The 72,089-nt window shown below is 43.1% G+C and overlaps 1 protein-coding gene and 1 pseudogene across 1 annotated transcript; both read right to left on the minus strand.

Moving 5' to 3' along the window:
• Positions 1 to 26,099: 26,099 nt before the first annotated feature.
• On the minus strand, positions 26,100 to 26,732 carry LOC123397815 (annotated as a pseudogene).
• Positions 26,733 to 26,801: 69 nt separating this feature from the next.
• LOC123396584 (DNA replication complex GINS protein PSF2-like) lies at positions 26,802 to 27,646 on the minus strand. The gene is made up of 3 exons (XM_045091478.1): positions 27,599 to 27,646; positions 27,414 to 27,488; positions 26,802 to 26,945 (listed from the first exon to the last, which is right to left on the minus strand). The coding sequence occupies exons 1-3, from the start codon at positions 27,644 to 27,646 to the stop codon at positions 26,802 to 26,804; spliced, it is 267 nt and encodes an 88-aa protein (XP_044947413.1).
• Positions 27,647 to 72,089: the final 44,443 nt, after the last annotated feature.

The raw sequence follows: 72,089 nt of genomic DNA on the forward strand, positions 1-72,089 counted from the left end.
AGTGGAAAGACCTCAATCTTGGGGATTCCCAAGGCATCCCAAGCCAAATTCAAGGACACCAAAAAGCCTAAGCTTGGGGATGCCCCGGGAAGGCATCACCTCTTTCGTCTTTAATCCATCGGTAACATTACTTGGAGCTATATTTTTACTCACCACATGATATGTGTTTTGCTTGGAGCGTCGTGTATTATAGGAGTCTTTTCTGTTTCTTGTGTCACAATCATCCTTGCTGCACACCTTTTGAGAGAGACATGAACTCATCGTGAATTTGCTAGAATACTCATTGAGCTTCGCTTATATCTTTTGAGTTAGGCAATTTAGCTCACATGTGCTTCACTTATATCTTTTGAGATAGATAACTTTGCTCTAAGTGCTTCACTTAGATCTTTTAGAGCACGGCGGTGCCATATTTTGGAGAAATAAGAACTCTCGATCTTCACTTATATCTTTTTGAGAGTGCTCTCTCTGAGTAACTTGGTAGTTGGCTTGTGCTATGAAAGTAGTCCCAAAGGTGATAGGCACCCAAAGAGGATACAATAAAACTTCCATATTCATGTGCATTGATTAGAAACAGAAGTTTGATTCCTCTCAATTAGTTTTGAGACACGGATTTGGTAATATTAAGAGTTATGTTAGTAGGGTGTTGGGAATCTAGAAATACTTGTGTTAAAGTTAGTGATTCCCGTAACATGCACGTATGGTGAACCGCTATGTTAGGAAGTCGGAGCATAATTGATTTATTGATTGTCACCCTTTGTGTTGCGGTCGGGATCACGCGATGGTTAACACCTACCAACCCTTCCCCTAGGAGTATGCGTTTAGCACTTTGTTTTGATTACCAATAAAAACTTTCTCAATAAGTATGTGAGTTCTTCATGACTAATGTGAGTCTATGGTATAGATGCAATTTCACCTTTCACCATTGCTAGCCTCTCTAGTGCCGCGCAACTTTCGCCTGTGCACAAACCCACCATATGCATTCCTCAAAACAGCCACCATACCTACCTACTATGGCATTTTCATAGCCATTCTGAGATATATTGCCATGCAACAACCACCGTTCCGTCTCATGACATGTGTCGTCACTTTCATATTGCCATTGCATGATTGTAAGATAGCTAGCGATATGTTTCAATGTCATACGCCAAGCTAGATTGTTGCACATCTCGGTACACTGCCACAGGCATTTCCTATAGAGTCATCATCGTTCTAAGCATTGAGCCTTGAGTAAATGAAAGTGTGATGCTCATCATTATTAGAGCATTGTCCCATGTGAGGAAAAAAAGAGGCCAAAGTTGCCCACAAAAAAATATATATGGAAAGAGGCCAAAGAGCCCACAAAAGAGAGAGAGAGAGAAAAAGAGAGAAGGGACAATGCTACTATCTTTTTCCACACTTGTCTTTCATAATAGCACCATGTTCTTCATCATTGAGAGTCTCTTGTTTTGACACCACCATATACTAGTGGGAATCTTCATTATATAACTTGGCTTGTATATTCCAATGATGGGCTTCCTCGAAATTGCCCTAGGTCTTCGTGAGAAAGCAAGTTGGATGCACACCCACTAGTTCTCCTTTTGAGCTTTCACGTACTTATAGCTCTAAGTTCATCCATTGCATGGTAATCCCTACTCTTTCACATTGATATCTATTGATGGGCATCACCATAGCCCTTTGATACGCCGAGTCAATGTGACCATCTCCTCCTTTTTGCCTCACAACCTTCACCACACTCTATTCCACCTATAAGTGTTATATCCATGGCTCACACTCATGTATTGTGTGAGAGTTGAAAAAGGTTGAGAAAGTAAGAGCGCGAAAACAATTACTTGGCCAATACCGGGGTTGTGCATGATTTAAATTCGTTGTGTGGGGGTGATAGAGCATAGCCAGACTATATTATTTTGTAGGGATAATTTTCTTTGGCCTTGTTATTTTGAAAGTTCATGATTACCTTGCTAGTTTGCTTGAAGTATAATTGTTTTCATGTCAATAGCAAACTATTGTTTTGAATCTTACGGATCTGAACATTCATGTCACATGAAAGAAGTTACAAAGGACAAATATGCTAGGTAGCATTCCACATCAAAAATTCAGTCTTTATAACTTCCCTACTCGAGGACGAGCAGGAGTTAAGCTTGGGGATGCTTCATACGTCTCCAACGTATCTATAATTTTGGATGGTCCCATGCTATTATCTTGTCAAACTTTGGATGTTTTGTATGCCTTTTATATCTTTTTTGGGATTAACTTATTAATTTAGTGCCAAGTCCAGTTCTTGTTTTTTCCGTGTTTTTGACCCTTTTCAAAGGAGAATATTAAACAGAGTCCAAACAGAATAAAAGCTCCCAAAAATATCTTTTCCGGAATAGCAGATACACAGGGAGCTTGAGAACCAAGGCAAAGGGCACTAGGGGAGGCCACAAGCCACCTAGGCGCGGCAGGGGGGCCACGCCTAGCAGGCTTGTGGGCCCCCTATGGCTCGTCTGCCCTACTTCCTCCGCCTATAAATCCCCGAAAAATCTAAAACCACGAGAGAGATCCACGAAAATACTTTTCCGCCGCCGCAAGCTTCTGTCTCCGCAAGATCCCATCTGGGGCACGTTCTGGTGCCCTGCTGGAGGGGGGATTCGGATACGGAGGGCTTCTTCATCAACACCATTGCCTCTCCGATGATGCGTGAGTAGTTCACTATAGACCTTTGGCTCCATAGCTAGTAGCTAGATGGCTACTTCTCTCTCTTGGATCTTCAATACAAAGTTCTCCATGATCTTCATGGAGATCTATCCGATGTAATCTTCTTTTGCGGTGTGTCTGTCGAGATCTGATGAATTGTGGATTTATGATCAGATATCTATGAATCTTATTTGAGTTTCTTCTGATCTCTTATATGCATGATTTCATATCCTTGTAATTCTCTTCGAGTTGTGGATTTTGTTTGGCCAACTTGATCTATGATTCTTGCAATGGGAGAAGTGCTTGGTTTTGGGTTCATACCGTGCGGTGACCTCACCCAGTGACAGAAGGGGTAGCGAGGCACGCATTGTGTTGTTGCCATAAAGGGTAAAAAGGTGGGGTTTATATCTATTGCATGAATTTATCCCTCTACGTCATGTCATCTTGCTTAAGGCGTTACTCTGTTTGTCATGAACTCAATACACTAGATGCATGCTGGATAGCGGTCGATGTGTGGAGTAATAGTAATAGATGCAGAAAGTATCGGTCTACTTGTCTCAGACGTGATGCCTATATGTATGATCATTGCCTTAGATATCTTCATGACTTTGCACGGTTCTATCAATTGCTCGACAGTAATTCGTTCACCCACCGTAATATTTGCTATTGTCAGAGAAGCCTCTAGTGAACACTATGGCCCCCGGGTCTACTCCACATCATATTTTCAGCCCTACACTTTTACTTTGTTGCACTTTCCGCCTTCAAATCTCACCTTGCAATCAATCGTGAAGGGATTGACAACCCCTTTGTAGCGTTGGATCCAAGTTTGCTGTTTTTGCGCAGGTACATCGGTGCTTCATCTTGATACTCCTACTGGATTGATACCTTCGTTCTCAAACTGAGGGAAATACTTACTGCTATTGTGCTGCATCACCCTTTCCTCTTCAAGGGAAAAAACCAACGCAAGCTCAAGAGGTAGCAGACACCCTCTTAGCCCTTAGATTTCTGCTACTAGTTGTATCAGTTTGATGTGGCCTTATAGGCCCTACCTTGTGAACTTGACCTTATCGGTCTTGTGTTGTAATATTTCGGTACTTGGTTGTAAGACTCTTAATATTCAACATCTTTGTGTTCGGAGAGCATTGATCTCTGGGATCACTAAGCACGTTCATTCGGCGATCTCGACTCGTAAGTCGGGGTCCCCATAGAGCTGGTATCAGAGCCATCCTGACTGTAGGAAGCCTTAGGTAGCATGGACGATAGTCGAGACGATTAGTGCACTTAGCCCTTACACTTGAGATTTTCTGCACCCACCAAAAATTTCTAACCCTCCCCTACAACCTTGTAGATGGCCGCCGTACCTGAGATTCTTATGGAGACAGGCTTTCCCCTACTTTTGGGAGCTAGCCTCGAGAAGTGTCAAGTACGCCGCACACCCATCTTCCTCTATCACGAGCACTGGGTCAACTCCGACACCAAGGAATATCACGTGGATGTGATAGTGAAGGCTAACGACTCCCCAACTAGTTGGTTCTTTGAAGGACCACAGATGGAGAATCTGATGTTGGCAGTGGATACAGCCGCACGAGAGGCCCTCGTGCGTCTCCGTGACATCCTTCCCGAGATGTCTAATGAGCCAGCTACTCATCACCTGCCTTTTATTAAGGACGAGATTGACGGGAGTTGGACACTCAACCCATCTTCAGAGGACGGGACACCACTAAGGTTTTAGACCTACTTCAGCCTCTCCGTCGACATCTTGACTCACCTTCTGATCAAGGAGTCGATGATGCTTCGCCAAGAGCTACACCAAGTCAAGGACCTACTTTGCCTGGAGAAGATGAAGACCTGCAAGGTCAAGAAGGAAGGAGCACCCGGAGGGCAGTCAACCATTGCCTTCCGAGGAGGAATACCACTGCTCGAGGCCACTCCTATTGAGAGTCGATGTCTAACCGCGGAAGAGTACACTGAGCTCCTCACCGCTTCGCCGACTAAGAGACGCCATGATGGACAACTTCTGTCACCCACACCTGTGAAGGAGGAAAGCACCGATGAGGATGAAGACGAAGACCCTGCAGAGCCTGCCTATGAGACCGAGCAGTCCGCCGCTTAGAAGTACGACTTAGGCAACTAGGAGTCTTCCCCAAGCGTAGTGAGTCCATTTATCGGTTCATGTGAACCATGAGTGTTGTGTAAACATGTATGATGCAAGCCGCATTTCTGCCTTAGGCAGCTTGTAAGCAACTACATCACTTGTTTCATTTTAATGCATTGCTTTCCCAAAAACCTTTGTTTAAAAATCTCACACTAGCATGACACCAAACCCCCTTATTAGAGCATCATCCCTTATGATTCCCCGCTAATTTGGCATATTTACCTGTCTACTCCCCTAACAGGATGGTGATTTCAACCTGCACCAGCACCTTCAGCAACCAAGGCTCTGCCTCCCCTGGCCTGCAGCAGGGAACCGGTGGAAACGCTCACGCTGGAGATCACCACGAGCAGCAGCAAGACGATATTCCTCCGCCATCGCCTCCTCCGGAGAGCCTGACTGTGGCTATGTTCCTCCAAGCTCTCCGAGAGGAATGTCAAGCCAACCATGCCGCAATCCAACAGCTGTCTCAAGTCTTGGTGAACAATCCGCCGCAAAACGGAAATGGCAACGGTCGCTCTACTCTATCTGAGTTCATGCGGACTACGCCTCCTATATTCACACAAACAACTGAACCATTGGATGCCGATGACTGGATCCAGACTATCGAAGACCTCCTCGCGCTGGTCAAGTGCACTGATGATCGCGAGAAAGTCCTTTATGCTTTTCACTTTCTCGGAGGCACGGCCAGAGCTTGGTGGGACGGGTTACAGACCATGCGAGAAGGGCAAGCTATCACTTGGACAATGTTCAACGAATTATTCCGCGCTACTCACATTCCTCCTGGAATGATGACCATTAAGAAGCGGGAATTCCGAGCTTTAAGGCAAGGCAGTGGAACCGTCAAGGAGTATCTGCAGAAGTTTAACCTCCTGTCGAGATATGCACCACGGGAAGTCAACACTGAGGCCTCTAAGGTGGAGCGCTTTATGGAAGGACTGCAGTAGTCACTCCAGTATCAACTGGTTGTTTGTGAATGTCGGACCTTCTGCGATCTGGTTAACAAGGCCCTCATGTTGGAGGATAAGCGTCATGCAATGGACGACACCCTTAAGCGCAAGCTGGTGGGTTGTGGAGGACCTAGTAACCCGAAACCACGCTCATGACAGTCAGCTCCACCAAGACCCAGTTATCAGCAACTGCAGTACAAGGCACCAACATTCCGCCAGAACTACCAGCCTCAGCAGCAAGTCAACACCAAGCCAGCATTCAACCCACCAAACAACAGTGGAGTCAAGACCAACATCCCGGGACAGGTTACCTGTTTTGGATGTGGACAAGCTGGGCACTATTCCAGGCAGTGCCCCAACAAGAAGCATGACGCATCGCGCCCCAATGCGCCAAATCAAGGACAAGGTCAAGGAGCACCAGGCAGGAACCAAGCTCCCCGCAACCAGCAGTATCACAACATGGGTCGTATTAATCACATCTCCACAGAAAAAGCACATGAAGACCCGGACTGCATTCTGGGTACGTTCCTCGTAAACTCTTCCCTGGCAACAGTATTGTTTGATTGTGGTTCTTCGCATTCTTTTGTTACTCAGAAGTTTGCGGAAAAATGTGGTTTGAAGCCTACCCTACTTAACAGGCAAATGGCAGTACATAATCCGGGAGCAGTGCTAAGGACCAACCTAGGATGTAGAGGAGTCGGGATCAATATTAATGGGATAAGCTTTTCAGCAGATCTCATCATCATTGAGTCGCAAGGCTTAGAAGTAATCCTTGGAATGGATTGGTTGGCCAAGCACCAGAGCATCTTGGACTGTGCCAACATGACTATTACCATGACAAGCGACCAAGGGGTCAAAGTCAAGTATGTCCCTGAGCCTACATCCAATCAAGCCCCGCATGTTAATTGCCTATCGGGAGAAAAGCTGGATCGAGTGATAATAGTCTGTGAATACCCGGACGACTTTCCTGATGAGCTACCAGGGATGCCTCCCGACCGAGACATCAAGTTCATCATTGAGCTCATGCCCGAGTCAAGGCCTATTTATAAGAAGCCTTATAGGATGAGATCCGAAGAGCTAGCAGAGATGAAGAAGCAGCTGGATGAGCAACTCAGGAAAGGATTCATTCGTCCGAGTGCATCACCTTGGGGATCACTTGTTTTGTTCGTGTCTAAGAAGGATGGGACTACCAGACTCTGCGTCGATTACCCTTCTCTCAATGAAGTCACGATCAAGAACAAGTACCCACTCCCCAAGATTGAAGACTTGTTTGACCAGTTAAATGGAGCCAAGGTATTTTCCAAGATCGATCTCCGATATGGATATTACCAACTGAAGATCAGACCTGAAGACATACCGAAGACTGCATTCCTGACCCGGTATGGTCTATACGAGTGCACTGTCATGTCATTTGGGTTGACGAATGCCCCAGCATACTTCAAGTACCTCATGAACAAGGTCTTCAAGGAATACCTGGACAAGTTTGTTGTCGTTTTCATCGATGACATATTAATCCTCTCCAAATCCGAAAAAGAGCATGAGCAACACTTGAGGTTAGTGTTGGAGAACTTCGAGAGCACCAACTTTATGCCAAATTCAGCAAATGCCAATTTTGGCTGCACGAAGTTGGATTCTTGGGTCATACCATGACGGCAAACGGATTAGCGGCTGATCCTTCCAAGATTACTACGGTAACCAACTGGGAGTCGCCAATCGATGTGAAGGAAATCAGGAGCTTCCCCGGACTCGCGGGATATTATCGCAAATTCGTAGAAGGATTCTCCCGCATCGCTCGACCCATGACTCAGCTCTTGAAGAAAGGCAAGAAGTTCGAATGGACGCGAGAGTGTGAAGCAAGCTTCCAGGAGATGAAGAAGAGATTGACTACCGCCCCGATATTGGCTACTCCAGATATCAGCAAGGAGTTTGTCATATATTGTGATGCCTCCAGAACCAGGCTCGATGGAGTCCTAATGCAAGACGACAGGGTTGTGGCATATTTGTCACGGCAACTGCGCCCGTACGAGGATAACTACACCACCCATGATCTCGAGTTGGCAGCAGTAGTGCATGCCCTGAAGACATGGCGACATTACCTTCCAGGGAAGCGATGTGAAATATATACTGACCACAAAAGTCTGAAGTATATCTTAACTCAAAGGGAATTGAATATGAGGCAGCAAAGATGGTTGGAGTTATCCTCAACATTCAATACCACCCCGGTAAGGCCAATGTGGTGGCTGATGCCTTAAGCCGGAAGGCCAACACCTTGAATGTTATCCTCAAGGAAAGTCTACCCGCCTTGTATGAAGAAATGGAAAGCTTCGGGTTGGAGCTAGTTGAACCAGGATTCCTAGCTAACCTCAAAGTCAAACCCACGCTGGCAGACGACATCAAGGAAGTCCAGAAGGGGCACAAGAGCATCGAAGGCATCAAGAAGAAGATCCAGGAAGGCAAGGCCCCAAAATTCTCGGTGGATGAGCAAGGACTAGTGTGGTTTGGAAACGTTTATGCATACCCAACAAGGTGGAACTCAAGGACTTGATCCTACAGGAAGCCCATGACACACCCTACTCTATTCACCCTGGTGGCACCAAGATGTATATATCAAGACCTCCGAGAAAGGTTCTGGTGGCACGGCATGAAGAGGGAAATAGCTTCTTACATCGCCAAGTGCGACATATGCCAAAGGGTCAAGGCTGAACACCAACGACCTGCTGGATTGCTACAACCTCTCCAAGTGCCCGAATGGAAGTGGGACCGAGTCGGCATGGACTTCGTCACCGGCTTACCCAGGTCCAGCAGAGGTCATGACTCTATATGGGTCATCGTCTACCATCCGACCAAGGTGTCTCACTTCATTATGGTTAGTACCACCTATGGGGGCGACAAGCTGGCTAGCCTCTACATTGAGCGCATTGTAAGCCTTCATGGAGTTCCCAAGTAGATTGTATCTAACCGAGGTATGCAGTTCACCTCAAGATTCAGGAAGAAGTTCCAAGAAGCTCTCGGAACCAAACTCTCTTTCAGCACCGCCTTCCACCCACAGACGGGCGGACAGACGGAGAGAGTAAACCAGATACTCGAAGATATGCTCTGGGCATGTGTCTTGGCACATGGTGCCAAATGGGAAGACTGTCAGCCGGTCGCTGAGTTCTCGTACAACAACAACTACCAGTCCAGTCTCCAGATGGCCCCACTCAAAGTGTTGTATGGATGAAAGTGTCGTACCCCGCTAAACTGGTTCGAAACCGGCGAAGGATTGATTTTTGTGACGGAAGTTCTGCAAGAGGCAGAAGATAAGGTGCAAATTGTCCGAGAAAACTTGAAGGGAACCAAGTCGCGACAAAAGAGCTATGCGGATTCTCACTGCAGAGAAGTGGAGTTCATTCCCGGAGACCAGGTGTACCTTTGCTTCACCCCTCTCAAAGGAACCAAGCGTTTCCACGTCAAGAGGAAACTTGCTCCAAGGTTCATTGGACCTTTTAAGATCATGACAAGGCGTGGAGAAGTTGCATACCAGTTGGAACTACCTCGAGAACTTTCGGGAGTGCACAATGTCTTCCACGTGTCACAACTCCGGAAGTGTCTACAAGCGCCAAACCGTCCAGATCTTTATAAGAACATTGACCATCAGGCCATCGACCTCCAGCCAGATCTCACTTATCGTGAGAGGCCGATCCGCATCTTGATGAAGTAGAGCGTTGCACCAGAAGCCGCACCATCAAGCACTTCAAGGTTCACTAGAGCAACCACACCGAAGCAGAAGCAACATGGGAATGTGAAGACTATCTCCGACCTGTATTTATGTACCTTTTTAGCACCTAGCTTAGGAATCTCGGGGACGAGATTCTTGTAAGGGGGATAGGTCTGTCACACCCTGTTTTCACTTCACTTTTACTATAGTTCAAAAATCTGAGTTTATTAAAACTTTTCAAAAACCAATGATGTGAGTGCCATGGTTGTCATTGTATACTTGTATGCTTGATTATGCAATATCAAAACCATATTTTTCCTACCTAAACATTCTCAAAATCCTTTTTTTTATTTCTGATTATTTCAAAACCCTGCTTTGGGTTGCACTACAAGTCCTTGGCAGCAAGGGACTGCTTTCACCCAAAGATGGTCATCTGGTTTCAAAACTATTTTACCTCACTAAAACAATAAAATAATTATTTATGAATTATTTTCCTATTTTAATTGCATGTCCATTTTGAGGCTAGAAATGATATTCCTAGATGGAAAAATACTTTTCTGCCTTAGAAAAGTCTCACAAAATTTGGAGATACTCACACGACATATATTTTCTATACATAAGATTTTGAACCCCTATTTATATTCAAAATATTTGAGTAAATCCTTGAAAACCTATTCTGACTGTTTTGATCTTTTGGAATATTTCCAAAGGTAATATTTTCAATAAAATCCCATAAAATTCCAGGAACCTTCCCAAGCAATATTTAGTGGCCACACCAAGTTTCACCTCATTCCAGGGTGGTTTGGCTCACTTAATAATTCCAAAACCCTTTCTCTCCAGAACCAAGTTGAAACATCTCTACTTTGCAAAGTTTATCCAAATAGGTTGAAACTTTGCAGGAGTGTTCAACACCCCAAATGAGCAGTCTCTGCCAAAAAATGGGATTTGCAGGAGGTAATTTACCCACATTCCCTTTGGAGGGACATATCTACCATTTGGGGGGTGATTTCTAGTTTGCATTGCCAAACTCATCCAAAGAGGCTCAAATTTGGTGGAGTATCTTATTTTTGCACCCAAGCTAATCCTGTTAACTCTCACCACCAGTGGTGAGGTGTTGCTACACCAAACATCTGTCGAACACCTAATGTCATAATAGCAAAACAACTCCTATCCCACTCCACACTTAAGCTCTTCCCTCCAAACTCTTTGACCAAGTAGCCAGCACCACTCCCCAACTACAAAGAGTGGACCCTCTTTGAATCCAAGCAGAAGGCCCCAAAATCCTCATTCTAATTTCTGGTCTAGCACTCGCAGCTCTTCTTTCCTCTCCTCCCATGGGCAACAGTGCCCCCCTCGGCTCCCAAACGGCTAGGCATCTCCAAGCCAAGCCCCAGGACAGCCCACACAAGGCCAAAGCGCCCCAGAGAGCGCCAGCATGTCGTGGCATGCCAGAACTGCGCTCTGGGAATGTTGTTGGGCGAACCCGCCAAGGTGGCCAGCCCGGCCGGTTCAAGCCTCGCCGTGTTGCCATTTCGAGTCCCCGACCACCTCTCTGCATCAGGGCAGCCCCAGGGCCCCTCCTCCCTCCCTCTGTTGACCGAAGCAACGCGTGCCCTTGCACGCCAGATCCACCAGAAGACTGTGGCCATGCGTGCACGCTCCTTCTCGCTCTATCTCCCTCTCAGTGGGTCACGTAGATCCTAAACCACGTCCACACACCGTGGTTTCGACCCGTAGGCTCACTGCCCCTCCTGCGAGCTACGGTGAAACCACCGGCGTCACCGGCTCGGTACACCGCCGGGAGCCTATTGATTGGGCCTTCCCATCGCTCCAGCACCTCCATCCCACCTCTCCAGAGCCTGAATTCCACCCCTGGCCTCTCCATTTGAGCACAGCGAGCTCCTGTACTCAAGATCGACCGAGGCCCCACTCCTTCGGAGCTCCATCGATCTCGGGCTATGGGCCAGCTCTGGTGCTCCTTCCACCTCCTACGGGTTCCTAGCAACCTCAGGGAGCTTCCCCATCACCTCCTCGAGCTTAACCACGCCCATAGCACCCAGTACATCGACCTCCCAAAACTGCTGCGCCGTAGCATCTCGTCGCCGGTGAAGCAGGGCCTCCCCGTCGACCTCTCGACCACCAGCAATTAGGCGACGGTAGGTTCGTTCCATTTCTGCCTTGGTTGGGATCCAGGCCATCGGTAACAACGCCGGCGAGCCTCCCTCCTCTCTGTCCCGAGGTGGAAGACGACCCCGACAGTTGGGGCTCACCTGTCGGTGGCCCCTATCTCCCCCTCTCTCCTCTCTGCCACTGATAGCAGGGGCCCGCGCGTCAGGGTTGAACTTGGTCGCGCGCGCGCCTCAGCTGGCTCGCTGGGCCGGCCCAAGCCTCGGGCCAAGCCAGGCCTGAGCCCCAACCTCTTTCCTTTTTTATGTTAAATAAATTTTTGAAAGATTTTTATAAAAATAATTATTCAATATATTTTTATTATTCTTCCACCATAATTCTTCTAAAAATGAGTAGTATTTAACATAGCCTTTTGAACAAATTTTTGAGACAACCTTTCTGTTTTATAATAACTAAAAAGGCTATTTGGAATACTTTTGCTTATGTTAAAATACTTTTAAAAATAATCCTTTCATTAAAACCAAAGACAAATATTTTTAAATAATAATATGGATTTATCAGAATTAAGAAACATTTTTAAAGTGACTTTGTGCTCTATTTTTGAGTGAGCTACTTATTACTTTTTATTTATTACGACGATAGGAACCACGTTTCACGAAGGAGTTGGACTTGAAGACCCCGAAGACCCCGGATACTTAGCTGATAAAGGTAAGCAGCCCTTTGACCATGTCTGAGCATATGTTATATTGCATGTTAAGTAGAACAAATATGTCCGTTGCATGTGATCATAAGTATTGCTAAATCATCGGTATGATGTTTCCGATGGCTCCTCCGGAGCACTTGCATTTTGATCATGATCCTACCACCTCTGAGGGTCACGCAAATATCATGTTGACATGTAGAGCTAAGCATAGTAGAAGCATGAACATGATGATGGTATAAATCAAAGGTTTATGAAAACCCCATCGGGTGCCACTAATGCCCGAGGGTGATGATGAATTAGGTGGCCACTTTTGGAGAAGTGGTGCACCGGGTGTATTTTGGTGTGAGTGGTTTCGGAAATGGGATTAGATTTATGATGTGTCGACGGTCCCAACCTTACATGTGCGACCACGTTACCCCTTTATGGGACGGGGCTTTGTTGATTACTCTGGACTGTACTAGAATAGAGCCACATTACTAGTGGCGGGAGTGATGTGTGGTCACTCTCGAGACGGGGTCGTGCCAGGTAGGGCGACTATGTCGTTTTTACGTATTCCGGGCACACCGTTGGTCCTCGCATGAATGATACTGTCCAGAGTTCGTGCTCGTAAGACATACATCATGTGGGATGGGTACCAATCGAGTGGACCTCTTTGTCTAGTATCGTCAGGGGAAAGGCATTGATCGGGTACTTACCTCGGGTATGTTATATACCGCAAGTCGTGGATGACACGGAAGTTTCCCGGATCTCGTGGGTACAACATACAACCTCTACAGAGTGTAAAACTATTCGATTAGCCGTGTCCACGGTCAAGGACAGTTGGGTAATCCTGCTTAAACTATGTCCAGTCGTTTCCGCATAAACCAAGAGAGAGAGAGAGAGAGAGAGAGTGTGTGTGTGTGTGTGTCTTTGAGGAATTATGTGAGAGAGTTGATATGACCAAGTTTGGTGACTTGGCATATCCGGTGAACCCGGAGTGTTCAACCCTTAACAAATATGTCGATATCTGTAACCTGTTCTTCTAAATACCATCTAGCTCAAGTCGCACATCCATGATCATGTTTATTTATAGTTAAGCTGCTATCCACTAATACTGCATGTTACTTGTTATTCCATCAATTGCATTGTTCATATCATGGGCTGTTTGCAAGTACATTCAAAGTATTCATCGGCTTGCCACTGGTTATATTATTGACCAGAGATGGAAGGATCGGAGTTTGGAGAATAGTATGTCATCGGAGACGGCCCTGCGAACTAGGATGCTTCCCAGTCAGACGGCTGTTTGCAAGTACATTCAAAGGGCACCCGCTTAGCCCTAAGATTCCCGCTACTAGTTGTATCAGTGTGATGTGGCCTTATAGGCCCTACCTTGTGAACTTGACCTTATCGGTCTTGTGTTGTAATATTTTGGTACTTGGATGTAAGACTCTTAATATTCAGCATATGTGTGTTCGGTGAGCATTGATCTCTGGGATCACTGAGCATGTTCATTCGGCGATCTCAACTCGTAAGTCGGGGTCCCCATAATATCCAACCATCACATGTGTTTAAAATTATTTAACTTGATGTTTTCGTTTAATTTACACACATGCCATGTTAAAATGATTTGTCTCATAATTAATTAACCATAGATTCGATTAAAATGTTGCACATATGTAACTCGACTAGAAAAATGTGTAGAACAACATGGTAGCATTTTTTTCCTGTTTAACAACTCTAGAGTTGTGTTATAGGCAGAACATTACCGAAACCTTAATAGCATATGGGGACTTCCCGGAATTATTGTTCGTTGTTCTGACCTCATTTAAACTTTCTTATAATTCCATGTAGTTTCATAATATCTTGTAGCGTCCATTTTAACATGTTTGTGGCTGTCATTTGCATACATTTTGCACTCATGCCATATCATCTTGTGTTGGTCATATATTCTAAACCGTAGCTCCATTTGCAATGATCTATATATGTAAACCGACTAGAATGACGTGTAGAATCACATGGTTAACTTTGTTTTGCTGTTGAATAAATATAAAATTTGTTTAGTTCTCACCTGGACCAACTTCGAATTTAGCATATGGGGTCATTTCAGAAATGCTATATGTTGTTTTCGACCTCATTTAAAATTCCTAGATAGGTAGTTTATTTATGCTTCACCTCTTGCCATGCTAAAAAACATTTAATATTGCCATGTAAATAAATGCGAGTGAATTAAATGATTCAATGTGGAGTTTCATCAATATGCAACTCGTTGCATATTGAGCTTCACTTAATGTGTAGTATTCGATTGTGGTGACTGTCATGCCTTGCACAATTAAACCGGCCATGCATCATATGTGTTTGTGCATCATGTCATGCATATGTTGTGGTGTCTATCATGTGTTGATTGTTGGTTCCAGATTGTTTCTTCTTGATAGAGTTCCGAACCACTTTGGAGTGTGAGGATTCGTTCGACTACGTTGGTTCATCTACTTCATGGATTCGTTCTTCTTCCAAGCGGGATCATATGCAAGATGATCATTTCCCTAGGTACCATTACTATCATTGCCATGCTAGTTGTCTTGTTTTCTTACGCTATGTCTCACTGCCTACCACGTGTTATGTTCAGCCTCCCAACATTGCCATGAAAAGCCTCTAACCCCTCCACATCCCAGCAAACCATTGTTTGGCTATGTTACCGCTTGCCCAGCCTTCTTATAGCGTTGCTAGTTGCACGTGCAGTTGCTTCCATGGGAAAATATGGTTTCCTTGTCATATCACCATATTATTGCTATTTAATTTAATGCACCTATATACTTGGTAAAAGGTGGAAGGATTGGCCTTCTAGCCAGATGTTTTGTTCCATCTTTGCCGCCCTAGTTACTTGTGTACTGGTGTTATGTTCCATAATTGAGCTCTCCTAACATGCTTGGGGTTTTTATGGGACCCCCTTGATTTTCATTTTGGATAAAACTCTTTTGGCAAGGCCCAAAATTGGTACTACATTTTCCTAATAAACTAATAAAATTTCATAGGGACCCGTCGACCCCCCGTGGATAACTAATCAACCCCCCGGGCCAGTGCTCCGCATGAGTGTTGGCCCAAACCGAGCGATGTCTGGTGCCCCCTAGTCACCTGGGGTCTCAACCAACTCGACGTCTTGCTCATCTGGTTGTGCCCTGAGAACGAGATACGCGACTCCTATCGAGTCTGTCAGCATGTCGGGCGGTCTTGCTGGATTTTTTTACTCTTATCAAAGGACTTGTGCGAGGGATTCGGAGGATACTTTAGCCTATCTCGGGGTTGAGGTTTTCCTCCAGGAATCCGAGGAGATCATGGGTTTTCTGTGGTCAAGTCTTCCAATGGAGTGTGTGGTCGTTTGTGAAGGACTAGCTGGAGCACCCCTAGAGGGTTAATATCTTTTGGAAAGTCGTGCCCGTGGTTATGTTCCAACTTGGAAACTTTGTTTAACACCCGGTCATAGCAAACTTGAAGTAAACTAAAATAAAATATGCCAACTTCATGCGTAACCGTGACTGTCTCTTCTCGTGACTTCTTATCCAAGAGAACACAGTTGGGTTATGTTTGACTAGTAAGTAGGTGGTCAGGATCATCCATTTCTTGTACTCGTAAGTAAGCCACTCACATAAATGCTTAGGTGCTTGTTGTAGCCTCACCACTTAACCATACCTTACCCATTAAGCTTTGCTAGTCTTGATACCTTTGGAAATGAGATTGTTGAGTCCCCGTGGCTCACAGATTACTACAACCACAGTTGTAGGTACAAGTAAAGCGGTACTTTGACGTGAACATCATGATTGTTCTATTTGGAGTTTCTTCTTCTTCTTCATCATCGATTATAAGATGGGTTTCAGGCTGGCAGCCTGGATAGCAAGGATGGATGTCATTCTTTTATCGTTTGATTTGATTCGTAGTCTCACCCTGCTCTTCTACATGGTGATTGAATATATATTTTTATTGTGTCTTTCATGTTGTAGCTTGTGGCGAGTGTAAGCCAATTCCATATTCTCATCTCTTCTATACATGTACTTGTAACAATATCCGTTATTGAAAAATGATGAGATGCGCTTCTATCCTTGTCGAGGCCCTCATTCCAAAACAAGGATAGGATCGTATCGTGGGCGTTACAAGTTGGTATCACATCAGTACCAACCTAGGAGCCTCCTTGATTGATCGGACTTGGCCGAGTCGATTCTAGTGAAAAACTACTTTGAGTCTAGTTATATATCGGAGTGTAGGATTCTTTTTACTCCTCCTCTTCTATGCTCTGGTGAGGAATTCTGATGTAGGAATTTTAATTCTAGTCCTCTTCTCACTCAAAACAATTTAGGATCACGTGGGTATTTTGGAATCTATATGATGCCTATGTGATGGAGTTCTGACTTGGTGCCTCCTGCCTGACTTGATTTCTTCCAGTGAGTTGAGCTCCAGGGGATTCTTGTCACACTCACTATCATTCAGTTTCCTTAGTATCTCAGGACGAAGGATATTCGAAATTGCTTCAAAACTCTTTGTGGCTAGAGGAGTTTGGCGTCACCTAGTACTGGGGAGAGCGTCCAGATGTACTGCCGTAATTGGTATCGTTGTGATTATGAGGCTGTGAGGTAGATGAGTTTCCAATATCTCTGGTTATGTGTTGACGGATGTGACACATTGGACGGGTAGTATTATTGCTAGGTGTTGAGTGATAGATTTTACTCCTTGTTTCCGTGGACCCGATTGCATAACCGGAAAATTTCGGGAGTTCTTAGGTGGGAATTCAAATAGTTACCTAGGATTATCTTCCAATGGATGCATGATGTGAGGTTGGGGTTCGACATCTAGTGGAGTCGTTTGTTCACGGTCTCTCTTACACATGACAGTCTCGATATACTTCATCACATATTCTCCTTCAAGCCTTGTAGTTCGCTACGCCTAGGGAGAATATTCGAGCATCATTTCAATATGACAATCCAATGTACGATCGAGCCCGTGCGAACCTTACCACGAAAATATCAAACGGAATTTGTGTCATAATTTTTTTTTCCGGCTTGTTTAGTAAGCCGCATCCTTTGTTTTGTTGGAGTGTGGTAATTCAAGTTGCCTCGATGTCAAGTGGTGATTTCATATCTTTCATAAGAGGTGTTCTCATATTTATATGAGAGTGCTAATAATGTTGCTCAAGCAAGTTGTCTTATCAATTCTTTTCAAACTGGAGTAGTCATGTCAATTCTTTTTCAACCGGTGTGCTTCTCATCTTGTAATTAAATTCTCTCCATTATTTGCAAGATAAATCCTATTATTTCTCTCCGGCAATCATCTCATTTGTACCATGTTGTCATTGCTTTCCCCACCCTCCCACACTTTTGCTTCAACTATTAAATTATCATCCAAGTGCCTTTATTTTCTTTGATGCTTCCACTATCTTTTATTTCGTATTGTTTTTGGTGATCCATTGTGAATATTCTTAGGAGTTTCGAGTTCATCATTCTTCATTCTTGTTTTCTTCTCCGGTGAATTCAATTCAATCACTCGGTGTTCATCATGTCCTTTTCATCCCTATATGCTTTCCCATGTTGGAAATTCTTATCAAGCCTCTCTTGCTTTTTTTCATCCCTCTCTATTCCATCCCAATTGCTGAAGATATCTCTCAACATTGTGTTTTTGTTAAAATACATTCAATTATTTTGAGGTTCTCACCTCATCGAGTTCTCAATTTGTATTGGTGCAACATCTTTTTATAAGAAATAGTTTAATGGGTGATTTCATTTTGAGTGGGCCCATAACCTAGAGGTTCTTCTCCAGGATTATACCTAGCTCTTCTAATATTTTCGAGATATCTCTAATTCTTTCAAGTGTGGTGTAAGTATGGATTCCATTAGTCATCAATTTTATTTGTTGGCTCAACCTTTTCTCATTCATTGTTCTGGAGTGTCTGAGTAATTCATGGTGTTGTTTCTCTTCATAATTCTCACCTTGGAAGACAGAAGAAGTGTTTCTCTTAAATATTTGTCTATTTTTTCTGAAGATTACCATCTTAGCTTCGTGTTATCTTCTCAATTGTTTTAGATCATGAGAAATTCCTTCCATATCTATCTGGTGCATTTCAGAGTTATTTTCTTTTCTCGATCCTACGAAGTCCATCATTTCAGAAGATTTCTGCTTTCTCAACTTTCAACTTTCGTTCTCAAATTATTCTCAATCGTTGTCTCTTTGTTCGTACCTCAATTATTCCGATGCCTCATTCAAGTTTTCTATTAGGCGGATCATAGTCTCTTCGTTCTCATGTATCTCCATTCATTCTTGGTATCCTCATTCGTTTGTGAATTCTTACCGGTGGTTCCTTCAAGACTTCTTCAAGTTTGTGCTCTATCTCTCTCTCCAATACTTTCAATACATATAAGTGGTATGCTGAATCCATTGCTTGTCATCAATTAACTTGGTGAAGGATAAACAAAACATAATTCTTATTCTTGTTCATTAAGGTGAATTCAATTCTTCTTCGAGAGTTGTTCATGATATCAAATTCTTGATTATAAGTGCTCGTCTTTTCTTTCTGGAGTTCCAAGTTATGTCAAGTATATCTTCGTGAAGTTTCATATATATCTTGAAAGGTCATAATCTTATTTTTTTCAACCTTCATTCTTTTCATGATTCTTTTGTATACGTAGGTTCGTCATGGTGGTTCTTCAAGGATTCAGTTCATTCTCAAAGTGTTCTTGAAGGTCCTTGTTGGAGAACCTCAAGTATTCTTTATCTTGCATGTCAAAGTGCAATTCTTCATCATTTTCCTTTTAGGTGGTGTTATAGCATTCTTGATTCATGGGGAGTCTCGAAGAAAATTAGTTTCAAGAATGAGATATTTAAACAGACCAATTTATTCGATCATGAGATATTTTCAACTCATGATTTCGTCACTGAAATTATCTTGGATTGGATTTCACTTAAAGCATTTCTTAAGGATTGTTGATATTATGTTGATTATCGTTGATCTAAGTTCTCAATGTATCCTCTTGGTGAAATAAGTTTTGCATATGTTGTTGCTTCGAAGCAATCTCCGTTTCCGTTGGTGTTCGATTGTCAACTCATTTTTTGAGATGGTTTTCATAAGTCCACAACAAGCTTGTTCTTTTCGTTGTGATTTTCCAACAACTCCATTCAATCCTCGTTTGTAAGGATTATTTTCAAATTTAGTTGTGATTTAAGTTGTCATTTTCTTCCTCAAAAAATGATCTAGTTTCTATTCTTTTGTTCCCAAGGCGTTGTGATGTTGCTCTCTTCAACTCTTCATCCCTATTTTTCCTTGTTTGTCCATTTAATCGGTGTGTTGTGTATTTTTTTCAACATCTTTCCATCTTATAAATTTTTGCCCTCTTTCCTACCGAAGTGCTGCCCAAATTTATTTTGAATTCTTGCTTGTTCCTCATGTAATTCTTCATCTCTTGCAACCTTCAAGGATCGTGGGTTTCACTCATTCGTCAAGAAGCAACTAAGTTTTACATCTTCCTTTCGTCTTCGTCTTCCCCTTTTCATTCTTAGATCTCGGGTCGAGATCTCTTGTTAGTGTAGGAGAGTTGTAACAGCCCAAAACCGATGCTTCAGAAGATTCCCCTTTTATTCTGTTGTCGCCATGTGATTTGTTTGGTTGTCGCATTCATCATCGTATCATGCGCATCAGCTGCATTGCATCGACACTTTGTTGCCGTCATTTTTTTCAAAACTCGCATCCGTTATTAGTTGCCGCTTCTCTTTGTTTTGACGTTGACCGTTTCGAGAACCACCACACATGCACGTGCCCGCGACATTGATAAAATTATTATTTTTAAAAGTGTGCATAAAATATTCTTGGAATGGGTCGAAAGTTGGCGTGAGGCCTTATTTTAATGTAGGTATACCGTCTGCCAAAGTTTGTCGCATTCGGAATTCGTTTGATACCCGAACGGTCGACCGTAGCGGCACTGTCATCAGTTTATTCGTCGAGCCCTTTTCAGTTTTACAAACTCTGTCACAGGCCACACCATTTCCCTCTCATCTCATCCCACCACCTACACACAACCCAAATTTATCCCAGCTAGCCCCTCCACTTCTGGATCGTCCGATCAAGATCAAACGGTGTGAAAACTGTCTAATCAGCTAATCCTAGCAACCCTTGCTATATATAGACAACTCCCTTGTCCAGAATTGGAAATCCAAACCCCATGCATTCAATTATGTGTGCCACCATTGCCTAGCCGCCACATTCCCCCTCGTCCCGGGCAGGCCACCACGGCCAGATCCGGCCCGTCACGACCCGAGGGGAGCCGTTGCCGCCCGCAGCCACGAGACCCTCGAGCTCCTCCCCACAAACTATAGCACCTGCGCCCGAGCGCGACTCCCTCCGAGCGTCATCGTTGGTTGCCTCGGCTTCCCCAACCCTACTGCTGCACCGTAGTCGTCGCCTCGATGAGGCCAGGCCCCGCGCGCCGGACCTCTCCGTCTTCCTCCTTCTCTCTTTTTCTCTCCCCCAATCTTCCCTATGCCTCTCGTATCCAGGAGCCCCGTGGCCGCCGCACACCATCGCCGCCCCTTGAAGTCATCGTTGTCGGTTGGATCCTGTCACCACTCCCATATCCACCCGCCCTCGCCGTTTCCTCGCTCATCGGATCACCGGAGCAGAGCAATGGCGGCCGTGCCTGTGCTCGCTCGAGCAGAACGACGAGGAGCCACGCGCTCGACCTCGCATGTGGGTCACGCCAGCGCTCCAGATCCGGCCTGCCTCCTCGGCCCGAGCCACTCGCGGCCCAGCCACGAGCCCAGCAGTGCACCGGACTACCTCCGCCTCCCAGACGCCAGCAGGCCTCCCCCTAGGCCACAAGATCTGTTGCGACCCCGAGCTGGCATGTTAGGCCCAATGTGAGCACTGCCTCGCTATCACCCGCCCAACGCATCAAAGTGCTAGCCATCGTGCATGCCTTTGTTCGGTCCTATTATACGGGCCAAATATGTTTTTTTTTGCTCTAGGCGATTTTAGTAATTAACTAGGACTTTTTTTATTCTAGAAAAACATCATTATTTTGCATTGCTAATAACTAATTAACCGTGCATTCGATTAAAAAACTTTATCTAAGTAAAATATCCAGAATTTGTTGTAGATTAGTAATATTCCACTATCATGCATGTTCAAAATGTTTAACCCACTGTTTGCATTATTTTGGATGATGCCATATTGAAACGATTTAATTCATAGAAACATAACCGTGCGTCGTATTTAAAAAGTTTATACATGAAAGGTGCTTACAATTTTGGTTAGTTTCATAGTATCCAACCCTCACATGTGTTTAAAATTATTTAACTTGTTGTTTCCATTTAATTTGCACACATGCCATGTTAAAATGATTTGTCTCATAATTAATTAACCGTAGCTTCGATTAAAATGTTCCACATATGTAACTTGACCAGAAAAATATGTGGAACAACATGATAGCATTTGTTTTCCTGTTTAACAAATCTAAAATTGTGTTATAGGCAGAACAGTACCGAAACCTTAATTGCATATGGGGACTTCTCGGAATTATCGTTCGTTCTTCTGGCCTCATCTAAACTTGCTTAGAATTCCATGTAGTTTTATAATATCTTGTTGCATCCATTTTAACATGTGTGTGGTTGTCATTTGCATACATTTTGCATTTATGCCATATCATCTTGTGTTGGTCATATGTTTTAAACCGTAGCTCCGTTTGTAATAATCTATATATGTAAACCGACTAGAATGACAGGGTCCACTTTATTTTGCTATTTAATAAATATAAAATGTGTTTAGTTCAGATCTAGACCAATTTCGGAATTAACATATGGGGTCATTCCGGAAATGCTATATGTTGTTTCCGACCTCATTTAAAATGCCTAGATTGGCAGTTCATTTATGCTTCACCTCTTTCCATGCTAAACAACATTTAATATTGCCACGTAATTAAACATGAGTGCATTAATTGATTCAGTTGTGGAGTTTCGTCAATATGCTACTCGTTGCATATTGAGTTTCATTAAATGTGTACTATTCGATTGTGGTGATTGTGATGCCTTGCACAATTAAATCGGACATGAATCATATTTGTTTGTGCATCATGTCATGCATATGTTGTGGTGTGTGTCGTGTGTTGATTGTTGTTTACGGATTGTTTCTTCTCGATAGGGTTCCGAACCGCTTCTGAGTGTGAGGATTCGTTCGACCACATTGGTTCATCTACTTCATGTATTCGTTCTTTTATCAAGCAGGATCACAGGCAATATGATCATTTCCCTAGATACCATCACTATCATTGCCATGCTAGTTGTCTTGTTTTCTTACGCTATCTCTTGCTGCCTACCACGTGTTATGTTTAGCCTCCCAACATTACCATGAAAAGCCTCAAACCCCTCCACATCCGAGTAAACCACTGTTTGGCTATGTTATCGCTTGCTCAGCCTTCTTATAGCGTTGCTAGTTGCATGTGCAATTGATTCCATGTGAAATCATGGTTTCCTTGTTATAGGGACCCTCGACCCCCGTGGATAATTAATCAAACCCCCAGGCATGTGCTCTGTATGAGTGTTGGTCCAAAACGAGCGATGTACGGCGCCCCTTGGTCACCTGGGGTGTGAGCAACCTGACGTCTTGCTCATTCAGTCGTGCCTTGAGAAGGAGATACGCGGCTCCAATCGGGTCTGTCGGCATGTCGGGCGGTCTTGCTGGATTTGTTTTACTCTTATCGAAGGTCTTGTGCGAGGGATTCCAAGGATACTTTGGGCTATCTCGAGGTTGAGGTTTTTCACCAGGAATACAAGGAGATCATGGGTTTTCCATGGTCGAGGTTTCTGACGCAACGCGTGCACTACAGGAATCAGCTTCTTTGCCGTCTGCCATCACAGACGGCAAAGACAATATCCTGGACGGCAAAGACAATATCACAGACGGCAAAGATTCTCACGGCCGGCAAAATTTCTACTTCAGCCTACGACGGCATAGGACCTTCTTTGCCGTCAGCTTTCGTTAGGAGCAGTCGGCAAAGTGCTCGAGACGGCAGCCGACAGGCGTTGCCATCTTTGCCGTCTGCCTCCCCTCCACCCTTTGCCATCTGCTGGCAGATGGCAAAGAGCCTGTATTGCTCCATTTTTTGTCTGTTTTTTTATTTCCCTACATTTTTATACTATATCTATATACATACTTCATAGCATATATAGTTTTAGACATCTTCAACACATATATTTCACAGCATATATATTTCCAACATCATCATGAAATATTTAACAAGCTAGAGAACACATAGGCTAGCACAATATGTAGTTTCACATAGTTCATCCATATATATACATACATAAGTTTTACATTGTTCGTCAATACAAATGAAAAAACTAAACACTAACAGTCCATCAATGCCAGCTTCCATGAAATGAATCAAATCTGCAAAAAGGAGAGTAATTAAGAAAGTTAGAAGAAGTAGAAGAAGAAAAAAGAGTAAAAGAATAATAAGTAAAAGAAGAAGAAGAGGTAGAAGGTGCATATATACAGGAATGTTCATTGCATATATGTAGACAACTTGTTAAGGCCTGACAAAAAAATACTAATTAGTGTTTTAGTATATGCACTATTAGCTGGCATTAGTGTTTTATCAATGATTCCTAACAGCTTTTGAACCAGAAATCTTATCAAATAGACCAACCAATCATGTCTTAATAACAAAAAATAAACAAAAGTGTTGCGACAAGTAGTGCAGTAAGACTATTCAGTTCAACATGATTTTAGTAGCTGAAACTTAAAAGTTTAGTTAACCACTTAGAGCACTAACTGAAGTAGGAATCATATCAACTAGCACCAAAAAGCATGGCGACACGCCGCGCCCGTAGAGGCAATGGTAGATCGATAATGATAAATGGATGGTAAAATACAATGGTTACAATACTAATTTTGGAAGGCAAATTTTAGTGCTCATTAGTTTACATGAGCACAAACTCATGCACCAAAGCATACACCAACACGATAATAATTAGGTTTAAACAGAATATGATGTTCCTTGCATACAAATTAGTATTTTTTTTCAAAAACTTCAAATTTAAGTCTGGAATTAAATAAAATGCCATACACATTGACGCATATTTATGGATCTTAGTTATTTGATGGGGAAGATAGACGTGGAGATAAATGACATTCGTATCAAGCTTAACAACGAACAACACTATTTCCCATAGTTATTTGTGAGAGATATAGGTATTCAAATCACAATGTGTAAAAGAGGTGAACTAACAAAGGAAACCATCATACTTAAAAAAACGTAAAGGTAAGCATGGAGATGATATTGTTGTTAGGAGCATTGCATATTACCATGATGTGAGAGGGGTCTAGCCCAGCCAAGTCTGCAACTGTTGCTTATGTTAGCTCACATCGATTCTGCTCCATCGCTTGTGATTTAAGGTGATAGGGTGTGCTGCTGGTTGCATAGTTGCAATAGTAATTAGTTTGCAGACCTAATATAAAGTTGTTACTATGGGAGTATCTGTAAAGACCTAATATAAAGTTTGCAGACCTAATAGTTGCAATAGTAATTAGTTTACAGACCTAATATAAAGTTCTAATTAACTGTATACATATCAATCAGCGAATAAATTGAGGGAGAATAGGGGTACTTTGCCTCACCTATGGGAGTATCTTCATAGATGATTGGAGTGACAAGTTGAGGGTCCAACTCCAATACAGCTATGCTAAATACTAAGTCAGCAATCCATGTTAAACTACAAAAGAACTCTGCTCCAAAGAAGCATGCCCAAACAACACCACATGGTTTGCTCACGTACGTCATGTATTAAACTAGATGAAGGGAACATGATTTGTGCTCTAGATATGGTGTGAACTAAACTTCTGGAGTATATAACTAGATGAAGAAAAACAATTACATGCACTCAAGCAAACATGTCAATTAATCATGTACAGAGTCTAGCCCGTTGGAGGGAAACAAAGAATAATCTAAAGTATTGGACATAAACATGTATACATACATTCGACATGAACAATGACCCTCTCATCAAGACCAACCGCTGAAAACATTTGTCGCAGGTCAACGCCACCAGCTGGACATATTTGTCCATTTAGCTATAATCAACATCTGCATTTCTTTTTTAGTTTAATATAAAAATAATACTTGATTTGTATGTTCCATCATAATAAATATTTTTAGCAATAAACTTGATTTGTACTCCATATATGGTGTGAACTAAACTACTGGAGTATATAACTACTGGAAGACAAGAATAGATGGCCGCATGCATCGATTGATTCAGAGGCCGGGGCTTTACCTCCTTTTCTAAAAAAAGGAATAGTAAGATATGGAACTGTTATGTGAAGGGCACTCGTGTGAACTAAACTTAATAGAGCAATAAGTACATGAATGTTGGTTTCTCCTGGACAAGGGTAGCGGGAATGTACATATATTCTGTGCAGTAGAATTGGGCATTTCTCAGGTGTAGAAGTTATCACATAACCATATTAAATTGAAGTAAAAGGGAAGGATAGAATATTGACACACTTTTCTTTATAAAATCTGCAAGAAAGGAATAAAGGAGGTTCTAACACTTGATGTTGACATGCTTAGTGACCAGACAAAATGGGCTACTTGGTTTTTTTAAGTTGGCCTAAGAAATTTAGTATTCTACTTTATGAACAATCTACTATCCGGTCATGTCCGGACAAGACTCCACTAACTAAGCATCATGACAAAAATATGAATCCACCTTGTGGAATAGAAACTCCGCAGTTATGGAGACAGAAATGCATGATTTGGCACAGGCAGCCAAAATTTACCCATACCGGCGAGAAACCATAACATAATCCTTAGTTTAATTTGAGAGGGAACATCAGAACATGTGTTGGCCAAAATATACTGACCACTAATACTAACTTGTAAACTGTATCCATTTCTTTACAAAAGGGTTCCCCCCTGCTTTGTGGCCAAAATATACTGACCACTAATACTAACTCTGTATTTCAGTTGGTGCAGCAGCAACAAAGTGCCAATTTGGGAGATACTCTTACATGGCTTGAGCAATCCGAGAATACTTGGCACGAAAACAAGGTTGAAATTAAGGAGTGGGGAGGAGAGGGCGGGCAACAATTACTTGCATTGGAGTACTTTTGCTCTTGCGTGGCGGGCCAAAGAGGAAGCAGTCGGCGGTGCAGGTGTGGTCATGGATGGCCTCGACGGCGGGCAGGACGTCTCGAGGTCGGTGTTAAGCAGCGGCAGGGCGGAGATGTCCACGTGCTCCACGCGAATCCCTGGGACCCCGACTCCTCACACACTAGCCGCGCTGGCAAGGGCGGCGAGGAAGCCGCGGGGCTCGAGGTTGGTGACGGTGGTGATGACGACCTTTTCGGTGGATTCGGAGTCGGTCGGAGGAGGAGTTGAGGTCGCGCGCGCAGGGGCATCCCGAAAGTGATGGCCCAAGCATGGGCGATGGCAGCGATGAAGGTCAGGCCGGTGTTGGCGCGGGCGAGGGCCTTGACAGGAAATGAAGCTACTAAAACAAGCGAGTGAACGAGCACTCACCAACAATCATCCACTCGGGTGCACGTATGGTGCACTTGCCATGCCTCTTGAGCGCCACAGCGAGCCACAGAGGGACCTTGCTTGGAATTTGGGGGAAGAAGGGTCCGAAATCCCCCTACATGGTGAAGGTGAGTACAATGTTAGTCAAGACTGGCCAGATGTTTAGCACCACTTGACATTTGTGTACTGCTTGGTCTGTTGCAAAAAAAATGGTTCCCTGCAGATCCTTTAATGCTCCATTCAAAAATTGTTGCCAAAATTTTAGCCAACCCAGAGTGGAGGATTGCTTCACCAATGTTTGGCAGTAGAAACCAAACATACCTAGACATGATTGACCTCTAAAATTGGCCCAACCCTCTCAAAAATTCCCACATAATGATACTATACAACAACCAACAGTCAGCAGAACATCGAAGTGTACCAGTGACTAGACAGCAAATGATGCATAAAGTATCTAGACAAGTACTGTGTTATAAATGGCCGGATAAAATCTAAAGAAATGGAGGTGCAGTGTACATAACTACTAGTGGACTAGGAGAAAAATACTGATAAGTAAAATTGAAAATTCGTTGAGAGCACGCACGCAGATCATGTTGAGGGCCTCCATGCGGATGTTGGGGACGATCTCGACGATCTCGTCCTCGGCCACGAACTCCACCTGCACCAACCAACCAGCCGCCATCACAAATGGAGCCAGCAGCGAGGGAACATGCCCTCCTGGGTCAACAAGGATACATACAGATACGGGTGGGCGAAGGGGTGGATTACCTCGGAGGGCGAGAAGAGGGAGAGATGCGGGTCGGACTGCCCCTCCATGGAGATTCGGGCGGAGAGCAGGGGCGGATCTGGATGGTGCATCGGGTGCCTCGAAGTCGAACCCCAGTGGCTGAAGACCGGGACGGGGTGGAGACAGGGGGAACGTGACGCGCCGGCGAGGAAAAAGGGGAATAGCGACGGCGGTGGCACCGCACGTGAGAGTGCTTGGCGCGGCACGTCAGGCCGGTGTTGGCGCACGCGAGGGCGGCGAGGAAGGGCTTGACGGCTGCGGCATGGTGGTGGTCATCTGAGTACTCGGTGCCGAGGGAGGAACCGAGTAGGGATTCAGTGGATGGGTGGGTGGAGGGGAAGTGGAGGCGCGCTGGTCACCAGTGGTGGTGGCCCTTGGTCTTGGCCCAGACCAGCTCCTCGGTGGCTAGGGTTTGGGGCGGGGGCTCGTTCTGCCTGTCGGATGGGAGCGGGGAGGAGAGGAAGAGGGGTCTGGATCTGGGAGAGAGAGAATGGGGATCGGGGGAGGGCAGATGGAGGTGGAGAGATGGGGTGCTGTTAGAAGGCCGTCCCCTTTGCCGTCCGCCTGGGGATAAGATGACGACAAAGGGGTCGAGGCAGAAGGCAAAGAGGCCCTAGGCGGACGATAAAGAGACCCCTGATGGTAAAGAGGATGGTTTTAGTTATGGTGATTTTTTGCCGTCTGTGTGAACCATCTTTGTCATCAGCCGTGTCTTTACTGTCTGCTTATTCCATGTTTGCCATCTGCCTGCAGACGGCAAAGAATGCACTCATGGCAAAGAGTATCTTTGCCATCAGTTAGTTCTTTGCCATGTGTTTGTTGGTAGCTGATGGCAAAGAATCTCTTTGCCATCAGCTAGCAGACGGCAAAGATCAGGCAGATGGCAAATTCCCTGATTCCTGTAGTGGTGGTAGTTTGTGACAGACTAGTTGGAGCACCCCTGCAGGGTTAATATCTTTCGAAAATCCATGCCTGTGATTATGTGGCAACTTGGAAATTTTGTTTAACAGTCGATCGTATCAAACTTGAAGTAAAGTTACATAAAATATGCCAACTGTGTGCATAACCATGACTGTCTCTTCTCATGAGTTCTTATCCGAGAGAGAACATGGTGGGATTATGTTTGACTCGTAAGTGGGTATTCAGGATCATTCTTTGATTATCATTAGTTCACATCCCTTATGCGTAGATCACCCCCTCTATTTCTTATACTTGTAAGTTAGCCACTCACATAAATGCTTAGGTGCTAGTTGCAGCCTCACCACTTAACCATACCTTACACATTAAGCTATGCTAGTCTTGATACCTTTGGAAATGAGATTGCTGAGTCCCTGTGGCTCATAGATTATTACAATCACAGTTGCACGTACAAGTAAACGATACTTTGACGTGAGCGCGATGATTGTTCTATTTGGAGTTTCTTCTTATTCTTCTTGTTCGATCATAGGATGGGTTCCACGCCGTCAGCCTAGAATTGCAAGGATGGACATCGTTCTTTAATCATTTGTTTTTGTCCGTAGTCGGACCCTACTCTTCTACATGGTGATTGAATATCTTGTTGTATTTTGTTGTTCATGATGTAGCTTTTGGCGAGTGTAAGCCAATTCCACATACTCATCTCTTCTGTACATGTTCTTGGAATGATATCCATTCTTGCAAAACGATGAGAAGCGCTTCTATCCAGATTAAGGATAGGATCACATCTTGGGGGTAAAAATTCCGGTCTCGAAGTCTAGAATAGGGCCCGAAGTTTTTTTTTGGATATTTCGAGGTTTTTGGGCACAACCGGAAACTCAGAAAAGATCAGGTTGCCCCAGGTGTTGGCAACGAATTCCAACTCTCCGAACTTAAATTCCTGACACGGGATGATCCCGTCGATCCGATAATGAGCCGCCTTGATGTGCAAGGTATTGCTGAAAGCAAAGGATTGGCCGGACACAAAGATATCTCGGGACTTAACACTATTGCTGGTGACCAAGCGAGCCATTGAGGCTTGTTGCAATCTCACAATGGAGCTCTCAATGAAAGCACCAATCTCGGTGTCAAAACCGGCCGATCTCGAGTAGCGGGTCCGAACTATGGATCTAGGGTCGATGGGTAACAAGAGACGATGCAGATGGTGTCTTATCCAGGTTTGGGCCCTCTTGATGGAGGTAAAATCATACGTCCTACTCTTGTTGTTATTGATGAGGTAGTACAGAGTACAGAGTTGATCTATTCCGAGATCGATGTTGTGGTCTAAACCCTAATCGCAATGAGCCTTATGTATCCTACAAGCTATGACCCCCTGGCTTATATAGACGCTAGGGGTGTTAGGGTTTACACAAGGTCGGTTACAACAGAGAAGGAATATGTTGATTACTACATCTCCTGTGATAACACGCCAAGTATTTTAAAGAGTCCATCTCGAGTCAAATACTTTTGCCAACAGTCGAACAGGTCAGAGGGTCCGACCCATGAGGATAGGTAGGTGGCCCAAGGACCCCCTAATCCCAGAGTCTCTTAGCGGGCTCCGACGATAGAAGGACAGAAAGAAGAAGGAAGGCATGGAGATTTCGGTGGGGCGGTAGGACCAGGTGATCAAATAGGTGTGGAAAGGAAAGGGGGTGGCCGGTCGTTTGCCATTTTGGGCACGGCGCGGCTGGCTAGGCTGTCGGGTGCAAGTGGGTCGCGGTGGCTGGGCTAAAAGCTTCGACCTTTTTTATTAAAACTACGTGTTTCTTTTTCTTTTCTTTTTTATAAAAACTAGATAGAGAAATAAAAGTGATTTAGTAAATTAAATAAAAAAAATACATAGACATGTTATATATGAAAATGACTAGAAAAATTTAATCTAAAACATGAACACTTATTGAGAGACATTTGAAATAATTTTAAAAATAGTTATTTTCGAAAATTCAAAAAATGACTTTGATCCAAAGACCAATTGTTTTTCCAAATATGTTTCTAAGTTTCTAGATTCAAATGAAATTGAAATGTTCCCCTGGTTTGGACTGTCATGTTGCTCCTCTCTTTATTTTGAGTTGGGTCAAGGGCATTTGAATTTATTTCAAAAATGAAAAGGATCCCAATGGAAATTGAAAATAGTTTTCTTTACTCCCCACTCTCTTATATTCACTACATCTTATCTCATGAAGGTCCTTGAGTGGCATGAAGTTTGAAATATTCTCAAAGTGAAAATTTCAAATCATGTCAAATAGAAACACTTTTGGGAAAGTCATTTTATGCCCCCTCTTTTCAACTTTCAATAGTTTTTAGATTCGACTCAATTTCAAACAATCAATCACACACAAAACAAACAATCAACCATACTTATTTATTTAATATAACTTGCAAAAATTAGAATTTTGGGATGTTACAAACTAACACACTTAAAATGAATCTCGTCCTCGAGATTCGAAGAGGCTAGAAGAAGGTTAGGGTAGGGGGTCTTCTGGCAAATCCATTGATCGGAAAAAGTATGGGGTGCTACCACACTTAGAGTGAGAGACATGGCTCCATCAAAATTCATGTACTCTATCCTTATAGTTGACGGTGTCATTATTCTCACATTCTTCAGGATAACTCTTCCACCGAGGTTCTTCGAGTAAGGGCATAACTTTTTCCTTAATTCTTGCATCGTTTCATCCTGGTAGGGTTCTTCCGAGACTGGGTCTTCTTAACTGATAGGTATGTCGCCAATACTAAACAACTATCAAACAATTCTCACGATGGTCAACAATTAATGGTTTCTCCTGTAGGAAAATGGGTTTGGATTGAATCTCACCGTATATTCTACGATTGGCAACGTTTGGCTTTACAGGGTTCCATCGTCCTACCATTCTAATGTTCTTGGCTTGTCGTACTAGCACTCTTCTAAGGTTTTAAGGCTCTTTGATTTTCCACCAACATATGGTAGTTTGTGATAAAAGTCTCCGGTATGGTGCTCAATCCATCCCGTACTTGAATTATTACTACATACGCAAACAGCGGAACACGAATTCTAACACTTGGGCATCCTCACAAGCATTTCAGAATTTCTCTTGTTGATGAATTGAGTTCAGATAAATCCACTGATTCTGCAAGTTGAACAAAACGTCTACCGTTTCTTCACAACTTAAAGGTTTTCATATTTTCCCATGTCACCTTGTGGGATCGATAGAAGGGGTGTCTAGACGGGGGGGGGGGGGGGTGAATAGACTACTTGAATAAATTAAAATCCTAGCCTTTTCCCAATTTTAATGGTTGGCAGATTTTAGCAATTCTAACAAGCCTAGTACACCCTACACATGCTAGTCAACATATATTGCAACGTAAAATAAAGACATTGCACATATAATTAAGGAGTAGAGTTTAGGAAGATCAAACACAAAGATGAACAAGGCCATTTTTGGCGTGGTTCCGATAGGTGGCGCTATCGTACGCCCATGTTAGTGGAGACTTCAACTCACGGAGGGTAACGACTGTGAGAGTCAATGGAGGACTCCACCCACAAGGCTTACGTCCACCATGGCTTACGTCCACACAGGACTAGACCTTGCACATGGCTTACGTCCACACAGGACTAGCCTCACTCATGGTAGATCTTCACGAAGTAGGCGATCTCCTTGCCCATACAAACTTCTTGGTTCAACTCCACAACACGAAGTAGAGGCTCCTAAGATACACCTAACCAATATAGGAGGCACCACCCTACAAAAGGTATTAGATGCGATAGAACTATGAACTCCTTGCTCTTGTGCTTGAAAAGACAGTCTCCTCAACACTCAATCACTCTCTCATAGATTTGGCATGGGTATGAGAGATTAAGTTGGGGAGGCTAGAGATTAAGTTTCAAATGGATGGATTGGAATCTCTTGATCTCAACACATGAGTAGGTCGCTCTCTCTCAGAAAAATGGATCTCGCAAGTGTGTGTGTGTGTGTGTTTTGAGTGCTTCCTCTACAAGTGATAGGAGGTGGAGGGGTATATATAGGCATCCCCAAAATCCAACCATTGCAACATTATTGCCCAACTCGGTGACAACAAAATGGATCTCGATAGTACCAAGTTGCACTAAATGTTGCAACTCTTTAATTCTCGGTGAGACCGATATATGAATCTCGGAGGTACCGATACAATGACCTAGGACAGTTTCCAAATCTCGGTGGTACTAATTTCAATCCTGGAAATTTCGTTTCTTAAAATGGAGACACCAGAAAATTGGTCACTGTCTTTCGGTGGTACCGAGAGATTAGGTTTTTGCAAAGTATCTGTCATTGGGAAAATCAGTAGGGCCGAGTGGGAAAACTTGGTGGCACTGATTTTGCTGTTTTGGCTTGGGACAGAGATTCTTGTGAGAGAAATGCTGAGTGTTTTTGGTGGCTATCTCTAAGCACTTGAGCAACCAATTCATCACAATACCTCACCCTTTTAATAGTATTGGCTATCCTATGGACTCAAAAGTGATTTCTCACAAATGTAAAATGTAGATTCATCTTGCTTGAAGCTTGAGCAAATCATATTCCTTTCCTTGCATCAAGGGGTTTCTCCTCACAATCCTTTGGCCAATGCTCTCTCTGGGATATACGTAAAATATACTAGGTAAAAGTGTTAGTCCAAGAGACAATTTACATTGTCATTAATTATCAAAACCACCAAGGGAGCATATGTGCTTTCAACCTCCCCCTTTTTGGTAATTGATGACAACATACAACCAAATCTTTAAATAAAGATATGCATTAGAATATGACAGATTTGAGAGATACATGACTATTACAAGCCCCCCTAAATATATGCAATCCCCTTTTAAAGGATAGTTGCTTTGGACTGCATGACCACACACATGGTAGAAGGATAAGAGAAGTCATGCAAATCTTGGCTATATGCATCAAACATATGCGAATGAAGGACTTCCATGTTAAAGACTCACTCTTGCAAACAATATGTGCAAGAGACAAGAGATCATCCTAAACAAGGATATGATGCATATACTTTACCTTTAGGTTCCTCAGCGTCATGGAATTAGGAGTACACTTGGGAAAACAAATGTTAGATAACACAAGAGTACTCTATTTTAAAGATGCAAAGATCTTCATAAGTACCAAGATATAGAGAACATATGACAAATCTGATTTGATGGTAGATATGTCTCCAAGTATATTAGGACTTTCTCCCCTTAGAATGAGTATGTAAGATTACCTCTCCCCCTGAATCATAGCATGTAGATATTAGGAGTAGATAGGGTGAGACAAGTTCAATCCAAAGATGACAATAAATAAATTTATATAAGATTTATATCTCTCCCCCTTAATGGTATTTCTCCCCTTGAGTATATGTCTCCCCCTTTGTCTGAAGCTTATTGGAAGCATTGATATTTCTCCCCGAGTGGCATTAATTTCCAAAAAGGTCAGAGGGTAAGGGTTCATTGAGAGTAAGAGATCCTGGATTCTTCTCTCTTTGTTAAGGATTCCTTGAATTTGACCTCCCCCCCTTAAGTACACATATGAGTTCCTTGATTTACCTCCCCCTTTTTTAGGGATCATAGAAATTTATCCCTCTTATATTATAGGATCATTGAAGTTTTGTCCTCCTTAGAAATTTGTGGAAACAAGATTATCCCCCCTTGGGTACGACTCGAATTGGTCAATAATATCTCAGGAGGTAACAAGGCTTGGGATCATTGAAAAACTTTGTCCCCCCTTGTGTCAAACATCCAGAAATTCCAAAGTATCATAGGCAGTGATAAGATTCGGAGTCACCAAGGCAATATGGTTTGGTAGAACCTAAAATAATAATAGGAGTGTGGAATAAATCGGTTAGGCCGAGTTTCCCACATCGGCGAGACCGAGTTGCAATGAAAATCAACTTCTAAACTTAAATAGAGAAAATATCCACAAACTTGAAAAAGGAAATATCCAAAGATTTGAAAAAGAACAAGGGAAAATATTTTTTTTGTTTTTTGAAATATATACATACATGTTGATGAGAGCTGAATGATTCCAAGAAAGCATGCAACAAAGATATGAACCATACAAGAATCTCCATCAAGAAGTTGGACGGTGACTAGGTTATCTATATTAGAGTATACTGACTTGAGGAGTCAAACAAGAATGCTTGATCATAGATCATACTCATCGTTAAGCACAAAATGGGGTTACCATTTTTCGATTAAGCATTTTAATGTCTTCATGTCACTTGAGTTTCTTTACATCATGACTTAGTGCAAAGCTTTATCAAGGATATGAGTACATACCTTCGAATGATGATGATGAGGTGGCATGTAGGTGAACTTGTTGTCCCTTTGGCAAAAAGTTACCAAAAAGTTCAAAGGTCTAGAACTAAGCGTCGCTCTGGCTTGATCTCCTTTGGTAGTTGTTGATGGAGTCGACACGAGAGCATTGACGAAGGCTTTAACAGATGTCCTCTAAGGTGAAGGTGTAGACACCAAAGGTGCAGGAGCTGGTGGAGCTGATGGAGCTGATGCTTGGGCTGATGAAGATGGTGTGGCTTCCTAAACTGACACAACTGCATATCTGGCCTGGGTCCCAAACTGACTGGTAGTCGGAGGAGACGTATCATCATCATCATCATTATCATCATCATCATCATCATCATCATCACTGCTCGAGCGAGGTGTGTGCACTACATCAACTTCATGCTTTAGCTGATTTACAATTGTGATTAACCCCATCACCTTGATATCTAAGGTCATGGAATTTTGTGTCCATGATCCTCTTGAGACTCTTTTGGTTCACCAAGATGTATGTAATATTTTCTCCATCCCTTGGATGGTGCTGATAAGAAAAGTCAATTCGTCCTCTCTCGTCCTCAACTGTGGAGCTGGAGCTTCTCTAACTGCCTCTGCCTCTGCAGATGCCTCTACTTGAACACATGCTGAAGCTGAATTGGGATGGGTGGGGTCCATCACAACTTTATTGTCTTCAAACTCTGGCCAGAGTGGCAGGTGTGGACAATCAAGCAGATATGCATTCTTTCCAATCTTGGAATTGATCAACATCTGAATGTATGGTGCATCTGTGCAGGATCTCTTTTGATCAAGAATTGTCCTTCTGACTGTCTCAAAAATCAGATCCATCACCCTAATCCTCGTGTGTGTGCCTATTAGTGTAGAATATCGATAGAATACCCCCTGATCATTTTATCATCACCTAACTTGGGCATCAAGGTGTATCTAATTATAGTGTTGGTGGTAGGTATTCCACCTTGCAGAAGGTAAACATATCCAAGCTTGTGGGCATTCAGGTACTTCTTGGGCACTGGGTTATACATGTTAGCCATAGAATTGTGATTCATTTTTTGGCTCAGTATAAACATCCAAGTCACTCTAGTGAATTTGGAGCACCTATGATGGTTGGCCATTCCTCAAGAGCTGATTCATACTTGTGACCTTTAGTCATCCATACAATCCTACCATCAGGATAAAAGTGTGATGTGGAGTAGAATTGCATGATCATCTCATGGTACCAAGCAGTCATTTCCTTGCCAACAAAATCTTCTATGTTAATGGCTCGAAGGTTTTCTCTCACATGAGGGAAGTATTCCTGATGTTCCTTCATGTAGTCCCAGTCTACATATCTCATGTCGCGCAGAGCAGGACTCTTATCCAATAACATCGTCTCCTAAAAATCCTACTACCCCTTGGTGTGGAAGTGAGCATCGACAACTGTCCTCCTCCCGACAACATATGAATCCGTATCTCTCCATGTCCTTAGCCTTTGGCCTCTCCTCTTCTTCATGTCCTCTACAACAGGATGATCATCATTATGCTCTGGCAGGTGAGGTCTCACATTCCTCAAAACATCATGATCTTCCACTTCTTCCGCAACAACATCTACGGATGCAGAGCCTTTCCTCTTCTCTGCTGCAAGGATATCTCTTGTAGTCCTCTTGGGTTTTGGAGCTATAAACTTCTTGGCCTTGGGAGCAGTTGTTTTAGCCTTAGTTTCACGCTTGCTAGGCATTGCATCTCCCAACAGCTTCTTCTTCTTGGAAGGAGGTGGATTAGCAGGTACCTCTTCCTTTTTTTCCTCAGCAACTTCTACTGGATCTTCATACATTGAGGTTGGCCTTCCAACAGCATGTACAACTCTCTTCCTCGCTCTTTTCTATCCTGGATTCTTGGCTAGCTTGGAGGTTTTAGCACCCGCCAGAGATGTAGCATCTATAACTGTCTCAGGAGCTCTCACGGAATTTGGGTTGGCATACTTCTTTCTCACAGATTTTTGTATGTGACCTTCTCCTTCTTCTTGTGAGAAGGGATTTCCTCAGGAATAAAATCAGTATCTTGCTCATCTAAGTTTAGCCTCTTTCTAGACCTCGTAGCTGCCTTGGTCATATCATGAGAGCTTGGAGTGCCTAGATCAGAATATATCTTCTCGGTACTTGTGCATGAGTCCATTTCCATGCTCTGCTCTCTGTAAGCATTGTGGCTATGTTCAGACCCTTGACATGCGGACAAGCTGACAAGCTAACAAGATGACCCTTTGAATAGTTTTGAAGAGTAGGAATGGATGAGCATCACAAAACACATTTTTTTGCAAGTTTGAACTCGAAGTGTTAAATTGAACTTTCTGCTAAGTGGGTTTTGGTTCCACTAAGTTAGAATTTTTGAATCCACCAAGACACACACTCCCATAAACAAAGACATGCCCACTCAATTTGGTTTCACCGAAACGAGCAACTCGGTCTCACCGGAGTGTTCCCAGTAACCCTAAGTGGAAAATCGGTAAGGTCGATTTATCCTAACCCAGTGACACCGAGACAGAGAAGGCAGAAGATTAAACCTCAAAAGTTGTTCCTAATGTAATCGATGTTTCTTATGGACATATGATTTGAAAAACTTGGCAAGAGGATAAACGAGACCAAATGGGCAAGAATCGGATAGGGAGCACAGAGGGGCAAGATCTTTACCCTAGTTTGGCAAAGACCTCCTATGGCGGCGACGGCAAGTGGGATTCCCGTCGGCTACGAGGAACTCCGTAGGCGAGGGCACACGGAGGAGAAGTTGCAATGTTCGTAGAGACGATCGCGGCATCATGGGTTTGCGGAGGACGATGTTGGAAGATTGATTTCAAAAATTAGATCCGCTCGATAAATATCCCCAGCTGCGAGTAGCATCGATTCGGATCAACCGAGATTTAGGGATTGGTTTTACCAGGTGCAAAATTAGATCAACCCTAATGCTTCGGTTTGACCGAGATTTTGGAATCGGTCACACAGAGTGGCATGTGTGAGGTTTTGGAAGGCAACTCTTGTCGAGATGGAACTTCGAGTGCTCCTCACATAGAGTGTCCTGAAAGTTCTTGCTCAAATTTTGTGATGTACCGTGAATAGAATTTTAGACGAGAAATCATAGACACTACTAAAATTCAGAAATTTGCCGTCGGCCATGGCGGACGGCAAGGGGGGAAGCACTGATGGCAAAGGCTTTGCTGTCGGTCAGCAGACGGCAAAACAAAAATCCGGTGAAGAGGTTCTTGCCGTTTGCTTTTTTAAAGCGGACGACAAAGAATCTTTGCCATGAGGGGGAAGAGAGCAAATTAAATGGGACGGCACACACACCAACGGCCCCATTAAGTGTTAACGGCAGTTCTCCTCTCTTTGCCGTCTGCCATCCCCCCTTTGCCATGTGGGGGCAGACGACAAAGGGGGGAACCAGTCTCCTCTCTCTCCCCTCTTTGTCGTCTGCCATCCCACCTTTGCCATGTGGGGGCAGACGGCAAAGAGGGGAGAGAGAGGGGCTGGTTCCCCCCTTTGCCTTGTGGGGGCAGACGACAAAGAGGGGGAACCACTGACGGCAAAGGCTTTGCCGTCGGTCAGCAGACGACAAACTAGAAAGCAAAAAAAAAATCATGTGAAGAGGTTCTTTGCCGTGTGCTTTTTTAAAGCGGACGACAAAGAATCTTTGCCATGAGGGGGCAGATGGCAAATTAAATGGGACGACACACATACCAACGGCCCCGTTAAGTGTTAACGACAGGCCTGCTCTCTTTGCTGTCTGCCATCCCCCCTTTGCTATGTGGGGGCAGACGGCAAAGGGGGGAACCAGCCCCCTCTCTCTCCCCTCTTTGCCGTCTGCCACCCCACCTTTGCCATGTGGGGGCAGACGACAAAGAGGGGAGCGAGAGGGGCTAGTTCCCCCCTTTGCCATGTGGGGGCAGACGACAAAGAGGGGGAATCAGCCCCTCTCTCTCCCCTCTTTGTCGTCTGCCATTCCCCCTTTGCCATGTGGGGGCAGACGACAAAGGGGGGAACCAACCCCTTTTTAATTTATTTCTTATTATATCCAGGATTTTTCACAATAATCAGGATATATATATATATATTTGACATAAATAAATTTCTTTCCGTACTCATAACCATATTAAAATAAATTTCATCCATAGTACATACATATTATGCAAGTTGCATCCGTACCAAACCATATATTACACCAGTTTCATCCACATGCATACAAAGTTTCATATATATATATATCCATATACTACAATAGTTTCAATACAAGCTTCCGTGAAGCCATGGTACAAGAAATCATCTTCAATCAGTCCATCAATATAATCCAAGCTTCCCGTGAAGTGAATATAATCTGCAAAATGACAAATAAGAAAGTTAGAAGAATAATACTAGATGAAGAAGTATATAGGTTATTTCGGAGAGAAATTACCTAAGTATAGGCCATTTAATAGCTAAGTTAGGTGGAATAGGTCATCTTGGAGCTACATAGCCTTATTATGTCATTTAGGAGAGAACTTAGCTAAGTATAGGTCATTCTAGAGCTAACTTGGATAAAATATGTCATTTTGTAGCCAACTATGATTATTAATCCATTTCGACCTTATTATGTCATTTTGGAGCTAAGTTAGTCATTTTAATGAGCTAACCAAGGTTCTTATGATGTTTTTACCTAACTATGCTAATTATGTCATTTTGGAGGATAATTAGCTAAGTATGTCTTTGTTAGGGAAAATAACCTACGTAGAAGAAGAAAGAGAAGAAGCAAGAAGAGAAGAAGAAGGACAAGAAAAAGAAGAAGAAGAAGGAGGAGGAGAAGAAGGAGGAGGAGAGGGAGGAGAAGAAGAAAATAAGAAGGACAAGAAGAAGGAGAAGAAGGAGGAGAAGAAGGAGAAGGAGCTTCTCCTTCTCCTTCTCCTTCTTCTTGCTCCTTCTCCTTCTTCTTCTCTTTTTCTTCTTCTTCCTTCCATTCATTTTCCTCTTTCTTCTCCTCTTGTCCCCTTCTTCGGGCTAAATTAGCTAAGAATGCCTTTTTGGAGCTAATTATGTCATTTCGAGGATAATTAGCTAAGTATAGGTCATGTTTTATTAAATATACCATTTTGGAGCTAACTAAGCTAATTATGTCATTTAGGTGGAAGCCTAGCTAACTATAGGTCGTTTCGGAGCTAACTTGGGTAAAATAGGTCATTCCGGAGCAAACTATGCTTATTAAGCCATTTTGGATCTAGCTAGGCTAATTATAGGCCATTTAATACCTAAGTTAGGGGGAATAGGTCATCTTGCAGCTAAGTAAGCCTTATTATGTCATTTAGGAGAGAACTTAGCTAACTATAGTTCATTTTTTATTAAATAGGTCATTTTGGAACTAACTAAGCTAATTATGTCATTTTGTAGGATAATTCGTCAATTTAGTCTTTCTTGGATAAGTCTAAGCTACGTAGAAGAAGAGAAAGAGAAGAAGCAAGAAGAGAAGAAGAAGTAAAAGAAGAAGGAGGAGGAGGAGAAGGAGAAGGAAGAGGAGAAGAAGAAGAAAAGAAAAAGGAGAAGGAGAAGGAGGAGTTCCTTCTCCTTCTTCTCCTCCTTCTTCTTATCCTCCTCCTTCTCTTCTTCTTCTTCTCTTCTTCTTCTTCTTCTTTCTTCCTTTCATTTTTCCTCTTTCTTCTCCTCTTGTCCCCTTCTTCGGGCTAAATTAGCTAAGAATGCCTTTTTGGAGCTAATTATGTCATTTCGAGGATAATTAGCTAAGTACAGGTCATGTTTTATTAAATATACCATTTTGGAGCTAACTAAGCTAATTATGTCATTTAGGTGGAAGCCTAGCTAACTATAGGTCGTTTCGGAGCTAACTTGGGTAAAATAGGTCATTCCGGAGCAAACTATGCTTATTAAGCCATTTTGGATCTAGCTAGGCTAATTATAGGCCATTTAATACCTAAGTTAGGGGGAATAGGTCATCTTGCAGCTAAGTAAGCCTTATTATGTCATTTAGGAGAGAACTTAGCTAACTATAGTTCATTTTTTATTAAATAGGTCATTTTGGAACTAACTAAGCTAATTATGTCATTTTGTAGGATAATTCGTCAATTTAGTCTTTCTTGGATAAGTCTAAGCTACGTAGAAGAAGAGAAAGAGAAGAAGCAAGAAGAGAAGAAGAAGTAAAAGAAGAAGGAGGAGGAGGAGAAGGAGAAGGAAGAGGAGAAGAAGAAGAAAAGAAAAAGGAGAAGGAGAAGGAGGAGTTCCTTCTCCTTCTTCTCCTCCTTCTTCTTATCCTCCTCCTTCTCTTCTTCTTCTTCTCTTCTTCTTCTTCTTCTTTCTTCCTTTCATTTTTCCTCTTTCTTCTCCTCTTGTCCCCTTCTTCGGGCTAAATTAGCTAAGAATGCCTTTTTGGAGCTAATTATGTCATTTCGAGGATAATTAGCTAAGTACAGGTCATGTTTTATTAAATATACCATTTTGGAGCTAACTAAGCTAATTATGTCATTTAGGTGGAAGCCTAGCTAACTATAGGTCGTTTCGGAGCTAACTTGGGTAAAATAGGTCATTCCGGAGCAAACTATGCTTATTAAGCCATTTTGGATCTAGCTAGGCTAATTATAGGCCATTTCATACCTAAGTTAGGGGGAATAGGTCATCTTGCAGCTACATAAGCCTTATTATGTCATTTAGGAGAGAACTTAGCTAACTATAGTTCATTTTTTATTAAATAGGTCATTTTGGAGCTAACTAAGCTAATTATGTCATTTTGTAGGATAATTAGCCAATTTAGTCTTTCTTGGATGAGTCTAAGCTATGCAGAAGAAGAGAAAGAGAAGAAGCAAGAAGAGAAGAAGAAGTAAAATAAGACGAAGGAGGAGGAGGAGGAGGAGGAGAAGGAGAAGGAAGAGGAGAAGAAGAAGAAAAGAAGAAGGAGAAGGAGAAGGAGGAAGAAGGAGTAAAAAGAAGGAGAAGGAGGAGCTCCTTCTCCTTCTTCTCCTCCTTCTTCTCCTTCTTCTTATCCTCCTCCTTCTCTTCTTCTTCTTCTCTTCTTCTTCTTCTTCCTTCCTTTCATTTTCCTCTTTCTTCTCCTCTTGTCCCTTTCTTCGGGCTAAATTAGCTAAGAATGCCTTTTTGGAGCTAATTATGTCATTTCGAGGATAATTAGCTAAGTATAGGTCATGTTTTACTAAATAGACCATTTTGGAGCTAAGTAAGCAAATTATGTCATTTAGGTGGAACCCTAGCTAACTATAGGTCGTTTCGGAGCTAACTTGGGTAAAATAGGTCATTTCGGAGCAAACTATGCTTTTTAAGCCATTTTGGAGATATCTAGGCTAATTATAGGCCATTTAATACCTAAGTTAGGGGAATAGGTCATCTTGCAGCTACGTAAGCCTTATTATGTCATTTAGGAGAGAACTTAGCTAACTATAGGTCAGTTTTTATTAAATAGGTCATTTTGGAGCTAACTAAGCTAATTATGTCATTTTGTAGGATAATTAGCCAATTTAGTCTTTCTTGGATGAGTCTAAGCTACGTAGAAGAAGAGAAAGAGAAGAAGCAAGAAGATAAGAAGAAGGTGTAAATAAAGAAGGAGGAGGAGAAGGAGAAGGAATAGGAGAAGAAGAAGAAAAGAAGGAGAAGGAGAAGGAGGAAGAAGGAGGAAGAAGAAGGAGAAGGAGGAGCTCCTTCTCCTTCTTCTCCTCCTTCTTCTCCTTCTTCTTATCCTTCTTCTTCTCTTCTTCTTCTTCTTCTTCTCTTCTTCTTCTTCTTCCTTCCTTTCATTTTTCCTCTTTCTTCTCCTCTTGTCCCCTTCTTTGGGCTAAATTAGCAAAGAATGCCTTTTTGGAGCTAATTATGTCATTTCGAGGATAATTAGCTAAGTATAGGTCATGTTTTATTAAATAGACCATTTTGGGGCTAACTAAGCTAATTATGTCATTTAGGTGGAAGCCTAGCTAACTATAGGTCGTTTCGGAGCTAACTTGGGTAAAATAGGTCATTCCGGAGCAAACTATGCTTATTAAGCCTTTTTGGAGCTAACTAAGCTAATTATGTCATTTAGATGGAAGTCTAGCTAATTTTTATTAAAACACTAGAAATAACATACCATTATCGTCATCACGACAGTGAAGCACGGTGGCTCTGGCTTGTTTCACCTGGAGAAGGCTCCTCTGTAGAAGGGTCGTGCGATGCGTTTGAGGAGATATTCTGCACCAAACATCGTTTGCAATGTGTCGTTAGCATGAGGACACTCTTAAGATCACTACACTGAAATGAAACTCACCGTCCCGCAATGTTAATGACTGGCATCGGCGGAGAGACTTGGCCGCTCTTCTCGCACATAGACTGTACATTTGGTTTCGACAAGTCAAACTTTTTATTTATTAATGAAACGGACATTAAAATGCAAGATTTGAAATAACATGAAGAAGAAAGTTACCACGAAGAGCTCGTATATGGCCCTGTTAGACGCATCATTCCGTGCCCTCTCCGCCTCCACCAATGCAGTCGTCCTCTCCTCCAGCTCCCGCATCTCCTTATCCTTCTCCGCCATAGCCGCCTGCATTGCCTCTCTCTCTTTCTGAATAGCAGTCTGCAACACAACTCATTGTTAGCAATGTAATCATATTGGTTCCAATGCACAACATAATGCGGAAAGATAGTTGAGTCCATTAAACTAACCTCGATGGCGAGCTCGACTGGCCGTGGACGAGGTGTTATCTCATGACAGGAGCTCGTTTGGCATGCCTTTATCTGTTGGAGAGTGCTAGGACAACGTATAAGGCTTTCTCCAATAGCAATCGAGCCATGGGGCCTCCCGCTGCCAGCTATCATCACCAGCTCTGGATCAATAGGCCCCTCGCTCGGGTTAAAGTCCTCCCCTTTCCTCGCCTTCCCGTGATCTCTGTACTTCACGAGCTTGTGGTGGGAGGAGATGTTGGTGAAGTTTTCTGGATGCTCGAGGTCAGACTCAGAGAATGCCTTGACCTTCTTGTACGAGGCACTATGGGCCATCACATACAGGTCGTACATCTGTGGCACCTTCGTCTTATTGTGACGCGCCTAAAAGAGAGAGAGGAAAATTGTATTAGTAAAGGGCTCAAGATAGCATTAAGAATGAATTGCATGAGGCATGAAGCAAACCACATACCCAGTTCTCGCCAAATTGGATTAAGTTGACGCTCCCTTTATGGTGTGGCACACCAACCATTTTGCCATGCCTCTCCTTGGCGTTGTTGTGGCTGGCCTCCCACGTTTCGGAGCACCACTGATCCACCAAGGCCTCCCAGAAATCCATCTTATCCACACACCATCTCAGGGGCACCTAAGTTAATAAAGATAAATTTGAGCGCGTAAGAACCAAATCAAGGAAACTAACTACAAAGCCTTAATAATATGTAATTACCTTCATGTAATGCTCCTTCTCCATCTTAGCATCACGGCACTTTGCCTTGTCAATCCTAATACGCCGCGTGGCATAGTAGTCTCGAACAGCCTACACCCGAGCCTCGTGCCGAAAGTTTTTAAGTACGCGGCGACATTCGGTTTCGATAACCTTTGCCGCGTCCTCCTCGTATCCCTCCTCACACCTGTAGTAGGTATGCAAACGAGACAACACCGATTAGTAAAATAAAAAGCTATGGTTGATTTATAATTGTGTGAAGGAGAAATTACCCAGAACTATCGGATCACCATGTCGGCCCTCGTGTGGCACAAAACACCGTCGATCTCCACCTCCGGCGGGGCCGGGGCACCCAAGTAGTGCTCCCAGGTCATTCCTACCTCTCGCTCCCGACCGGGGAACGTAACAAACCCTCGGAAGTTTTTAGGGCAAAGCACACCAAGGACACTGTTGGGCTTACGGACACCCTTGGCAACAATCCAACCCCTACGGTATGAAAATTAAAGCCAAAACATTAGATATTTGAGAAAACGCGAAGGCAAAAGGTTAAATAAGAGTGAATTAACTTACTTGTCCCCATTTGGCCTAATCGACCACCTCTGCTCGGGGGTCGCCGGCACGAGTGGGAGCACCGAACTACCACGCTGGTAGACGGTTTCCCCCTCACCCAGCTCCTCGTCGCTACCAGCATGGCCACTAGGCTCAGCTCAGGTATCCCACTGGGTCTCTTGGGACATACTCTCATCCCTGCTTTGCTCCGGAGTCGCCTGGAACGAAGCCTCTGGGACACTAGTCTCGTGGGTCGAAGGCTCGTCGACCTGAGGCTCGTCGACCCGAGGCTCGTGAACCGGAGACCGTTTAGCCTCCACCTCAGACGAATCCACCCTAGAAGTCCTGTGCTTAGGTGAATCAGCTTGGGGTGGTGGCGGAGACCGTGTAGCCTCCACCTCAGAAGGCGTGGCAGCCACCTCCCTACCTCTCCCTCGGCCACGTGTACCTTTAGTACAACATAAATACCAACATGAGTAATAAAATGTATATAAATACCAATATGCATACAACATGAGTACAACATAAATACCAACATGAATACAACGTGTACCTTTAGTACCTCCCGGCTTCGCGGGGGCGCTCCTTGCAGAGTAGAGAGCAACGCTCTCCGAAGAGGTGAGTCAGGAATGGAAGTACCCATCCCATCACCCGTCGAGGAAGAAGGAGCCGCGGAGTGCTTTCGACCCTTTCCCACCATCTTTCAACACCGGTCATGACAAAGAGTAAATGAAATTAGTACAACATAAATACCAACATGAGTAATAAAATTTATATAATTTAAGTGTATCATCGTCATAAATACCAACATGACTAATAAAAGTTGAATACCTAACATGAACTCAAAATTTATATATAGTATAATAGTTGAATACCTGACATGAACTAATAACAATCGTGCTCGTCTATATATGCTTCGGGGTCAATAAATGCATCATGATCATCACTATCATCAATAAATGCATCATCATCATCACTATCACGAAGAACATGTGGAAGGCCACCATTATGTAATCGGTCAAGAAGTGACAGGTCATCTGCAGCAGTAACCTCTTCTTCTTCCAGCCTTCCTGTTCGGGCTTAGGGGTTAAGACGGATTCACTGTCGCTGTCTACTTCAATGTTCTGGGGTGAAGTTGAGCGGTTCTTGAAACGTTTCTTGGACATACGTGTTTCTTGGAAAAATTCTCCTTCATATGTGTCTGGGTTAATGTGAGGTTCGTAATCCTCTTCATTGAGGGTAGGTGGTCTAAAATGTGGTGGCACTTCATAAACGACATCCCAACCTTTGAGATTTGGATCAGTTTGGCAGGCCCACGGTAGATAGAAAACTTGTGTCGCCTGTTGAGCCGTAATATAGACATCGGGAACATCTAAGTGGGTGTTTTGGTTGATTTTGACTAGTCCTATATGTTCGTGAGTCCTTCTAGTCTCCCTCGGCTCAAACCAATAACATTTGAAGACTAAGACGGTTGGTGGGTTTTCACCATAGAATAGAAGTTCATAAATTGCTTCAACTCTTCCATAATACTTGGTGTCTCCTTCGCCGATAGCAGAGACAGAACAATTTGTAGTCTTTAGGTCGGGCATAGATAGCTCTTTGCCAAAGGTATGAAAGTGATACCCGTTGATGTTGTATTTGTCAAATGAACGGACCTTATAGTCAAAACCATTAGCGACTTGTCTCAACTTGGCGTCCATAGACTCTGCATCAGCCTACAAGTTTAATACGAAAGAATGGATGCATTAGCCGCAAATTAGACCAAGAAATCAAATGGGCCCTTAGTGGTAATTAAATACCCTTTGTTTGAACCAAGAGATGAAACTGGGATAGTCGCCTCCATGCTTTGCGAGAAGCTTATACTCGTTGATGTTATCCTTTTTGATGACCGCTCCATCCGAGAATTCAGCGACGTATCGACTATATCAAATATCCGGGAATAAGAGTAGTTCAAAGCAATTAGAAGTTGCGGAACAATAAATTACCAAGAACTTACTCGATGTACGAACGCACTTCTGTTAGGTTGGTGAAGATATACAATGAAATGGTCCGCAATTCTTCGACATCCAACGATTTCCCTTTCGAAGCACTGGATGGTGCGAGCTTACCTTTGAATAGGCTGAGGTTGGATCGAACTTTTTTTGGATCGCCGTCATTGTACCGAGGCTTCAGGTTATGCAAATGATGATTTTTGGCTTCGTAGTGTGCTGTCACGAAGTTTGCCGCCTCCTCAGTAATGAATGCCTCAGCCATCGATGCTTCACTTCTACGTTTATTTTTACACTTAGCTCGAAGCGTCTTCTGCATCCTCTCAGTTGAGTAGCACCATCGATTTTGAACGGCCCCCCCATTCTTGCCTTGGTCGGGAGATGCAAAATCAAATGTTGCATTGGATTAAAGAAGCCCGGTGGAAAGATCTTTTCTAATTTGCAGATCAACTCCAGCGCCAACTCTTCCATTTCATCTAGCACGCCAGGCTATAGTTCTTTCGCACAAAGAGAATGGAAGAAATAGCTCAGCTCTGCCAGTACTAGCCATTATATTCATCCTCAGGGATAAAGCCACGAAACATCACCGGCATTACCTGCTCAATCCATATGTGCCATTCATGACTCTTGACACCAAATATTTTCTATTTCTCAAGACTCGCTCCCCTCTTTAGATTCGTGGCACACCCATCGGGGAACATCAACCGCATTTTCACCCACAATAGCATTTCCCTCATAGCTGGCCTTTCAAGATTGAACCATGCCTTTGGCTTCGCTATGCTTTGCTTTCCTTTCCGTTGTCGCAAGTTTTGCAATGGTCTATCACATAGAGCCTCCAGGTCGATTCTAGCCTTATGATTATCTTTTGACTTCCCCTCTATGTTGAACAATGTACCAAAAATGTCCTCCGCAATATTCTTTTCAGTGTGCATCACGTCGATGTTGTGTGGGCAAAGGAGGTCTTTGAAGTAAGACAGATCCCATAAGCATGACATGTGAGTCCAGGCGTGTTCCGTATTATACCCTTTGAAGTATCCTGGACGCAAAGGATCAGGCTCGAGAGCGTTTAACTGATCAAGGGTCTATTGGCCTGTCAACGCAGTGGTGCAGTGTTTTTGACAACTCTACCTTTGATGAAATTCTTCTTGTCTTTTCTAAACTTATGGTCAAGATCCAGGAATTGTCTATGCATGTCGAAGCAAGAATACTTGCGACCAGCCTGCAGCCAACGGAACTGAAGAGCTGCCTTGCATGTGGTGCACGGGAACCTTCCATGCACACACCAGCCAACGAATAACGCAAACGCCGGATAATCATGCGTCGAGTACATGTACCACACATGCATTTTGAAATTTGCTTTGGTAGCCGCGTCGTAGGTCTTGATCCCATTATCCCAGGCTTCTTGCAACTCATCCTTAAGCGGCTGCACGTACACATTCATATTCTTCCCCGGATAGTTGGGCCCTGGAATTATCAACGTCAGGAAAATGTTCTTTCTTTTCATAATCTCTCCGGGTGGAAAATTTAGTGGAATGACAAATACAGGCCAACAACTGTATTGTGCTGCCGTCATACCATACACATTGAACCCATCCGTGCTGATGGCAACTCTAGGTTGCCTTGGATCTGCTGATTTATCCTTATGTAATGCATCAAAGTGCATCCATGCAAAACCATCTGAAGTGTGTACCAGCATCTTGTTCCCATCCGCATCTAGTTCGGTTCTTTTGCCCAATTTGTGCCATGTCATCTGTTTGGCCGTCTCTTCGACCATGAAAAGACGTTGAAGTCTTGGTACGATTGGCAGATACCGAAGAACACTAATGGGGATTTTGGTCTGATTCTTCTCACCCATACCGTTGTCTACCACAATATACCTGGAAGAATTGCAAATGGGGCAATAGTTCAAGGCCGCATACTCAAGCCTAAATAAGGCACATCCATTCTCACAGGCATGTATCTTCTCATAGGGCATCTTAAGTACACGGAGGATTTTCTCTGACTGGTACAGGTTTGCAGGCAGTACATGGCCTTTGGGTAGAAAGCGTTCAAATATCGTCATCATCGCGTCGTAGCATTCTCTGCCTAGGTTGAATTGAGCCTTCAGAGCCATTACTTGTGCGATGGCATCCAGCTGACAAAGCTCAGTCTGCTCGTGGAGAGGATGTTTTTAAGACTCCAACATTTCATAGAAGGCCTTAGCAGATTCCTCCATCTCATCGTCTGAATCCCGAGCATCATCAAAGTCTTGTACCATGTCTTCAATCCCGGTACCATGCTCGTCGGTGCGACGACGAATCACCTCAGCTCTGGCACGTTGGTCAGACTCACCATGAAAAGTCCACACCGTATAATTAGGCATACAACCCCACTTTTGCAGGTGTTTACCCATTTCAAAATATGTCTGCTTTTTCCAGTTGTCGCAGTTGGGACAGGGGCACCATGTTTTTTGCTGGCCATTTGCAAATGCGGCTCTCACAAACCCTCTGCTTTTTGTTAACCATTCATGGGTCATGTCTTTCTGACTAGGGTGACCAGTGTACATCCAAGCATGATCACTCATGTTGCCTAGCTACCTATGGGGGCACAAGAAATAAATACATAATTCATCATTATATTCATACGCTAATCAAGTTTGTCAGTTTTATTACGTCCATGCAACCTACACGCTAATAGGTAAAGATAGGTCCTAATCCCACCCAAGTATGTGTAGATTGGGTTCGTTTTTCCATGCTCTGCTCCTGATGCGACGCAGAATTTCGGCAGCACCTCCCCGCTGTTCTCCTGATACACGTCTCGGCAATAAGCAGAGAGGATGTGTACCCGGAGAACAACAGGGAGGCACTGACGAAATTATGCATCGGATCCAGAGCACAGCATATGGGAAAACGAACCCAATCTACACATACTCGGGCTGTCCATGGATAATGTTGGACAATTCGAAAGGATGGCGGTTATAAATATGCAAAGAAATGCATATTTATAGATGTCGCCCTTTCGAACGGGAGACACATACTGGTCACACATACTCATGATTGAAGAAACCTATAGCTAGCAAGTTTCATCGGCATGAAGACCGGGACAGAGCAAATTAAGGGGGTAGGAGGAGAAGTCATTTGTGCTCACCAACAAACGCAAGGGCGGAGCTCGTCCAACGCACGTGGAGGTCGTCGAACAACTGCACATTGAAATTCACACGATCAACACAAATACGATGTTTTTATAATTAACATAACTATGTGACCTAACTCATAACTATGTGGGTCAGTGTCGTCGGGGGTCGAGGCTCACTGGCGTCGGGGGTTGGGGTCTTTTCGGTCAACAAGAGGCCAAAGAGGTGTCGGGGCTCGGGAGTCGGGGTAGGGGGTCGAGGGTCGAGGGTGAGTGGCGTCGGGGGTTGTTGAGAATATTATGGTTGAAAGGGATGTTTCAAAATTTCATTGTTTTGTCTGGTGGAAGAACACACACCACAACATAGTGCACCGGTTAATTTGACCTCCCACTAATAAACTAACCTACAAAATCGACCACTAAGTAACTAAAAAAGAATCTAGCTACCACTAATTAACAAAACATAATCTACCACTACTAAATCTACTAATTAACAGAATCTACCACTAACAACTAACCTAACTAACCTAATTAACAGTAGGTAATTAACAACTAACCTAACTAACCTAATTAACAAATTATACGAAAAAGGAAAAAAAATAGGGACTCACGGGAGGGGGCCAGCTGGGCGATGAGGATGGCACAGGGAGGACAACCGTAGAGGAGGAGGAGGCACGGGGAGGAGGCGGGGCGGGGCAGCGGCGCGGGGAGGAGGCAGCGCGGGGAAGAGGCGGTGCGGGGCAGGCGGCGTGGGGAGGAGGCGGTGCGGGGCAGCGGCGCGGGGCACACGGCGCGGGACGTCGGCACGCTGCGGCGCGCGCGATGGGGGATTCGAGCAGGGGTGGGCGGGAATCGTCGGTTGGAGGGGGGAGTGTATTTGGTTGGCCTTTGCCGTCCGCCGCACTCCCAGGAAAACGGCAAAGGTCCCGGGGGGGCATTGGGTGGGGGTTGGGTTGGTGGGCTGCCGTCCCCTTTGTCGTCCGCCGTGCTCCCAGGTGGACGGCAAAGGCCCCCAGGCAGACAACAAAGGGGAGGGGTGGGTGGGGTGGGGTTTCGGCCGTTTGGGGGGGGCCTTTGCCGTCCGCCCTCCCCTTGCCGTCTGCACAGGGCTTCTTTGCCGTCCGCCAGCGGATGGAAAGAGGTGGCCGACGGCAAAATAAAGTTTTGCCATCAGCCACCTCTTTGCCGTCAGCACTGTGTCAGCTGACGGCAAAGATTACCTTTGTCATGTGTCAGCAGATGGCAAAGGCCAAGCGGACGACAAAATTCTGAATTCCAGTAGTGAGATAGCTAGAGAGGATACTTAGGCATTCTTGTATATCCAATTGGCCAAAGAAAAATAAAAGTAAAAAAAAAACAATTGGATATCCTCGAATGAGCAAAAATATGCATACCAACATGCTCACACAATAAGATGTCAAAGAAAACATGGCAAACATGCACAACCATTCTAGTATCTACCAAGCACTTTGGCGATGACGAAGTCATCTATATATGAGTATAATGACATAGGAGGCAAGCAAGAATACTTAATCGTAAGTCATACTCATTGTTTAAGCACAAGTAGGGTTGCCACTTTTACATAAATCTTTCAATGTGTTCACATCTTTAAGAGATGCTTTGACTCAAGTCTTAGAGTAGAGCCCACCCTTGATGTGGCATCCCCCTAAGAGGGATAAACTAACCTTGGGTTTTATCGTCGAAGACTTCATGTAGGTGTAGTAGTGGTGTATGCTCATGGTTGATGAAGATTGTCTTGAGTTGGGAGCAATCCTTGTTGTTTCTTATTCTTCTCACCTACATGGGTTAGTCCCACACAAGGAACAAATACAAGGACATCTATGGACGTTGAGTGAAATACATATGAGATGATGTCCATTGATACATTAATTACCTTGTCCCTTGCTTACCTTTGAGGGAATGTGTGACTGCTTGAACTAATGCATATGGTTGGAGTTGATTGCAAATAGTTCTTGCCAAATTGCAAAGATTAATTATATATAATGCTATATTATGGGTTACTTTTCTCTTCCAACTATATGGCATCTCTCTCAAATATTATCCGACTTAATTTGACGCTAAATGTATGTCATATAAATACACTATGTTGTAAAAATAGTTTTATTATGGAGTGCGTTGTAGTTTGTAGATACAATACCTTCTTTATGACTTAAGAAGATGGACAAAAAAATTGTATGTACATTTTTGTACCAATATGTTCATATGTCCACCCTTTGATCCACTCCTTATCCCTTATTATGTATCTTTGCATCAATGTGGCTACTGAGTAATCCCCTCCAAGAAGATCTAAACATGAACGATTTCTATGTAAGCCATTTTTTCTCTCGTTTTGTCAAATCGACTATTGGCTGCACTTTTGGTTTCCTTGTGTTACTTCAATATATTTCCTACCAACATATGAATCCACACCTTATGATCATCGGTTGTCATTATATACTGGTATTTGTGATGAATGATGTTCTCTCAAGCTTATTCATGTTGATCATGTCTTCTATTGTTTCGTGTCAACTTATTTTTTAATTTTTAAAATATATGAACCACCAACCAATTGCATATCTTTTCCATGTAAAACTAAATGCCACAAATGGTGCGAATCCATATTTGTGTAATATACCATCTTTCATGTGTACTCGTCCACCTTTTTCTATAGTACTATACTTTGAATTACAAACTTGGAAAATTCAAGCTGCATGCGCGTCCACTTTGCACTTTTCCTTTGTTTTCTAATATGTGTGATTTTTGATTAGTCTATTGTGGTTAGTACTGGACACTGGAGCATGCTATCTTCTTTTGTATTATTAAATCTAAGTTGCTATATTACGTTGCACCAAATAGTAAATAGTGGAGATAACTAATGTATGTGGATGCATACGTGTGGCTCGGTACGCAGGAATGTTTAATTTTTTATTCACATAACATGAAGTATAGGTTACATCTATAACGTAACATCCATCGTTTAGGTTTTGACACGGTCTTAATGCATAACTTCAGATTTCTTCAATAGATATGTGTTCATATATAAAATTATAAGTGACAGTATGATTTCAATAATTTATGTTGAAACAAATTACATTATTTTTAGTTTTTTACAGGCCAATCTAACTACTTCTATATATGCCTACTATTATTACTAAAAGTCGCAGATGTATGTTGCATGCGCATTTACATGGATATTTCCTACATAAGTGTTATATGTTATTCTATGAATTCAAACTTTGAAAAAAGAATTTATTTTATTTGATAACATGAATCAGATATGTTTTTTGTTACTCAATGTATTTGACTTGCCCCTAGAATGCTCTAAAATATTGGTGCTTCATTCGACTTTATTACAACCCACTTATATTTACATAGCTTAATCATGTTTTTAGATTTTTTGTTTTTTATTTTCTATTTTCATTCATATATTTTTATAATCTGCATTGCTTCATTTACTCTACGATGCCATACATTCTAGCTTTTTTGTGTTGCCGTACATTCTAGTTCGTCCGCTGTCGTACACTCTAGTGCCTAGATGAACGCATGCATATTAGGAAACAAAGAAACACATTAGTACTCAGCTCACTGCATATCTTGTGGTCTGATAAAGCATCTCGATTGACTATGCTTTTCTCATTCTGCTTGTGTTTGTATATGCCAGCCCTCATAAGTGCCTAGATATGTTTGGCACGTCCGTTCAGGACTGGAATATGTCTTTGTTTCCTCATCTTAAAAAAAGGAACACACACTTATATATGGAATATTTTGTGGATTCCGAATGCCTTTTTACGGGAGGATTCCTTTTTTTACGTGATCTGCTTGATATTGTGTGTTGTGCCAAACGCAAGTTCAGGTATACGCACCCATTACGTGAGAATGTTCCCTTGGAGTGTGCTGCAATCCAACTCGTTTTTTTGTGAAGAAAAGCTTGGTCGTCGTGCAGGAAAACAACTGTGTGGTGATAGCGAAAACTTCGTGATGATAGCGACCCACACACACCTTCGACATCAGTCTATTATTTAACACGGTTTGACTTCACGTTATGTCTTGTTTTTTGGAGGAACCACATTATGTCTCTTTGGAAAATTTTGGTAAGATGACACGTACATGTAAATTTTTCTAAAAAACTGTACATGTAAATTTTCCTTGCATAGTCGCTCACGTTTTGAATTCTGCGATGACTACCAAGTCACGATGCATAGGACTCTTGTTCCATAAAAAAGTCGTAGCCGTGTGCGTTGCGTACAGTTTGCTTTCGATGAATCTCAACCATGCATATTTCATAACTTTGGAGCGTTAAATCCCTACGGTTACTTTTCTATCGTTTTAGGTATATAATAGATAGAAGATTTCATTGAAGGAGTCACCCCTCAAGAACTTCTCTCATTCTTCTTTTTAGGGACCCACATCAACTTGATGGGGATCCTTGAAGTTGAGGTAGCGCTTGATTAAGTAAAGCTAGTGGTGTTCTTGGAAATCCACTTGACCATGTCTTGGGATTCTTCTTCAAACAAGTCAATCTCCTCTTGAAGCTTGTACTTGCCCTTGAGCTTGTGGTATTGTGGTGGAAGGTCATATTGAGCATTTGTTCCCTTGGGAGAGTAGGATCATACTTCTCCTTTTGGGGAACAAACTTTGGGTTGGGGTATTAACCTTCTTCCCATTCATCCTCATTGGTATTGAAGTAGCCAATTTCGATGTTGTCCTTGCTTGCGTACAATCTCCTCGAATTCCTTACTTTTGGCAAAACTCTTGAAGACACCTCTCTCTATAATCCCTTTCAAGAAATCATTTTCTTGCTCAAGTGTAACTTGGCTAAGAGAACCGTTAGTGGAATCAAGAGAGCCACTAGCAACAACGTCATTAGATTTAGCATTAGTGTTGTTGTTACTAGATGAAGAAACTTTCTTGCCTTGTTACCGGTTTGCTTTTATTTAGCTTGTGAAATAAAAGTAGACAAGAGTAATCGTTTGGTTAGATAAGAAGAACTCTTCTTTCGCAGATCATCATTGATTGCTTTTATAAACTCATGCTCTTCGCTCTAAATTTAGCTTCTCGAAGTGTAGCTTCTCATGAGTTCTTGCAAGATCTCTATGATCTTGTAGAGTAGTTTCATGGGCTAACTTAAGAGTGTTTAATTTTTTCGTTAGACACTCAATCTCCTTCTTATCATGACCATACGACTTATCTTGACTAGCATGATTATCATCAAGTCCATTTTCATTGTTATCACTAGTTTTGTCAAATAGAAATCATCATCTCCTAGTAAGTCATCCTCATCACTACTAATGTCAAAGTACTCAGGGTGTGATACCTTGGGGCCTTTAGCAGTGAAGCAGTTTTCAATTCCTTCATTTGGTGAATCAAATATGTCATAGACGTTTGAGGATACGAATGCAAGACCGGCAACACCTTCATCTTGACTATAGTTGGAGTTGGAGTGGTAGTTTCCTCGGATTGGTTGTCGGATTCGGAGCTGGATACTTATTCACCAACATAAGCTTCATGTCTTCTTCTTGAGTGGCTCTTGGAGTACTTGTCCTTCTTCCGTGAATCCTTGCTTCCCTGGGAGGGTCTTTGTTCATAACGATCTTCTCTACTCCTTCTCTCTCTTCGAGGTGACTCATCTCTTAAACTTTGTCTTCTAGGTGACTCTTCTCTTATTTTTTGGGAGGCCGAGCACTCATTGGAGTAGTGTCCGGGCCTTCCACAATTGTAGCATGATTATCGTCAAGTTCATTTTCATTGTTATCACTAGTTTTATCAAAGAACAAGTCATCATCTCCAAGTTAGTCATCCCCATCACTATTAAAGTTGAAGTACTCGGGGTGTGATACCTTGGGGCCTTTAGCCATGAAGGAGTTTCCAATCCCTTCATTTTGTGAATCAAATATGTCATAGGAGTTGGAGGATATGAGTGTAATATCGGTACCACTTTCATCTTGACTATATTCAGAGTTGGAGTGGTAGCTTCTCTCAGATTGGTTGTCGGACTCGGAGCGGGATACCCATTCACCAACATGAGCTTGATGTCTTCTTATTGAGTGGCGGTTGGTGTACCTGTCGTTCTTCTCCAATTCCTTGCTTCTTCGGGAGGGTATTCGTTCATAACGATCTTCTCTACTCCTTCTATCTCTTCGAGGTGATTCATCTCTTGAGCTTCGTCTTCTAGGTGACTCTTCTCTTCTTTTGTGTGTGTGTGTGGGGGGGGGGGGATCACTCACTTGAGTAGTGTCTAGGCATTCCACAATTGTAGCAGTTTCGGTCATGAGTAGATGAATGCTTCTATTCATATCTTTAATTGGAGCTTCTCTCTTTGCCTCTACTCTTGTAGAATTTGTTGAATTTCTTGACCATGAGGCTTATCTCTTCACTGGTGGCAAAGTTGTCATTTGAAGTAGTGGGAGTATCACTTGAAGCTTTGTAAGCACCGCTTGACTTGTTGTGAAGCTCTTCTTTGTCCTTGAGTGACATTTCACGAGCAACAATCCTTCCAATGACTTTCATTGGCTTGAGATCTTTGTAGTTTGGCATCATTTGGATCAACGTGCACACGGTGACGTACTTTCCATAAAAATCTCTAAGTATGTTCTTGATGATGAATTTGTGAGTCATCTGTTCGCTTCCTAAGCCGACAATCTCATTTGTGATGAGAGCAAGCTTAGAGTGCATATCATCGACTCCTTCACCATCTTTCATCTTGAACTTGTCAAGCTGACTTTGTAGCACGTTCAACATAGATTCCATGACGGGTTTGGTACCTTCGTGCATATCAACCAAAGTGTCACCAATTTCCTTGGCATTCTCAAGATGGCTAATCTTATTGAACTCTTCGGGGGCATAGGCAGTGGAATAGAATGGCGCATGCTTGAATGTTGTATTGCAACATCTTCAACTCTTCCATAGACGCTTCATGATTTGGTTTCCTTCCATCACCAAAGAATTCACCTTGCAAACCAACACGAATAACAGCCCAAACGGCGGGGTTAGGACCAAGAATATGCATTTTCATCTTATGATTCCAACTAGCAAAGTTTGTACCATCAAAATATGGACCTCTACGATGGTAATTTCCCACACTAGACGCCGTACTCTCCTAGATTTTGAAACCAATGCAATGGAGACCAAAGCTTTGATACCACTTGTAGGATCCGAAGTATGTCTATAGCGGGTGATTAGACTACTTGACCAAATAAAAACTTAGCCTTTTCCCAATTTTAGTTGTGGGCAAGTTTTAGTAATTTTTGTAAGTCAAGCACACCCTACACATGCAAGTCTAGGAGTATAACAACAAAAGTAATGGCATGCACATGTAAGTCGAAGGTAGGGATAGGAAGATCAAACGCAAAGGTTGAGACGGCTATTTTTGGCGTGGTTCCGATAGGTGGTGCTATCGTACGTCCACATTGATGGAGACTTCAACCCACAGAGGATAACTACCACGAGAGTCCACAGAGGGCTGAACCCACGAAGGGTCCATGGAGAAGAAAAATTGTCTATTCCATCATGTCTTACTTCCACGAAGGACTAGCCTCACTTAGGATAGATCTTCACGAAGTAGGTGATCTCTTTGCCCTTACAAACTTCTTATTTCAACACCACATCACGAAGTAGGAGGCTCCCAAGTGACGCCTAACCAATCTAGGAGGCACCACCCTCCAAAAGGTAACAAATGTGGTAGTATGATGAACTCCTTGCTCGTGTGCTTCAAAATATAGTGTCCTGAATACTCAATCACTCGCTCACATATTTGGCTTGGGTAGAATAGATTGAATGGGTGGAAAGCATCTTGGGGAGGCTAGAGATCAAGTTTCTAATGTTCAGAATGGAATATCTTGATCTCAACACATGAGTAGGTGGCTCTCTCTCAGAAAAATGGATATGGCAAGTGTATGTGTGTTCTGAGTGCTTCCTGTGCGAATGAGAGGTGGTGGATGGGTATATATAGGCAACTCCAAAAATCTAACCGTTACAACATTATTGCCCAGCTCGGTGAAACCAACATGAAACTCGATGGCATCGACTAGTGCAAAATGTGGCAACTTTTTTATAGTCCGTGAGACTGATATAGAAATCTCGGTGGTACTGATATGGGTGACCTAGGACAGTTTCCAAATCTCAGTGAGACCGATTCCAAAACTTGGAAATTCCAATTCTTGAAAATGGCTAGCCAGAAATTTGGTCACTGATTTTGGTGGCACCGAATGGAATGTTGGTGGTACCGAGATGTAACGCCCAATATGCGGTCCTATCCTTATTTTGGCGCGAGGGCCTTGACAGGGATAGAAGCGCATCTTGTCGTTTCGCAAGAATGGATATTGTTACAAGTACATGTACATAATAGATGAGTATATGGAATTGGCTTACACTCGCCACAAGCTACATCAGAGTCACATCAATAAAACAACATAATCAGTCATCATGAAGAAGAGCAAGGTCCGACTACGAACGAAAACAAACAATAGAAGAACGACGTCCATCTTTGCTATCCCAGGCTGCCGGCCTGGAACCCATCCTAGATCGATGATGAAGAAGAAGAAACTCCAAAGCACAATCATCACGCTCACGTCATAATATCACTTTATCTGTACCTGCAACTAGTGTTGTAGTAATCTGTGAGCCACAACGGACTCAACAATCTCATTTCCAAAGGTACCAAGACTAGCAAAGGTTAATGGTTGAGGTATGGTTAAGTGGTGAGGTTGTAGCAAGCATCTAAGCATTTATTTGAAGTGGCTATTGACGAGTACAAGGCTAAGAGGGGGATGATCTACGCATAGCAGACGTGAACTACTGACGATGAAATGAATGATCCTGAACACCTACTTACGTCAGACATAACCCCACCGTGTCCTCGATCGGAGAAGGAGCTCATGAAAGAGACAGTCATGGTTACACACTCAGTTGGCATATTTTAGTTAAGCTTACTTCAAGTTATCTAGAATTAGATGTTAAACAAAGTTTGCACGTTTGCCACATAACGGCGGGCACGACTTTTCAAAAGATTTAACCTTGCAAGGGTGCTCCAACTAGTCCATCACAAACTACCACACGCTGCGCCAGAATGTCCTCGATTAGGGAAAACCCGTGATCTCCTCAGATTCCTATTGGAAAACCTCAACCTCGAGATAGCCCAAAGTATCCTCGGCATCCCTCGCACAAGTCATTCGAGAAGAGTAAAACAAGTCCAGCAAGGCCGCCCGATATGGCGACGATCCCGATAGGAGCCGCGTATCTCATTCTCAAGACACGACGGATAAGATACGCATACGGTGGCCTCATAGAAATCACCCAAGTTGCTCTGGGTTGGCTCCACACAGAGCTCTAGGTTGGACCAACACTCATGAGGAGCATTGGCTCGGGGGTTGATTAATCATCCACAGGGTGATCAAACCTTATGCATATATTCGTTTGTTATTAGCAAATAGTATCAATGTTGGGCCTTGCCAGACGAGTTTTATCCCAAAACAAAAGTATGAGGGTCCCTGATGTCAGCTGTGCTTCCCTTGCAACGGCGCCAAAAATTGCCGTGTCGACGGCACCAGGAATCCTTCAGCTGCGGCTATGCCTTAAGGGACTTCCTAGGCAAGTATGCAAAGGATTTCCCCCGTGGCCTTGGAGCCTTGCGTTGGTGTTCCCTCGAAGCGGAAACGGTGATGTATCACAACGGTGGTAAGTATTTCCCTCAGTTTGAGAATCAAGGTATCAATCCAGTGGAGGAGTATCTCAAGATCCTGCACAAACACAAAAGCTTGCTCCCAAAACTATGAAGGGGTTGTCAATCCCTTATAGATTGTTTGCCAAGTGAGAACTGAAAGAAACAAAGTAACAAAGGAAAGTAAAAGCGGAGGTGTAAATGATGGATGTGAATAGACCCGGGGGCCGTAGTGTTTACTAGTGGCTTCTCTCATGAAAGAAAGTAGACGGTGGGTGAGCAAATTACTTTCGAGCAATTGATAGAACTGCGCAAAGTCATGACGATATCTATGCAATGATTATATCTATAGGCATCACGTCCAAAACAAGCAGACCGATACTGTCTGCATCTACTACTATTACTCCACACGTCGACCGCTATCCAGCATGCATCTAGTGTATTAAGTCCATAAGAACAGAGTAACGCCTTAAGCAAGATGACATGATGTAGAGGGATAATACCAAACCAATGATAAAAACCCCATCTTTTTACCCTTGATGGCAACTACTTGATGTGTGCCTTGCTGCCCCTACTGTCACTGGGAAAGGTCACCACATGGTAGAACCCAAAACCAAGCACTTCTCCCGTTGCAAGAGTCATAGATCTAGTTGGCCAAACAAAACCCAAGACTCGGAGCGACATACAAGGATATCAAATCATGCATATAAGAAATCAGCAAAGACTCAAATATATATCATAGATAATCTGATCACAAATCCACAATTCATCGGATCTCGACAAACACACCGCAAAGAAGATTACATCGGATAGATCTCCATGAAGATCATGGAGACCTTTGTATTGAAGATCCAAGAGAGAGAAGAAGCCATCTAGCTACTAACTACGGACCCGTAGGTCTGAAGTGAACTACTCACGAGTCATTGGAGGGGCGATGATGATGATGAAGAAGCCCTCCAACTCCAAAGTCCCCTCCGGCAGGGTGCCGGGAAGGGTCTCCAGATGAGATATCACGGAAACAGAAGCTTGCGGCGGCGGAAAAGTATTTTCGAGGCTCCCCTGATTTTTTGCGGAATATTTGGGAATTTATAGGCCAAAGATCTAGGTCAGGGGGTGGCCAGGGAGGCCACAAGCCTGCCCACCGCCGCCTCCCCCTGGTGGCGGAGTGGGGTCTTGTGGGTTCCCTGGAGCCCACCTGGCTTGGCCCAAAGGCCCCCTGATCTTCTTCCGTTCGGGAAAAAATCATTTCGGGGTTTTTCTTTTGTTTGGATTCCGTTCCAAAATCAGACCTGAAAAGAGTCAAAAACACGAAAAAAAACAGGAACTGGCACTTGGCACTGAATTAATAAGTTAGACCCAAAAAAGATATATAAGGTACATAAAACAACCAAAGAAGACAAGATAACAACATGAAACCATCAAAAATTATAGATACGTTTGAGATGTATCAAGCATCCCCAAGCTTAACTCCTGCTCGTCCTCGAGTAGGGAAGTGATAAAGAATGAATTTTTGATGCTTTCATGCTACCTAGCATAGGTGTCCTTTGTAATTCCTCTTATGTGACGTGAATGTTCAGATCCATTAGATTCAAAACAATAGTTTGCTATTGACGTGGAAACCATAATAATTCAAGCAAACTAGCAAGGTAATCATGAACTTTAAAAATAACAAGGACAAAAGAAAGTTATCCCTACAAAAGCATATAGTCTGGCTATGCTCTATCATCATTGCACAACAAATATAAATCATGCACAACCCCGGTATTGGCCAAGTAATTGTTTCACACCTTTACTTTCTCAAACCTTTTTCAACTCTCACGCAATACATGAGCGTGAGCCATGTTTATAGCACTATCGATGGTGTGTAATGTGGTGGAGGTTGCAAGACAAAAAGGAGAAGATAGTCACATTAACTAGGCATATCAATGAGCTGTGGAGATGCTCATCAATAGATATCAATGTGAATGAGTCAGGATTGCCATACAAATGATGCACTAGAGCTACGAGTATGTGAAAGCTCTTAAAGAAAACTAGTGGGTGTGCATCCAACTTGCTTGCTCACGAAGACCTAAGGCAATTTTGAGGAAGCCTATCATTGGAATATACAAGCCAAGTTATATAATGAAAATTTCCCACTAGCTATATGGTGGTGACAAAACGAGAGACTCTCAATCATGAAGATCATGGTGCTTAATATGCACAAGTCTGGAAAAAGTGGTAGCATTGTCCCTTCTCTCTTTTTCTCTCATTTGTTTTATTTATTTTTTATTTTTTTGGTGGCTCTTTGGCCTCTTTTTTTTTGGTGGGCTTATTTGGCCTCTTTTATTTCCACACATGGGACAATGCTCCATTAATGATGATCATCACACTTTCAACTCAAAATTTAGAGCAACTGTGACTCTATATGGAATGCCTTCGGTAGTGTACCGTGGCAATGATCTAGCATGGCATAGACCTCAATGGAAACATCATGCTAGCTATCTTACGATCATGCAATGGCAATGTAGACGTGGTGGAACATGTCATGGTGGTAGTTGCATGGCAATATATCTCGGAATGACTTTGAAAAAGCCATAATAGGTAGATATGGTGGCTGTTTGAGGGAGGCTAATGGTGGGTTTTGTGCACCGGTGAAAGCTGCACGGCACTAAGAAGATAGTGATGGTGGAAGGTGAAAGTGCATCTAAACCATGGACTCAACATTAGTCATGAAGAACTCATATACTTGTTGCAAAAGTTTTATTAGTAATCGAAACAAAGCATTCAACGCATACTCCTAGGGGAAGGGTTGGTAGGTATAAACCATCGCGCGATCCCAATCGCCACGCAAAGGATGACAATAAATATACTAATCATGCTCAGGTTTCATCACATAGAGGTTCACCATACGTGCATGCTACGGGAATCACTAACTTCAACACAAGTATTTCTAGATCCACAACACCTTACTAGCATGACTTCAATATTACCATAACCACAACTCAAAACTAATTGAGATGAATCAAACTTCTCTAACTATTCAATGCACATGAAGGTGGAAGTTTTCATATCCCTTTGGATAACTACCCCTTTTGAGACTACTTTAAAAGCATAGATCAACTACCATGCCACGCACCGCTGCGCTCTAAAAGATATAAGTGAAGCACATAGAGCAAAAGTATCTAGTTCACAAGATATAAGTGAAGCACATGTGAGCTGAATTGTCTACCAAAAGATATAAGTGAAGCTCGACAAAATCACGGTGAGTGCATGTCTCTCTCTAGGTGTGCAGCAAGGATGATTGTGACACAACAAAAATATAAAAGACTCCTACGATACAAGACGCTCCAAGATAAAACACATAACATGTGGTGAATAAAAATATAGCCCCAAGTAACGTTACCGATGGATTGAAGACGAGAGAGAGGGGATGCCTTCCCGGGGCATCCCCAAGCTTAGGCTTTTACGACATCCTTGAATCTCTTGGGGTGCCTTGGGCATCCCCAAGCTTGAGCTCTTTCCACTCTTTATCTCTTTGTCCATAAGAACTTTACCCAAAACTTGAAAACTTCACAACACGAAACTTAAACACAAAATCGTGATAACATTAGTACAAGAAAGCAAACCACCACTTCCTTAGGTACTGTAGCAAACTTAAATTCTACTTGTGCTGATGTTGGGTTACTGTACTTTCAATCTTCCATGGCTAATACCCCCCTATACTATCCATAGTTTCATCAAAATAAGCAACCAACACAACAAAAACAGAATCTGTTAACAGCAGACCAGTCTGTAGCAATTTGTATATTTCATATACCTCTGGTACTTAAAAAATTCTGAAAAATTAAGACAGTCTGAATAATTGCGTAGAAATCAGCAGCAAAACGGATCAACTCAAAAGCTCTTACAGAACAAAAATGAAAATTCTTTTCGTGAGCAGAAAATTTCTGTCTTTTCCTGCATGACCAAACGATCATCCCCAAGACTGATCATAACGGTTTTGCTTGGCACAAACGCAAAAAGAAACACAAAAAACACAATCATAACAGAATTATGAAAGTGTGGAAAACACAAAACAGAAAGAAAAAGGATAGATTCGTTGGGTTGCCTCCCAACAAGCGCTTTTGTTTAACGCCCTTAGCTAGGCATCAATGATGCTCACACAAAAGACAAGAGTTGAAGCACAACGAGAGCATCATAAAGCATGTGAAAATCACATCTAAGTCTAACATACTTCCTATGCATAGGAATTTTATAGGAAAACAAATTGGCAAGACAACCAATAGTTACCAAATGCAAGGAAGAAGAAAGAGACAATAGCAATCTCAACATAACGAGAGGTAATTTGGTAACATGAAAGTTTCTACCAAAATATTTTCCTCTCTCATAGCAATTACATGTGGGATCATATTCGAATTCAACAATGTAACTATCACAAAGGATATTATTTTCATGATCCACATGCATGCAAAGTTGACACTCTTCAAATATAGTGGGATTATCATCAAATAAAGTCATGACTTCTCCAATCCCACTTTCAATATTGTGGCAAATATCATACTCATCATGAGGCTTAAACAAATTTTCAAGATCATAAGAAAGATCATCACCCCAATCATGATTATTGCAACAAGTAGGGGTCATAGCAACACTAGCATCCCCAAGCTTAGGGTTTTGCATATTTTTAGCATGATTTTCACTAATAGGATTTATAGTGAAACCATTGCAATCATGCTTTTCATCCAAGGAGACCTCGTGAATCACTTCATAAGTTTCTTCATCACGATTTTCAGATTCACGCCTCTCACGCAAAACTCCATAGAGATAGTTAAGTGTCCTCAACTCACTAGCAATTCGTTCCACAAGAGTGGGTCTCTTAAAGAGACTAGCTAGTGGACGAGGATCCATATCAATGGATTTTTAGCAAGGAAAGATGCAAGCTAAAAGAAGGCACATGGTAACACAAGAAAATAGAAATCGAGCGGAAGAAGGGCGAACGGAAAAAGCCAAATGAAAACGGCAAATGTGAAGTGGGGAAGAGGAAAACGAGAGGCAACTGGCAACAAAAGTAAATGCAAGAGAAGAGTTTGTGAGACCTACTTGGATAGATCTTGATTTCTCCTCCCCGGCAACGGCGCCAGAAATACTTATGATGTCAGTTGTGCTTCCCTTGCAATGACGCCAGAAATTGTCGTGTCGACGGCACCAGGAATCCTTCAGTTGCGGCTATGCCTTAAGGGACTTTCTAGGCAAGTATGCAAAGGATTTCCCCTCTGGCCTTGGATCCTTGCGTTGGTGTTCCCTCGAAGCAGAAAGGGTGATGTAGCACAGCGGTGGTAAGTATTTCCCTCAGTTTGAGAACCAAGGTATCAATCCAGCGGAGGAGTATCTCAAGATCCTGCACAAACACAAAAGCTTGCTCCCAGCACTATGAAGGGGTTGTCAATCCCTTATAGATTGTTTGCCAAGTGAGAACTGAAAGCAACAAAGTAACAAAGCAAAGTAAAAGCGGAGGTGTAAACGATGGATGTGAATAGACCTGGGGGCCGTAGTGTTTACTAGTGTCTTCTCTCATGAAAGCTAGTAGACGGTGGGTGAACAAATTACTGTCGAGCAATTGATAGAACTGTGCAAAATCGTGACGATATCTATGCAATGCTTATATCTATAGGCATCACGTCCAAAACAAGTAGACTGATAGTGTCTGCATCTACTACTATTACTCCACACGTCGACCGCTATCCAGCATGCATCTAGTGTATTAAGTCCATAAGAACAGAGTAACGCCTTAAGCAAGATTACATGATGTAGAGGGATAATCTCAAACCAATGATAAAACACCCATCTTTTTACCCTTGATGGCAACTACTTGATGTGTGCCTTGCTGCCCCTACTGTCACTGGGAAAGGTCACCACATGGTAGAACCCAAAACCAAACACTTCTCCCATTGCAAGAATCATAGATCTAGTTGGCCAAACAAAACCCAAGACTCGGAGAGACTTACAAGGATATCAAATCATGCATATAAGAAATCAGCAAAGACTCAAATATATATCATAGATATTCTGATCACAAATCCACAAGTCATCGGATCTCGACAAACAAACCGCCAAAGAAGATTACATTGGATAGATCTACATGAAGATCATGGAGAACTTTTATTGAAGATCCAAGAGAGAGAAGAAGCCATCTAGCTACTAACTACGGACCCGTAGGTCTGAAGTGAACTACTCACGAGTCATTGGAGGGGCGATGATGATGATGAAGAAGCCCTCCAACTCCAAAGTCCCCTCCGGCAGGGCGCCGGAAAGGGTCTCCAGATGAGATCTCGCGGAAACGGAAGCTTGCGGCGGCGGAAAAGGATTTTCGAGGCTCCCCTGATTTTTTGCGGAATTTTTGGGAGTTTATAGGCCAAAGATCTAGGTCAGGGGGCGGACAGGGAGGCCACAAGCATGCCCACCGCCGCCTCCCCCTGGTGGCGGAGTGGGGGCTTGTGGGCTCCCTGGAGCTCACCTAGCTTGGCCCAAAGGCCCCCTGATCTTCTTCCGTTCGGGAAAAAATTATTTTGGGGTTTTTCTTCCGTTTGGACTCCATTCCAAAATCAAATCTGAAAAGAGTCAAAAACACGAAAAAACAGGAACTGGCACTTGGCACTGAATTAATAAGTTAGTCCCCAAAAAGATATGAAAGGTACATAAAACAACCAAAGAAGACAAGATAACAGCATGAAACCATCAAAAATTATAGATACATTTGAGACGTATTAGTCCCCATAACAACCCCAAGCATGTTAGGAGCGCTCATTTATGGAACATAACACCGGTAGCCGAAACTAAGGCGACAAAGGCGGAACAAAACACCAGGCTAGAAGGCCAACCTTCCACCTTGTACCATGTATATATGTGCATTAAATTAAGTAGCAATAATATGGTGATATAACAAGGAAGTCATGTTATCACATGGAAGCAACTGCACTTGCAACTAGCAACTCTAACACATGGTTAAGCAAGCGGTAACAAAGCCAGTCAGTGGTTTTCTAGGTTGTAGAAGTTTGAAGGTTTCATGGCAATGTTGAGAGGATGGCATTTAATAGGTGGTAGTCAACGAGACACAATGAAAGAAACAAGACAACTAGCATAGCATTGATAGTAATGGTATCTAGTAAAATGGTCATCTTGTCTGAGATCCCGCTTGGAAGAAGAACGACTCCATGAAGCAGATGAACCGACGTAGTCGAACGGGTCATCACATTCCGACACGCTTGTGGAACACTATCGAGACGAAGCAAACCAGAAACAGAATCAACACACAATATTCACCACGTCACATGCACGACAACATGCACAATAAATACATATGATGCATGTACGGTTCTAAATATGCAAGGCATGGCATGGCAATTCACACAATCAAACACTACACATTAAGTGAAGCTCAATATGCAACGAGTTGCATATTGACGAAACTCCACATTTACTTATTTAGTTCACTCCCATTTATTACACGGCAATATAAATGTTGTTTAAACATGTTAAGAGGTTAATCCCAAATTAAACAAACTATCTAGGCGTTTAAATGAGGCTCGAAACGACATATGTCGTTTCCGAAATGACCCTACACGTTAACTTGAAATCTATCCATATTTGCCCTAACCATATTTTATGTTTGTTAAACAGTAAAACAAAGTGGTTCACGTGATTCTACTTGTCGTTCTGCTCCATTTACATATATGGCTCATCTCCAACGGAGCTACGATTAAATAACTACGATCTAAACCATTTCTATCACATCGACACGCTAACCAAAGCAAACAGCAGGCTAAACAGCTTTAAATATGCATGGGAGCTGGAAAACATTATTCTATGCGAAAATACAATCACTTTACATATATAATTTGTGGCGATCCGACGCACGGTTTAAAAACTACGGGCGTTTGAAAATATGCATTTTTTTGAAAATACTAAATTCGCAAAACCTAAAAAAAACTAAAGGGGCAAAATCTGCAGCACATACATGGGCTCAATATAGTAAAATGCACATAGGGCGCAAGATAGAGGGGCTGTCGAGGTTTCTCACCTTGGGCTGAAGAGGAGGGCTCGGCCGGTGCGCAGGGGAAGCTCGGCAGCTGCTTGCTGGTCGCTGGGCCGGCTCACGCGTCCCACGAGGCGAGGCAGGCCGGTGAACGTGAGCGCTGGCAAGCGGGCGTTCGTCCTCAATCCGATCTGGATCGGGATCCCGCGTGGAGGGCTCGACGGTGAAAGGCGGCTGGGGCATCCCACGGGCAAACTCCGGCGAGGCGTAGGCAGCCGACACGAAGGCGGGTCCGTGCTGCGGTGGATCGGGCCAGATCCGGCGAGGAGGGGCCGAATTCGACGAACAACGGCGGCGGGCGGCCCTTCGGCCGGCCATAGCATGGACCTGCAGATTGAGGAAGAGAGGAATGGGTTAGAGGGAGAGAGATCGAAGGAAGGAGGGAAAGAGAGAGAGAGTGGACGCGGTCCGGCGGGCTGTCTTGGCCGGCTCCGGCAAGCCGCTTCAGCCGGATTGGTGCTCCGACGGCTTGGCAAAGTCCACAGCCTTGGGCACGAGGGTAGGGAGCGAGCACGGAGAGCGTGCAGCTACACAAGCGTGTGTGGCTCGGGCTCGTCGGGCCCGATTCGGCCTGGGGCGGTCCCGATCTAGGCTGTGGTGGCGGGGAGCTACGTGGGGGCGCGTGGCAACCCATGAGTGGGGGAGGCTGGTGGCTGCGGTGGCCCAGGTGGCGGCGGGGCTGCTGGGTCATTGCCATGTGGCATGGGAGGAGCAGTGGGGCATGGATTCTGAGGAGGAGTAGAGGAAGAGAGACTGATTTGGAAGGGGGCTTGCTATTTATAGACATGGGGGCTAGGGTTAGGAGTTTTTCCATCCGATTTCAACCGCGCGATCGAGATCGGACGGTCCCGGTCACAGGGATGGCTAAGTGGGTTTAGTGGCTGTTAGAGTAGGCTAGATGGGGAAGAGAGGGAGGTTTGCGGCCCGGCAACGATATTTTAAACACCGAAAAACGTCCGACGATAAACCGATGATGGTGCCGCTACTGTCAACTGTTTGGGTACCAAACAGACTCCGATTGCGACGAAAATTGGTAGGCGGCCTACCTACATTAAAATAAGATCGCACGCCAAGTTTTGACCCAATCCAAGAAAGTTTTATACACACTTTAAAAAATATTATTTTAACGCTGTCGCGGGTGCGTGCGTGTGTGGTTGGACTCAAAACGGTCAATGGCAAGAATAGAGAAAACCGGCAACTAATTTCGGATGCAGGTTTTGAAAACTGGCAGCAACGGAGTGTCGATGCAATGAAGATGATGCGCATGATGCGATGATGAATACGACTAAAAAAATAGCATGGAGACAATGGAATATAAGGGGAATCTTCTGGGCGTCGGTCTCGGGGTGTCACAACTCTCCTACACTAACAAGAGATCTCGCCCCAAGATCTAAGAATGAATGGGGAAGAGGAAGATAAAGCAAGAGGTAAAGCTTAGTTGCTTCTTTGACAACGAGTGAAACCAACAAAACTTAAGGTTGCAAGCAAATCAAGAATGACATGAGGAACAAGGAAGAAATTCAAACAAAATTGCGGCAGCACTTCGGTAGGAAAGAGGACAAAAATTGATAAGATGGAAAGCTCTTGACAAGATTCACAACAAACTAACTAAATTGATAAGCAAGGGAAAGAACATGATCTTGATAGAACCAGATGGTATATTGAAGAGAGCAACATCACCACAAGTCTGTAACAAGAGAATAGAAACTAGATCATGGAGAGAAGAGAACGGAGAAGAAAATGAAAACTTCTACCACAACTGAATTTGACAAGCAGGCTTGCAAGAAGAATTGAACGGAGTTGTTGGAAAACCAACAACGAAAGGAACAAGCTTGTAGTGGACTTATGAAAACCTTCCCAAAATAATGAGGTGACAATCAGCCACTAACAGAAACAAGGATTGATTGGATGCAACAAGAGAGGCAAAACTGCTTACACCAAGCGGATATATTGAGAACTTGGATCAACGATAATCACCATAATAGCAACAATCCTTATGAAAAGCTTAGGTGAAATCTAAACCGAGATAGCTCAATAAAGACACCATGGGTCAAAATATCTCATGATCAAAGGATTTGGTGGGTTTACATATTTCATTCTTGAAATAGCTTTTCTTCGAGGCTCCTCCACTAACAAGGATTCTATAACACCACCTCAAAGGATAAAGGAGGAAGAATTGCACTTTGAAATGCAAGATAACGAATACTTGAACACCTTCAACTGGAATCTTGAAGAACACCTTGAGAATGAAGAGATCTTGAGCCGCCTAATAGAAAACTTGAATGAGGCACTGGAATAATTGAGAGACGAACGAAGAGACAATAATTGAGAAGAATTTTGGAATGAAAGCTGAAAGCTGAGAATGAAGAAATCTTCTGAAATGATGGCCTTCGGAGGATCGAGAATGAAAACAAATCTGAAATGCACCGGATAGATATGGAAGGAATTTCTCATGAACGAAAACAAATGAGAGGATAACACAAAGCTGAGATGACAATCTTTTAAAAAATAGAGCAAGATTTAAGAGAAACTCTCCTTCGGTCTTCCCAGCTGAGAATTATGAGAAGGGACACCACCAAAATTACTGAGACACTCCAGAATAATGAATAAGGAAAAGTTGAGCCAACGAAGGAAATTAATCCAATTAGATCTTGGAGCAGGGATATGACTGATGGAATGCATACTTACGTCACACTTGAAAAGAATTACAGATCTCCGGGAAAGATTACAAGAGATAGATAAGATCCTGGGAAAGAACCTGTGGGTTATGAGCCCACCCAAAGAAACACAGTTGAAACAATTGCTTAGAAAGAGAGATTGCATTGGTATGAATGAAGAACTTGATGAGATGAGAGCCTTGAAACAATTGAAAGGATTGAGACAAGAAGTTCTAAGATATCTTCAACACCCCGGATAGAATAGAGATAAATAACAAGAGAGGTTTGAATATGAATTTCCAACATGGGAGAGAACTTAAAAGATGAAAATGATATGATAAACGCAGAGATCTTGAACTGAATCCACTTGGTAAGAAAACAACATGAAGAAATGATGAACTCGAACTCCTGAGAATCTTCACAAAGAATTACCGGATACTACACGGAAGAGAAGATAGCGAAAGAATCAATGAAAAGAAAGGCACTTGGATGAAAATTAAATCATTCAAGAAAAAGGGTGGGAGGGCAGGAAAAGCAAAGACAACTTGGGGCAGATGAAACAAACTTCGGAAAGAAATGAGGGATTGATCTTGCAGACATTGAAAAGGATTGAATTGATTCGAACGAAAGCACAACAGTTGAAAAAGAATTGACATGACGACTCCGATTGAAAATAATTGATCAGAAACTTGGTTCAGGAAAAGAATTTGTATTCCCATAGAAAATATGAGAACACCTCTTGGAAAGATATGAATTCACCACTTGACATCGAACCAACTCGAATTACCATATTCCCACAAAAACAAAGGATGCGGCTTATGAAACAAGCGATAACAAATTCATGACAGAGATTTCCTCTGATATTTTCGTGGATAGGATTGCACAGGCTCTATCCTACAGTAGCCATCACGTACAAGGCAGTGCACACGACATACAAAGCATCCCCGAGTCATAGGAAGCTACAAGGACTCTTTAAGACACAACGAGGATCGCTGTAAGACGATCTTGAACGAACGATTCCACTAGTTGTCGAACCCCAACCTCACACCATGCATCTGTTGGAAGATTGTCCTATAAGTAACTACTTGAATTCCCACCTAAGAACTCTCGAAATTTCTGGTCATGCAATCGGGTCCACGGATACAAGGAGTAAAATCCATCCCTCAACTCCTAGCAATAACACTACCCGTCCAGTGTATCACATCCATCAACACATAACCAGAGATCTCGGAAACTCGTCTATCTCAGATCCTCGAAAAAAAAACAATACTAAGTATGGCGATACATGCGAACCTATCTACACCAGTATTGGGGAAGCCAGACTTCTCTCACCACTACTAGTATTGAAGAAATTTTGAACATCCTCCGTGATGAGATACTAAGAAATCTGAATGATAATGATGCGCTCAAGAATGCCTTGGAGCTCAACTCCCTGGAATAGATCAAGTCAGATAGGAGGCACCAAGAAAGAACTCCGTCACATCGACATCATATAGATTCCAAAACATCCGTGTGATCCTTTTTTTTTGAGTGAGTAGAGCAGCAGAATTAAAATTATTACATCAAGATTCCTCACCAGAGCATAGAAGAGGAGAAAAAGAATCCTACTCTCCGATATATAACTAGACTCAAAGAAGTTTTTTACTAGACTCGACTCGGCCAAGTTCGATCAATCAAGGGGGCTCCTAGGTCGATACTGCTCTCATACCAACTTGTAAGGCCCAAGATGCGGTCCTATCCTTATTTTGGCGTGAGGGCCTTTAAGCGGATAGAAGCGCATCTCGTCATTTCGCAAGAATGGATATCGTTACAAGTACATGTATAGAATAGATGAGTATATGGAA

Source organism: Hordeum vulgare, chromosome 5H (assembly GCF_904849725.1).
Source record: "Hordeum vulgare subsp. vulgare chromosome 5H, MorexV3_pseudomolecules_assembly, whole genome shotgun sequence".
NCBI lineage: Eukaryota > Viridiplantae > Streptophyta > Magnoliopsida > Poales > Poaceae > Hordeum > Hordeum vulgare.

Coding starts and splice junctions, on each gene's coding strand:
- LOC123396584 (XM_045091478.1), bottom strand. CDS start 27,646: ATGGAGGGGCAGTCCGACCCGCATCTCTCCCTCTTCTCGCCCTCCGAG. Junction 27,489..27,598: donor CCCTCTTCTCGCCCTCCGAG/GTAATCCACCCC, acceptor TGGTTGGTGCAG/GTGGAGTTCGTGGCCGAGGA. Junction 26,946..27,413: donor AGGCCCTCAACATGATCTGC/GTGCGTGCTCTC, acceptor TTCACCATGTAG/GGGGATTTCGGACCCTTCTT.